This window comes from Centruroides vittatus, unplaced genomic scaffold (assembly GCF_030686945.1).
Source record: "Centruroides vittatus isolate TY-2023 unplaced genomic scaffold, ASM3068694v2 contig_10, whole genome shotgun sequence".
Classification (NCBI taxonomy): domain Eukaryota; kingdom Metazoa; phylum Arthropoda; class Arachnida; order Scorpiones; family Buthidae; genus Centruroides; species Centruroides vittatus.
In genome coordinates this window covers 2556519-2628607 of record NW_027120658.1, presented here as the reverse complement: position 1 = coordinate 2628607, position 72089 = coordinate 2556519, and the positions used below count along the sequence as shown (strand labels likewise).

The following is a 72089-nucleotide window of genomic DNA, read 5'->3' as shown; positions in this document are numbered from 1 at the left end:
CTAAATTTAATATAGGAAAATAAGTATTTAAATTTGGAATTTTAAAACGAAATTTAATTGAACTTAAAATTAAATTAATTTTAAAATTAATTTAAAGGTTAAATTGTATATAAATGATTTTCATCTGAATAAATACTCATTACCTATTATTTTTTGATTTTTTTCTACAAATATTTAATCTCGGACGCGTTAGGCATTACTATGAACCATCGGCGGCAGATCCTAGTAGAATTGTATAGCAGTTGTAAACGGACCGAGTGGTCAAGGTGGCAACCTACTGCTCTGAGGGACCCGGGATTGAATCCGGATATATTAGCCCTCGTCCCTGGGGCACCGGGTCGCCACCCAGTGTCCCATTATGGGATATAAAGAAACCCTCTTAGTGCCCACAGAGCGGAAAGAGTAAAAAAATCGAGCAGTAAACAGTTGACACCTTTACTGCTTTACCTGCCTTCTAGGATAAATACAGCCAAACTTCGATTTAAAGCTATCATTTGTTAAAGCTTTGATGCTGGCGCTAAATCGAATGTGGTTCTGAACTAATGTATTGAAAACAATAAGAATTACTGTAGTCTATATATAATAATAAAGTCTATACAAATTTGAATTTTAAAATTTGGAAGTCACATAATTTGGTAATAATTCGTCCAAATGCAAAATCGCACATTTAGTAATTCACAGATATTAATGATTTGCTGTTTAATATTTATGTGGACACAAGTAGCCTACTCAGTGGCGTTTTAGAGGATGGCGCTATTTAGGTTACGCTATATCGGGTTTTGACTGTATTTAATTAATACTTAATTTATAAATTCATCGAAATTATACATTTTTTTTAAAAGATCATTGCCAAATTGTGGAAGGTTTTAGAATGACGTTAATGTTGGCAGAATGGTGCTATGAATTGAGTGGAGATAACAATTCTTCTGTTTTTCTAAAACTCATGTTTTCTTCCTTCCATTCAGCTGGAATATTTTACCTACTTGAGCACGATTTAAACAAAGTACGTACTTTCAAAATAAATAATAAAAATTCCTTTAAATTGATTTTCCTTATTCTGTATTTAATATATTACCTTAGATTTTTTTCCAGAAAATTTAATAGAAGAGAAAGCATAAAAATTATATAAAACATAAGTTTTTAACATAAAATCTCATTAGCATTATAAATTGAATAATAAAATTAGACAGGGTTATTGCTTCGTTTCAACGCAAAACTGAGTTTATGTATAATCTGAACAAGATATAATAAATTACAACATGTTTAGATTTATGATATAAGATTCCATATTGAATACACCAAGAAAAATAAAGCTGTATGCCCTCACTCGTTGGCTAATTCACTCACTCTATCATTTGTATATAATATTTGAATAGAAGCAGATTTCTTAAAGAAAATGAAATGATATAGTCGAAAGGAGACTTTGAATCGTCTTTCATATTAAAAAAAAAATTCTTTCCGTCTTATGAACACTAAGAGGACCTCTATTTAGCTTGCCCATAAGTTCGACCGGGCAGGGAGGGATGAGACCCAACGTATCCGGACAGATCATCCCCGAAAAATTCCTGGGATTTTCGATTCGTCCGGATTCGATCCCAGGGTCCCAAGAGCAGTAAACCAATACCTTAACTGCCCGGACAACTACCCTGTTTTCTGAATTTACATTATTTATAAAACTTTTAATGTTAATATCTTCAAAATTTTTCAGGGAAAAGACTGCTTTTACCAAGCCAATTTAGCAGGAATTCAATGTTACCGTGATAGCATTATTGATCCGATTGACAATGAACTGAAACACGTGACAGATATATTTGATATCTTAAATAAATAGCATATGAATGTAAATATCCTATTTACGAATATAAAATTTATACAAAAATACATTATTTTATAAATTTGAATTACTTAATTTTATTGTAATTACTAAATATTGTATAATGTATTATATATACTGTAATTTTCTAAATTTACTGATTAAGTTTCCGAATAAATGTATTTACTTAAAATCAATACGAACATTTTTAATTCCATTAAAAACATAAGATTTATTACCTTTCATATCTCTTTACATTCCAGGCTCTGTTATATATAAGAGACGGAAAGTATGACGAGCGGTCACAAAAGGACCACCTAAATTTTTACATTTTTGGACTCAGACCTCGAAATGTCCAAATAATGCAAAAAATTGGGTTTTTTTTCTGTATGTATGGATGCTAGTGTGTGTGAAAAGCACGATTTTGTCCACCCACTTTGAAGCTTAATAACTCCTTTGCCTTTTATCGAAAATTTCTGAAATTTTGCCAGGAAGTTTTATATTAGGAGTACAGTAGAGCGTCGAAAATTGAGGTCAATTGGGACTGGGGTTTTTTTTTTTTTTTTTTTTTTTTTTTTTTTTAAACTCTTTCCGCCCTGTGGGCACTAAGAGGGCCTCTTTTAGTAGGCCCATTATGGGTTCGGCCAGGCCCACAATGGGGCGACCGGGTGGTGAGGGACGGGGCCCGACATATCCGAACGGACCACCCCCCGAAAAATTCCTGGGGATTATTCGACCCGTTCGGATTCGATCCCGGGTCCCCCAGAGCGGTAGGCTGCCACCTTTACCGCTCGGCCATCCGGCCGTCTGGGACTGGGTTGTTCCAATTAGTCATTTGTTCCAATTTCCGACTTTGTACGAAAAAATATATTAACCTGTCCGATGTTCAAATTTTTCTCCGTTGCGTATCGCTTCCTGTTGAATTTTTCTCCGTTGCGTGTCGCTTCGTGTTGAATTTTCGTCGATTTTAAGCCTAACGAAAATTTTTATAATAATAATCGAGGCTATCGTATCGTTAAAAATTATTTCTTTATTTTGTACAAACAAAATAAATATATTGAAGAATATAAAAAACATGAAAATTATACTTTAGAAGTAAATCTAGTATCAAAAACGTTCGATTCAGCACGACACAGTCCGACTGAAAATCGTTCCAATTTCCGGCCATTTCAATTACCGACGTTCCAATTAACGACGCTCTACTGTACTTATGCTGTTAAATTTTGGTGGTTAAAGGTCAAGGGTTATGGAAATAAAGGAGGATCGTGTGTAATATCTCGAGTAGGGTCGGACTTAATGACGATTTTACTCGTTATTAGCTTTTACAATTTTTTTTTTTTTTTTTTTTTTAAATATAAAATCCGTCCTACCCTGAAAATTAAGTTTTTACCATTTTATAATAATTAAAAATATTAAAATTTTTAATAATAAAATATCATAACAGTTGGCGCCACATACAGTTTTAAATGTTGCCGGGAAAGTTAAGCAACTCTTTGCTGGGTTTTTTAATCTCTGTTCAAAGGTTTCTTTGCCCGCTCATTGACTTTCTGTCCATTATTTTATATCATCATCTCATATACTTCAGTTCTTCATTTTATTTTTATACCCCTTCTGAACATCAGTTCTTCATTTTTTCCTCAAAGATTGTTTCCATCAGTTTTTTCGAAAGTTCCCTTGCAATGTGTCCGGCTTTTTCCGGACACATTGCAAGGGAATCATGATGATGATAATGAGAAGGAAGACCTTCTCATAATCATGATCATGAGTTACTTTTCTGTTTAAACTGTTTCAATACTTTATTAATTGTTACTTTTTTTTATCTATTTGATATTTTACATCACGTTTTTACGTAAAAATGGTAATAAATTCTGAAGAATTGCCTATTTTAACTGATTAAAATGAAATGAAAATTCGTATATACAACTGATATTGAGAATTGTAAAAGTTATTACATTGTTTATACACAAGATTCTACAAAACTATTCATAAATTTCAATTTCATAAGGAATGAAGGAATATATTAGCGAGCTTCCTTATAGCTATTTTTCATTATGCTGTAAGTTTGTAAATAGTGTAACTTTAAACCTCATAGAAGGCCATCTCTCGCGCAAACGCCCTCTATGTATAGTAAGAGTTTGGCGTTCTCCAATTTGGATGCCATGTTTTGTCAGATCTGTCATTCCTTCTAGGTATTGGTAAGCCCAAAAATCGTATACTAGCTTTAAGTTTTTACGGTTGCAGTTTTCTAGCAATTATTAAATATGTAAAGTCACTTGAAAAATCTATTTACTGGATATTGAAATTCAAAAAAATATTTATTTAAATGAGACTTTACTCAAATTATTAATAAAGGAAAAATTATTGTTGCTTGGAACTCATAAATTTTTTGAGAATTTATTCTCGATGAAAAATTATTCTACGTGAATGTACAAATTTAAAAGAATTAAGGACATTTTCTGTCACAAAAAAATCACGTCACAATATTTTTATTATAAATAATCTATATTGGGAACAAATGAGAGAAGACTGGTGGAGTGAGCGAGTGAGTACGAAACCCCTCACTACGAAGTAGTTTCATAGTTTCATTGAATAAGCTTATTTACGTGTCATAATTGTTACATTTATGAACAAGAACAAGAAGAGTGAAAACAGTCATTCCTTAAATTATTTCTGTTGCTTGAACTGCAATTGCTGTGAGGTTTTTATGTTCTAGGCAAGAATACTTTGTTTGGCAAATATTGTAAACGAAAGGGAAATTGATGCTAGTGAAATTCATTACGTGATCAAAGAAACTCAGAAAATTTTAACTATCTTTATGAATATGCAACTATTATGCATTAAAATCAAAGCAAAGACATATCATAATTTCTTTTGTTGGTGTTCTTAACGTGTTCTGTATCGGTAATTGTTCTACTGATCGATCTATCTGCCTAGAAATGATTGTATTTCATTTGTTATTTTTTAGAGTTAATGTTTTTTAAAATAATTGAAATGTAAATAGTTTTTGTATAATTTCAAACAAATCAAAAAATCTATTTTACCAGTGTTTAATAATATATTATCTGCATTTTCAAATGGATATGACTTAATCGTAGTATCAGAGACCGTGAGAATTTTTTACAGAACTTTTGTAACATTGGAATTATGCAAATAAAATGTGATATGTTTTCAATTCTCTTTGATATAGCTGACATTGTTATCTATAAGTTTCAAGAAATAAGAATAAAAATTTTGTTTTTCTAACATTTGTGATACTATTCTTTTATTGGCCAACTCTTGTTGCAATGAGCCAAAAATAAATCTATACCAGGGTCTAAATCGAGTTCATTTCTCTGTAGGTTTGAATGGAAATGTTTTTCATCTCTGGGTTTCTCCATGGTTTCTTTTTTTTAAAACTTTGTATATATTCAAATTGGAGCTATTGTCCGATTTAATCGATTAGTCCGTTTTCTGTTTTGTTGTGATTTGCACGACCTTGAAATCAACAGAGCTAGTTTCTTCTATAATTCGAAAAGGTCATTTCCATGTGGCCGATTTTCTCTTTAATCCAAAGGAGATTTGAGTTTCATTTACATATATTTTTTTTCTTTTTAGAGTGTTCTTTAGCAATTTTATGAATTTGTTGTAATCTTAGTTGTATTTCAGAGGTAACATTCTCATCGATATCATACATTTTAACAATAGGACTAATGATGAAGTCAAAGGAATAGGTAGGATCTCTTACATATAGTACACAGTATAGGGTTTCTTTTGTGCTTGTAGAACAGAAAAAAATGTTGACACATTTTGTTTTCATGGCAAATGTCGAGTGGGTCTGATAGGAACTGACAATGATAGAAACTGACAAGGTGGTTATAATTAAAGTTGCCCTACTCGGACGCATTTTGATGAAACTTGGTATATATGTTATATGGACCATGGGGAAAAGGAAAATGCGAAAAATATATTTAGTTCGAATTTTTACCACTAGGTGAAAAATGGCGCAAGAAGAACAAGAAACACAAAATGGAAACACGCAAAAAGTTTTTATTCACAACATTTGTTCAATGTGCAATCCATTTGCATCAATTACATGTTCAAAACGCAATCTATTTGCATCAGTCACGTGTTCAAAACGCCTTACAGCATTATAAGATGTTTTGAACATGTAATTGATGCAAATGGATTGCATATTGAACAAATGTTGTAAATAAAAACCTTTTGCGTGTTTCCATTTTCTGTTTCTTGTTCTTTATGCGCTATTTTTTCAACTAGTGGTAAAAATTCAAACTAAATATTTTTTTTGCATTTTCCTTTTCCGCATGGTCCATATAACATATATACCAAAAAATACGTCCACGAGAACGAGCTCTAGACAGGTCTGAGTAGGGCAACTTTAATTATAACCACTCTAACTTTAATTGTAACCCTATATATTGCATAAAGATAGTTTATAGATAGTTAACTGAATACACAAATAAATATTTCTTAGTCGCGAAAAAGTGAGTAATTTGCGTAGATCTCACCTGTTTGTAACTCCTGGCGTCGTAATTTCAAGAAAGTAACGAAGCGAAACAGAATTTTTGATTAAGAAATAATGATTAAATATAAATGCCACACAAGGCTTGGAAATATGATTTGGAAGAATTGGAAAATTATTCTGTATATAAATCTATGGATAGAGCTTCTAAGAAACAGCAATGCGTATTAATTTTACTAGAAGAAACTTAGCCCAATACAATTATTATACATCGAGCAGACAATCTTACATATTTCTAGATACTTCTTCTCATCTTCGCCTTTTCCCATGTTTATATGGGGTCGGCGTTTCCTTATCTGTTTCCTCCATTTCTTCCTATCAAGGGCGTCTTCTGTCTTAAGTCTCTTCTGATTCAAGTTTTTCTCCACCTTATCTTTTCAACGCAGCCTTGGTCTTCCTCTCTTCCTCCTTCCTTTCACTACCAGTTTTCTGACCCTCTTTCCAACATAATCTTCACTACTTCGCTCTACGTGACCAAACCACCTCAACCTGCATTCTTGCATCTTCCTGTTAAAGGATCCACCTTAACAGAACCTCTAATAAACTCGTTTCTTATTTTATCCTTTCTTGACACTCCACACATCCATCTCAACATTCTCATCTTCGCCACCTCCATCTTTCTTTCTTTGCCATTGTGATTGCCCATGTCTCAGCCCCATACAAGATCAGCCCCATTGCAGGTCTAACAACCGATTTGTACGATTTACGTTTCAGTTTGCAGCTAACTTTCTTGTCACATAACACACCGCTCAATTTCCCCCAGTTCAACCATCCACATTGAATTCTATGTTTCACTTCCGAGTTCAATCCTCCCCCCATTTCGACAAAGGCCCATAGATACTTAAAATTACTTAAAGATATTTCTAGATACTGGCTTCACGAAATCAGTACCAGTAACCATAATGTCAATTTATATCATACGATTGTAAGAATGGGTGAAAATTCGAATCGACGTAAGTGATACTTAATTTTACTAAGGAATAAATTGGCAATTTGTCTTCGTATATTTGTCTGTTACTATACTAAGTTATGGAAACACATATTGTTGGAGATAAAGGAAATAATCAGTTACTACCACAATGCTTCAGTCCAAATTCTCCTAAACGATTTAATAAAAATCATTTTGTTAATTTTAAATGACAAAATGAATTTACTATTATATATCCTAGTTCACTTTCTTCAGTAACCTTTGTGTACGTTGTAATAATTCTATATTTCTAAATAATTCTTTGTAATGATAATTCTATTTTATTTATAATTCATTCCTTGTTTTACGTTTAGTTAGTATTCCTGTAAGAGACTTTCTACCGAGTATAGAGGAGACCGGGGCTAGTTGTCACAGTTTTTAGTCATTTCTAGTTTTAGGGTCTATAATGTCAATTTATTTAGGTTTAAGTGAAAATGTATACACTTACATATCTTTTGATTTGGTTTATAATAAATATATGAACATTCAATAATTTTTTGTCATAGTTATTAATTATTTTAGAAACTGTGTTATCCTGTGAAAGCATACCCCTAGAAGGGGTATGTTGTCACAGAGTAAGGGTATATTGTCACAGGGTATACGTAGTCTAAGTTCTCACATTTCATGAGTTTATTTTGCTTATGTTAAATGATGCGTAATATGACATTTACTCGTGCCAATTCTACAAAGAAAATAAATTACTAATTTACTATTATTTATCCTGCGAAAGACAAGTAACCTGAATCTTTACATATTGTCTTCAAAGTCACAGTTTTGACAAACATATAAATTTACATCTGTACATAGCTCGTGAGACCAAACTCTCACCACAAACCAAACATAAGGTCTTTTCTTTCTCTTCTGATGAGTCAGTCTTAGTGACAAGTTGTCTCTTTCGATGTGTGACAATTTGCCCCAAATGAACTTCCTTAACAAATCGGTTCATGGTTTCTAATTTTAAAATAGAAAACTCGATTGCTCGAAATGTACAGTACATGTACATATACGGTCCTTAATGTATATGTAAAAATCATTTCCTATTAGATGGGTCCTTTATCATCTAATAGGAAATACAGTTGTTACTCACCTTTTTCTAATTGCAAGTTTTCAAACGGCACAAGATATGATGTATCAAAATTTACGCGACTTGCTGTAAATCTTTTAACCCGCTAATTAACGGAAAACAATGCAACGGATATTATTCGAATTTTGTAATGACGTAGGCGAGCGGTAAATGAACCTACTCCTAGATGACGTGACCATTCAGTTTTGATTATATAGGCCAGGGGTGAGCAACCTTTTTAATCAACAGGCCAATTTAAATTTTAAAATTTTTTGGAGGGCCGCACATAAAGTAGCACTTATTAATAATTTAGAAAACTTTATTTATAATAAACATTAGAATAAAAAAATATAAAATTTAAAAAAAGTAAAGATTTCATATACAAATTTTAATGCAAAATAAAAACAAACAAGAAAAGAACAGAAAAACGAATTTACTTGAAATTTTTAATGAGAAATTTGACACTGTTTTTTCGATACCAGCTGATCAATATCAGCCGGAATTGATGAGGTAGCTACACGTACGCAGCTTTCTAATCGTGCATCACTCAGTCTTGATCGGTGGTCATTTTTGCTTAATTTCGTGGTTGAAAATAATTGTTCGCAAACATACGTACTTCCGAACAGAGACATCATTTGCTTTGCATTTTTCGTCAAAAGCGGAAATTTCTCAGGGCTCACATAAGATTTATAAAAATTTTCGATATTTACTGAGAAAAATACATTTTTTAAATCCGGATTATTCTGCATGTCAATCACTTCCATTTGAAAGTCTTCGGGAACTGTATCCACATCGATATTAAATGGCGAGGAAAACATGGATTTTCATGGAAACCGCTGTCTTCTCAGCTTTGAACATTTGGAATCGTAATTGAAATTCGTTGATTAAAATGTCTATATATTGTGCGTATTTTTGAGAAGTAGTAACGTTTTCTTTTTCTAAATGTGGAAAGTGAGACACATTATTCTGCAAAAGATGCTGTTTCCACAATTTTAATTTGCGCTCAAAGCCCTGAATTTTATCATACAAATTGTGAATAAACTGTCCTTTGCCTTGAAGTTCCACATTAAGATCATTGAGATGCTGAGTCATGTCGATAAGAAACCCAAAATCGCACATCCATTCTTTATTACCAAAATGAGGAAAGGCATATCCCTTCATATCCAAGAACAATTGTATTTCGCTTTTTAAGTTGTATACTCTTCTTAGCATTGCACCTCTACTAAGCCAACGTACTTCGGTATTAAAAACCACGTCGCCATAATGGTTTCTAAACCTTTCAGGAATTCTTTAAATTCACGTTGATTTAACGCCCGCGACTTTATAAAATTGATTAGTTTAATTATTGGTACTGTGACATTTGGCAAACTCAATCTTTTCGCACACAAATTTTCCTGGTGAATTATGCAGTGGTTAACGAATATTTCCCTTCTTGTGACCTTCTTAATGTCTTGAAATAGCCTTCCCGATACTCCTACCTCCATGCTTGACATTGCTCGTGCTCCATCTGTCGATATACCAATAATCTTTTCTAATGAAATTGAAAAATTTTCCAACACAGACTTTAGTTCATCGTACAGGTCTTTGCCGGTTGTAGTCCCTTGCATTGGAATCAGTGAACACAATTCTTCGGTAATATTAAATTTGGTGTCAATACCACGTAAAAATATAGCCAGTTGTGCTGTATCGCTAATATCGCAACTCTCATCAAGTGCCAAAGAGACAGTATTCGAATTTTGCAATGCGTTCACGAAGCGTTGTTGCTATGTTCTCGGACAAGTCTTCAATTCTCCTTGCAATGGTGAATCTTGATAAACTAATGTTTGAAATAATATTAATTTTATCAGGAAATGCTATTTCTGCAACAGCAGTCAGACATTCTTTTATCATCTCTCCATCCGCAAAGGGTTTCATTTTTTTTTGCCAGTATTTGACTGACAACAAAACTAGCCTTTACTGCCGTATTTGATAAAATAGCTTGATTTTTAAAAATAGCCTGTTGGTTTCTCAAGTTTTTCTTCATTTGATTAAACTTATCTATCCGGAGTTGTCCTGTTAAGTTTTTATATTGTTGTTCATGTTTTGTATCGTAATGCCTTTTTATGTTACATTCTTTTAATGTCGACACAGTCTCTGAGCATATTAAGCATACAGCTTTATCTTTGACAAAAGTGAAAAAATAATCAAATTTCCACTTTTCTTGGAAATGCCTGTGCTCATCCGCAACCTTCCGTTTTTTTTTTGTTTGCTTTTCCGACATGCTATTATGGATTAAAAATTTGAAAGTTAAAAAAATTTGTAGGAAAACTTAATTTTGAATAAAAAAAACTCTAATATTACCTTTTTGACAATAATATTGCACTCACGCCTTTCAAGAAACACAAGAATTGCTAAAATTGCTAGTTAACAGCTTACCAGTCTGACTGATTGTGTGACAGAAGCAAACACAAACAAGCACAGACGCGGCGCGTTTGTATTGCATGTTTGAAGAAGTCGTCGACAAGTGAGTAACTCGTCATAAAAAATTGTTTCGGTTTAGTATGTACTACCATTTTATTATAATTAATATTATAATATATTGATGGGAGAAAGTCGATAAAATAAATTCAATTTTAGAAATGCTTGGCGGGCCGCATAAACATGTTTAACGGGCCGCAAGCGGCCCGCTGGCCGCGTGTTGCTCATCCCTGATATAGGCGATATTTACACTGTGACAACATGCCCCGGTTTCCCCTACTAACGACTTAAGATACCATTAACCAAAGTATTGGTTGTCTGTGTACGCTGTATGCGATTTCCGTTTCACTCGTGTTTTGACACCAACTGTATACAGTAGAGCGTCGTTAATCGGAACGCCGGTAATCGGAATGGCCGGTAATCGGAACGATTTTCAGTCGGACTGTGTCGTGCTGAATCGAACGTTTTTGATACTAGATTTACTTCTAAAGTATAATTTTCATGTTTTTTATATTCTTCAATATATTTATTTTGTTTGTACAAAATGCAGAAATAATTTTTAACGATACGATAGCCTCGATGATTGTTATAAAAATTTTCGTTAGGCTTAAAATCGACGAAAATTCAACACGAAGCGACACGCAACGGAGAAAAATTCAACACGAAGCGACACGTAACGGAGAAAAATTTGAACATCGGACAGGTTAATATATTTTTTCGTACGAAGTCGGTAATCGGAACAAATGACTAATCGGAACAACCCCAGTCCCCAATTGATTCCGGATTTGTCGAAGCAATAGTTAGATAAACTATGAAAAATATGTAGAAACACAACATTACTTATTGATACAAGCAAGCAAACCAAGTGTGAACATGCGTGCGCCGTGGCTTAGTTGGTTAAAGCGCCTGTCTAGTAAACAGGAGATCACGAGTTCGAATCTCGTCGGTGCCTAAGTTTGCACGTTATTTTTATCGAATTTGTCATAAAATTGAGATAATTTCTTTACTTCTTTAACTACTGAGCAGCGCTTCGTTGTTTTTTCATTGCGTATACGACTTTTTGATTCCTCTCGCTATTATTGCAATTACGGATACTATTTCCGAAAAAAATCGATTCGATTTTATGGAAAAAAAAGTATAATTCGTTTTATATTGCATTTGGTTAAAATCGTACATTGTAATTAACCATTACCACAGCGCGATCCCTTTGTGTGTCGATTTATCAGGCGTTCCCTCGTCGACTTGCAATAGTATCTACGAACAGAGAACAATTTTACTCTGTTGCAGATTGTAAGGACAGTCCTCTAGTCTTCATTAATACACTTTTAAAAGTTTTCGTAGTTAAATGCAAACTAACTTTACACATTTCCTGTTAATAACGAAAAAAGCAATGTCTGCAACATTTCTATAAAAATTTTCGAGTGTGTTTTCAAGATGAACAGCATATGTGAAAAACAAAATGCGTGGGCGCGGCACCGTAGCATAATCAATTAATTTTAATATAAAAAATTTTCCAGACGCTAGTTTCAGATATATGTTCAGATTACAATTTGTTTTTTGCTTTAAGCTTTTCGGTGTCCAAAAAAAGCCCGTGTCTTCCCTCGCTCTCCATTTTTGAAAAGTGATGTCATTTTTTTGCCGCGTTATAAGCAAACTGAAAATAACTAACTGGAGACTTTGTTTATACTTACTGCGTTCTGGCTTCTCATACTGTTATAAAATGCTTCGTTATAACAGTAAAAATGTGAATTGTTACAGAATAACCAGAATATTTCCAAAACTTTATTGATTTTGAAACCTTATGTGAGAATTTTTTCAGAGGCGCTGTGGGTGCAGTATTTCATTTTCATTGACGATAATGTCTGCGTACAGAGGGTTGCACTTATCAATGACTTTCATGATAGTGAAGCAGTGGCCTGCCGTCATTGGAAGCGGTAGAAGCGCTGCTTCCACCTTCCAATGACCTTCCCTTGTAGTTTCTAAAATATAAATTTTCATATTTTAACGTACTTTGAATTAATTAAAATTAATATTTTATTATAACTGCATTATGTATCTTATTACAAATTTCTATACTACATGTGAAAAAAAACGATAAGATTGCTATTGTATATTCGAATGTCAGTGGCGGAATGGAAACGCTTACGAGACAGCTTCCATGACAAGAATAACTGAATGGTGTAAAGCAGCCAGAGGGCATTGAAGGCACGCGCTTTACAGAGCACCAACCGCACCCGGTTTAGCTGGTGGAAGTTACACACGTTTAACGCTTCCACCAATTTTAACCCTTAGCCACTGGTAGGGAGCTATTTGACTAAGTGAATTGTTTAAGATTTAAAAAGTAAAGAGTATTCAATGTTATTTTTATGTACGTTTTTTTGCAAAGTTATATTTAATTATAATTTTCTTTTAATTATACTGTAGTTATATTGACAGATTTTCAGACAAAATCTTTAGAATTTTTATCACTTTTAGATGTTAATAATTTTAATATTATGAAAAACAATTTTTCTAAGCGCGTTTTAATTCTTTAAATTAAGTAAATTTTATGGAAAATTTTTTGATTTATCTAAATAACGTAGCGAATCGCAATATTTATATTCGTGTCCGGATTATATTGACAAGTAACTCTTAGACATAAAACATATTATAATTAATGTCGATCCGAACAAAGACGTGCTAAAAGAATTATAAGATTTAATATCATTAATATTTACGGTACCATCTACTGAGTGGGTCTGTTGAGCGCAGTTTTTCGACCACGAAGCAAATTCATACATTGGCCAGGAACACGCGATCGGAGGAAAAGTTGTCGTCGCTAGCGTTGCTTTCGTATTCCATCAACGTATTTGAAAGAGCTTTTAAATACGTTGATGGAGTCCACGACCAGCGACTTTTGTGATAAAGTAATTAACGACTTTGCGGAAAAAATCGCCGAATAGAGTTAGTTTATAAAAAATTAAAAAAAACAAGTTTTTCTATCATTGTTTGTCTCGTATCAATTTGTATTATGTATGTATTATTTGTATTTTAGAATACAAATAATACATACATAATACTAAATTACATAAATTGTTTATTTTTATCATTTTCAGTATTTGTTTAAAACTTTTATGGAAATATCATGTACCGGACAGGTCTGACCCGTCATGAAAGACGCGAAAAAACAGTTAATTTAGAGAAAAATTTATTAGTTCAAAAAAAAAAAAAAAAAAAAAAAAAAATAGGTAAAAGTCGTTTGTAGTCGGACACCCATTGTTTATATCAAATTGCCAGGCAGAAACCATAAATCGCTGAAGGAAGTCGTCCTATGATCGGTGGAAGATCGAATTCATCTTCGATTTTGACTTTTTTCCCGCTCCAGGTAAGAATCTCGTTACGTTTAGTAACCAGGGACCGACCACTCGGGAAGCGTGACTGAGGGAGAACGACCGATCAAAATGGATGAAAGAAAAAACGGAGATTGATATAATCTCCGACAATCGAGGACACCTGGCACTCGGTTAACGTTCCGAATAACCAAAACACCGTGTGTCAACGCGCAAAAAATAAAAAAAAGAAAAAAATACAATTTCTCGTCTATTGTGCCAACCTGTAACTCGTGCCACTTCGGACTTAGACCGTGTCCCCGACGCCAACAGAGGAAGTCTCCACGTGCCCTACAGACTTGTAAACGCCACTGTCCCGGGGCCACCTTCGATCGATCATCAAAGAACCACATCGACGCCCAGGATGTCCGAACGGCTGATTGTCCTAAAGCAAACTATTTTGTATATAGTATATGTTTTTTTTTATGTTTCTTTTTTGTCGGTTTTTGTCAGATACGTCTCTTCCGCCACCTCCCACGTACGAATGGACCCTAGGCCATCACTGACGTGCAATTAACTGATTGCCCCTGGAAGTCGGCTTCTTACAGAAACACAGCTTCCCTATCATTAAATGTATACGGCACGCCACTGTAGTGAAGATATACTGTACTGTACATCAGTGGCGTAGCGTGGGTGTCAGCCGCCCGGGACGGAGGAAAATTTCGCCGCTCCCTTAAATAAAATACGGGGAATCCCTACAAGTCAGTACAGACGGTGTTGTCATTCGCTACAATGAGCAAGATGTCATTATTATACATTCATTTAAAGAAAAGGGATTCTCCATTTTCGTCACAGAATAAGTAATGAAAAATTCCGTGCTCATTTCAATCGGTCCGAATCGTAGGTGCAATAAAAATATGAAATGAAATAGTTCAAATTTTTACGAGATATTATTATTATTTATTGTGAAAAAATGCCGCCCCCTAAAAGTGTCGCCCGGGGCGGGCCGCCCTTGCCGCCCCCACTACGCTACGCCACTGCTGTACATTGCATGGAATGTCCAGCGAGCTCTCCGAACCTAAATCCCATAGAAAGTGTGTAAGATGCTCTAGGCAGACGAGGTATATCTCGTCAGCTTCCACCAAGAGCACTCCAGGAGTTTCAAGGGACTGTCAAGAACTGATTTGCTCCCGACAGAGCTGATAAACAATGATACAACAAGAACGATGGCGTTGCGCTTACAAGAGGCAACCACATGCCAAATTAATCACGTTCTATATAAAAAAGATTTACAACAATACTCAGTAATTATTAAGGTATCTTTCTTTTCTTTTGGTTTGACAGAAATTAGATAAAAGTTTTGCTTTTCGACCGTTTTGTTGCATAAAGGACACGATGTTTTGCTCGAGTGTTAAATTTCACGTCATTTCGATCAGCCGTTCCTGAAATATAGGCCAAATTAATAGTTAATTATTAAACCATCTCGGGGGGAGAGAAATGTAGTTGTTTGTTGTTGGCAACACTTATTCGTATCAATGACGTCAAAATGTATTATTGTCGAGACAGTGGAGTGGGTTTGTTCTGATTCAACATCATACGGTATCGAAACTAGTTAAGAAATTGAGTTATTTTCGTCATGGGTAAGTGTTTATAGCCTTAAAAATACAATAAAAATACTCTTAATTGTGTTTATAACTTAATTTTAAGATCGTGTGACGTGTAAGACACTAAAATTTAAAAAAAATTCATGTTCAAAGTCTAATCTATGCAACAAAATTAAACTTTTTGATAATTAGATACAGATGTATTTTTGATCAATTAAGAATCCTTTATTTAAGATAAAGATCAGTTTATGGAAAGATTATTCTGTTAAAGAATCTTATAAATGGGCGTTACTTTTACTTTGACATTTATCTGTGATATTGACTTTTTGCACAGTTAATAATAATTTTTAGGAGAATTTTATAAAGGAATTAATCTTTCAAGACTTATAAATCATTTGATTCTTAAGCTAAAATGGATAACAAAATGAAACTGATTATCGCATGTTATCACAAAGTATTAATGAATTTGATCTTATGTTCTTCTATTGAAGAATTTCTATTTATTTCCAAGTTTCATGAGGTCAGTTATTCTTATTACATAGTTATTTAATATCTGTTGGGTCTTCTTGAATCTTTTGGTATAAGATAACAAGAAGTTGTGTATTTTTAAAATGTTATCAGATTGTAACTTACAGAATGCAATAACAAAAATGTAAGATAATTTTTAAAATATTTGTGTTTTATATGCTGAACTTACTGGTAGTATGATAAATATTTAATCAACAAAACAGTTTAAAAAAATTTCTCCAAAATATATTTCTACACTATAAAAAAAAATACTGCTTTTTATGAACTATGAACATTTGCATGCAATGTAGTCATTAGCAATTCTGAAAATAAATATGACATCACTAAAATAATATTGTTAGTTGTTACTGTTATTGTGTACAATACATGTTGCATGTGATTGATTTATGATTGTAAAAAATAAATGATACTTTCTAATTTCAAACTGATTTGCATTTACTTTAAAATTATAAAAATGGAATACTTTCATTTTTGATTTTGTTTTCTCTTTGAGAAATTCTGTAGCAAAATGCATTCTTTTGAGTTTTGGATCAGTTAATATTGTACAGTATGGATCTAAACAATCTGAAAACACTTGTCAATCTATATCAGGGGTTCTCAAAGTGGGCAATATAACCCCTGTGGGCGGTGAGTAAATCTAGGGGGTGCTGGAGGCAGCGTACTGAACGGTGACCAAAGGCAAAAGTTGGGGTCACTGATGGGTTAGGGGGCATTGGGTATAACTTTATGGAATAAAGGGGACGGTGGATTGAAAAAGTTTGAGAACCTCTGATCTATATATTAATTTGGTAAACCTTAAATACTGTCTAGTTTTGTTTGAGAGAATGGCTGAAGATACAAATGTGGTTCAAATATCAAAATAAAGTTCTTGCCCTGTAGATGTTGATGCTGAAGAGAGATTTGAGAAAGGTGCAATGGTTTCATGGCTAAGTGGCAATTATACAATATTAAGTCTGTAGGAAGGCAAGTGTGCTTGCAGGTCATCTAGCAATTTATTTTATTTTTTAACCATTAGAACATCCCATTTCTCATCCCCTACTCTGAATTGTTGGTTTTTTTGCTAATTATGTGTTAATTAAGACACTTTGCATTATTTTTTAACACATACAAGTACACTATCTATTAGGGTTTATACAAAAACTTACTTTTTAAAAAACCAGTTTTCAAATTTTTACTCAAAAAAGGAAATAAGATGTTTACAACTTGTTTTAAAACTTATTAATTTATTTAATATTTATAACATTTCAAGAATATAACAAAATATAATTGACTAATGTCTACACAAAACAAAACAAACGAAATGCTAGAATATCATATTAAAATATAAAATTTACTCCATTGAAAACCATTAAGAAAAACGGATAACAATGAATGCCTACAAAATATTATTTTATTTCTTGTTTTTCTTAAGAAAATATGATTTTAGAAAGCAAAGAACATCTATAGATCTATTGCTCAACTGTGTCCATATTTTTGCACACAAAATTACCAGAAATAGAAAAAACTCTCTCACTTGCTACTGTGCTGGATTTACCCTCTAATACTAAAAACTATTACTTTAGTGTCCTAGGACTGGATGAAGTCATTTTTTCACGTTTTTGAAGATAGTTATGTAATTGATCTTGGGCGACTCGATTTTGGGGGCCGTACTCGCAAAGGGTCGCTTGTAGAGGTATGGTTCCTTTGACTGTTTTGCTCCTATGGATATGCTCTACAGTTCTGATAAGATCCCAACTGTTTCATTCAGAACTTGAATTGAGCCGAATTGGACGGTTTTTAGGCATAGGGGATTTTTTGTTTTGTAGTTAGTTTTATGAAACTTACAAGTTAGTATTTAACAATATTCCTGTTTTATGTCAGAGATGATTTTATCAAAATGTTAATGTTTTTAATCAAATAAGTAATTAATTTTTGTTTTAAATGTAGGCTCAAAAACAGGTATTTTTACTTGCGAAAACCCGGTTTTCAAATTATACAAATTTCTTCAAAAAACCAGTTTTTCAAAACTGGGTTTAAAAACCGACAAACCCTACTATCTATTTAAATAATTAAATTAAAGAATCTCACTTATTTTTGCACTAAACTATTTTGATTTTTTGAATCTGTAATAAAAAGTGTGAAACACAAATAAATAAACACAAATATGCATATATATATATCCATTATTATGTATATAATAATGGATATACAATTACACATATCTGGTAAAATACTAAAAATATGAAAAAGTTCAGTGAAAATAGACAAAAAATGGATAGATAAGAAATATTAAATAAGTAAAGTTTTAAAACAAAAGTTACTAGGTTAAAAATTATATAAAAAGCAGTTACGAATGCACTTAAATTGATTGAGATTAAGATGAAGGTAGTGTTCTAATTTGAACATATGATTTGCGTACCAATTAAAAAAAGATCTATGGTTATGGATTAAACAGTGGAAGGAAGGTAACAAGTATGAGGTGTTTCTAGTTGTTTTGGGAGGAACACATAATTTCAGTTAATAGTTACCATTGAAAAATTTGAAACAAGAGTGGTCAAAGTAAGTAATCCTTCTTTTAAAGGAGGAAGTCCTAGTCTGACTCTGGCAGCTTTCGGACTTGAATATCAGGATTTAAAGTTATTTGATGAACATTGTTAAAATTGAAAATTTTGTTTTTTTGTGAGATGATCTGAGTAAATGATAAGGAAATGATTTTCTAGAGTTTTTATCTGGCTATAGTAATATTACCTCGTAAATTAATGATCACATAAAAAGCACACAGTCCTATAAAAAAATCTGGTGGATCATTTGACAGTACAAATGTGTCAGTTTGTTGTATATGTATCAGAAGGAAAGTGATAATGGGTTATAGATTTGAAATGATGTACTGTTTTATGTTTATATTTTCTCATTTTTTTAAAACAGAAATTCAAGTAATGTGATTTTCAAAATGCATTTCAGGTTGTAGTCCTCTTTAAATTAAACACTAAAAAATTCAGTTACGGTTTCCCAATATTTCATGTTTTAATTAATCTAATTAATATCATTATATTTAATTATTTGATAGATATACTGTACAATACATAAACAATAAATTCACAAATCTGATTTTTAATTAATGTAACACAATTTGATGTATTTAAATAATTCCAAGCATCAGTCATATTATTAGCTATAACAAGATTACTTTAATAATTACATATATAAAGTAATTTGACTAGAGATAGGTTGTTAGGCTGCCATCTCATGATAATTTTAATAATTATAATAAATTAATTTTTAATTTAAAATTTCTGGAAAAAATAATCAGTCTGGATTGGACTTGAACCTGCAACTCCTGCTTATTGCACAACTGCTTTTTCTGGAAGCAAAAAATCAAATGGTGGTTCAGGTAGTGTAATTGATAATGCATCTACAAAGTAAGCAGGAGTTGTGGGTTTTAGATGTTCTCCAGGCTGATTTTTTTCCTTCCAGAAATTTTAAATTAAAAATTATTTATTATAATTTTTAAAATAATCATATGATGGTAGCCTAATCACATACATATAGTTAAATTACTTTAAGTATTAAATTAGCTTTTTTATAGCATGATAATAATGCAGATTATTTGGTATTTGTTAGCTATTTGTTTATTTGATACTGTTCTAAATAGCTGAAACATTTAAAACATTCTTTCATTTCATATTGAAAAATGACACATAATGACTTAAAATGCTAATATAACTTTTTGTCAGAGTATTGGACTGAAATTTGAGCAGAGATATTTAAATATCAAATACAGATTATTGTATCTGTATCTTTCCTAATTACTTGTAGTTTTCATATCTGATTCTTCTTTGTTGTACATTTTAATTTCCTGCCTCTAATCATTTAAGATTTTGAGACTTCATATACCTCTTCACTATTTCTTGCCAGCTTACCTCGAAGCTTTCACATCTCCTTTTTCTTGCACTTTTACATTTTTAGCCATCTTACACACACACTCCCATCTCTCCTCTCCACATGCCCAGATCATATTAATCTGCTTTCTTTGTTTTTCCCTGGTTGATATAATCTTAACACACACTCTGATCACTTCATTTCTGATAGTCCTTCCTTGTTTTTCTATTCTTCTATGTCAACATGCAATTTCCATTCATTCCTTTTTGCATTCTATGTTTTAGCTCCATACAATTACTTTGTATGTGTCCAGAATAGAAAACAAAATGGAACTTTGAGTTACAGAATGAACATAACACCTTCTTGTCCAGCAAATATTTTATTCAATTCAAAATAATCTTTTTGGCTTACTATGAGAGATCTTCCTTGTGTTATATATCTAATACATTATTATTTGGAAACTGAATGTTCCAAAATCAAACTTTTCAGGCATTTGATGAATTAATTTATCAATGGAAATGCTGTTTGGAACATTTTACATTTAAAATTGATGAAATATTCAAACTTTTTACTTGATATCACTGCAAGCCAACATTACAAATACATATAGACAAAAAGAATTAATAAATAACATTTACATTTAGAAAATTAAATAAGTAACAAAGTTATTAAATTAATTAACATTTAAACAAAACAAATACATATTATAGTCACATATAGCATGCTAATCAAAAAAGGAAAGCTGGAATGTCACAGTATTCGTATTGGGGATTTGAAAGTATTTTCTGTGCCGTTGAAACATTTTTCATCTTTTGAGTTGTTTGGAAATGATCCAGAGTGTTAGTTGGTAGAATTTGATTCTATCAACATAATAAACTGAACAGAGTTTCTGTATACAAACAAACTCTGCTTGAATACATTGCTAAATAGTACAATAGTTTGAATACATAATTAAATAGTAATAAAATTATTTTTCAATTTTTAATTACATATCAATGTCTGATGCACAAAAATGTCTTGTTCCATCTTTTTGTTTTATATTTCAAAACTTTGATTTGATGTTTTTTTTTTTCCATTCTATGCTTTTTCATAGAACCTCCATTTCAAACATTATCTTCATTGTGATAGTATTATGAATAAGTTTACATTTAGAAATAGCACCAATTTGTACTGGAAGTAAGAATTGTTTTTAGAGTGTGCATGTTTTATAAAAACAGCTTTAACCTTAGTAAATTCAGAACAAAAATTTAATTAAATATTTGAAAATATTCAAACATTTTCGATTAATACTGATCTTTATCAGGTCATTTATGTTTTATAAATGGAATACATCGAAGAATATAAGGTTTTTGACATATTCTATTTATAAAACAGAAATGACCTGATGAAGATCAGTAGTGATCAAAAACATTAGTCAGAATTCTTTTTGAACATTTTAACAGTTTAGAAATTCTAACATTGAAGAAGGAAGTTGAAGATTTACATCAAGAAAAATTAGAATTAGAGAAAACTTAGCTGAGAACAAAGAATCATTGTTCTCAGCTAAGAATTGTGGAAATTATCAATTGAACAAGACCAAATTGGTAACTTAAAGCACAGCACCTACTGTCAGCAAAAGTTCTTTAGCAATTTGACTAATGGGGTGTGAGAAATGTTAGACAAATTCAGAAAAATTTAGTACACCCCTATATTCTTAAAATATGTTGAATACAAAGATAGAATCTCAATATTTTATTATGACATAAAACCCCATTAAACTATACTGGTATGAAAAGCACAGCTATGAAATTTATAATTGTTAATTTTATAATTATAATGTTTAATAATAAATAATTTCTATTGCCAAATGATTTCTGGATTACATTGATGTAAACAGGCAATCATTTAGCATTAATCTAAAAATTGGGTTAATGGATGTTTAATCATTTTTATTATAAATTAAATTCAAATTTTTACTGTTTTTTATAATTATAAAATTTTTTAAAGTGTTGTTTATAGTTTTGTTTTGAGATTTCAATAATGTGAATTCAAACATTTAAGTTTTCATATCATAATATTGTAATTTAATACATAATTCTCTTTTGAAGGCAGATTGATTTGACTAAATTTTGAGAGAGTTTAATTATTTTTTGAAGTCATAATTGTATGGGAAGCATGTTGTTTTCTTGAAATTTTGCAGAACCAGGAAATATTAATATCAGAAATTTTCTGTGCTACACTCTTATAAATAAATCATAGTTAAAGTTATTCCTGCTCAGATAAGTTAAACCAGATTTAAGTTCTTTCACGTAGTGCCTAGTGCTTGGCACTAGGCACTATGCAAGATGTCCTCATGCATTACAAATTTATGAGAAAAGGTAATAAATGTATTAGTCTTTACAATTAAATATTAAGTTCATTGTTACATTCTTTTTAGTTTTCTTGATAGACACAGTGCATGGTAGGTTTTATTGCTTGAATGGTTACTGCTTTGAACTGATTCAATGTTGGCAGGTGTACAACCTAACAACGAACACTGACAATAACTATCTATAGCTATAGTATTTACTAACAAAAGCACTGGTTATGTGAAATGATATAATTGATATAATTCATGCCTTATGAGTAACATAAGGCATGAATTATATTATAAAATTGAACTCTTCATCTTACTGTTTGATTTTACATTCAAATTTTATATTCTTGAATGATTTTGGAAGATCCAGCTTATTTAGAATTAAGAAAAGTTGAGGAAAAACCTAGAAGGTGTTATGAAAATATTTGTTATTTATTGCTTAGCTGTATTTCGCACTGGTTATTAGTTGTAGAGAGTCTTATTTTAAAGTCTTCATATCAATGTTTTTAGACAAGTCTAAATGTATTTTTATCAGTTGTCTGTACTGGATACTTCTGTGATTATATTTAGTTTTATTTTTTAATTGCACTGTTAATAAACGACATGCTGTGATCAATTTTTTCTAATCAGAAACAGTTGAATTTCAATTTCATAGATGGATATTAACACAATATAGTGAAAAAGTCCCCTGATGAAAGACTGTGAGGAGTGACAATTTTATTACTGTTAGGAAGCTTCTTTGAAACCATAAAAATGAAAAAAGACTATTCCTATTGGTCAAACTGTATGAGTTATTGGCTTGTAACAATATATTTGGAACACCCTGTATATTATTATGATTAGTAGTAGTAATATTATGACATTAATAATTTAATGATAAAAACAATATGTGAAAGATTAATTTAATATTGAAATTACCATTATAATAATTTTTTTATTTTTAGAGTAAAAATTGACTTTCATCATGTCCTACAGTAATACAGGAAATTTTCCCAATTATGGGGCTACTGAAGATGGACAATTTTCAAGTCCGTCAAGAAATTGTAAGTAAAAAAAAATGCCTGTTTTAAAAAAAAATATATAAAATAGGATTAAAATAAAAATATATAATTATTAATAAATAACACTGATATTCAAATAATTGAAATTAAGTTATTTCAATAGATTCTTATGTAAAGAATTTGATGATCAAATTTTTTCAACACATTTTTTAATAATTTTTATAAAATAGACCTTCTTGTGATAAAAATAACCAGAATTTAGGTTCAATTTCTAGTAATGTGAGTAAAATATCCATTTGAAGAGATTAGAAGAGATGGTAATCCTTGGGTGCTATAAGAGGATGAGGGAGAATTTTCCAATTAAGCTCTTCATTGGGAATTCTATTGTTTACTCTGTAAGTTGAAGTTGACCATTGGATTGATCAATCATTATGATACTGTAAGAAGTCTATCTTCTCTATTTTATAACAAATGTTCAAGTATAGTTTCCATATGGACCAGCTGCTCTTGACTCAGGTGATGTGGGAACCACTGTATACAGATATTCTTGTATTGCAACTTTCCCTTCATCATTTTGTAGACTGTTTTCTGCCTTATATCCATTATTTCTTTAGTTACAGGTATATTTTATATATCACTTTATCCACTTGTTTACATTGTTTGTGATAACAGTTGGTTGATCCAATTTTCATTATCTTTTAAAGAGGTGCATCTTTTACAATATAATGCTTGTTTCATTCATGTACTCAGAATAACAACATAGAGTGATCTTCTTATATGGTACTTATTCTTTTATGAATTTCTCTTCTATCTACTCTAGGGTTTCTCAAACGGGATTCCGGGATCCCGGAATCCCAGTTGTTTTTTTAACCTGGGAAATTTTTCTTATCCCGGGTAATCCCGCAAATTTCTTAAAAATTCACTTTTTTCTTATTTTACGTTAAGGTTGAGGAAATTTTGCAAATAGAAAGTATAATTCACTCATAAACTGTCAGAATACATTTGTATTTATTAATTTTAAACCTACTTATTAGTTTTTTTTAGTTTTTGCTCGTTATGGCACGTCACAAAGGGTCAATAATCAATCTGTAGCTTATTTGTGGCAGGACTCTTAAAATTCTTTACCAGTAGTATCTGGAATAATTGTGCTTACGCTGTCTTAATTTTTAACCATGCCCAGTAGCTTTAATAACTGCGTAACGCCAAGTTATGCAAATTGGGCAAGGATACAAATGAGTACGAAGTCAGCAAGTATGAAGTTTTTCTTCATAATCTGATTATTAAAGACAAACAAACTGCCAAATTATTGGGCTATGATGTTTCTATTAAAGCAGTAGAGGTAGACAAATCAAAAATACTACAGAACAAAAGAAGTACAACAATCTCGAAAACAAACTAGAAATCTTTCAGGACACAGGTGAGAAACATATAATATTTGTCTTCTCTTAAATGCATTAAACACGATTCCAATCACATCAATTAAATCGGAAAAGGCATTCTTGGTAGCAAGACTTTTCATTACTAAAATAAGAATTAGTTTGAGTGATCGGAGTATTGACCATCTTTGCTTTTTAAAATCTTATAAAAATTTACAGTATTTTGTATTATACACCTATCCCTTGATTTACATGGAAGATAGATTCCTGAGAAAAACGTGTAAATCGAATTTGTATCTTTTTGAATGTAAAACCGTATAAATCGAAAAGTATGCAAAAAATGCATAATTTCGTTGTTTATTAATTATGAATTTTTTCAATTTTTTAAAGGTACATAAATCAAACAAAAATATTGAAAGGGAAAAAAAATATATATTCTTTTATTAATTAAATACAAAGTACAAAGGAACAAAAAATAAAATCTGAAAGATTCATAAAAATGTAATGTAATTGTGTAATGTAATGTAATGTAATGTAAAAAATGTAATTAAAAATAATGTAATCGTTTGTTACTTATGAATACGAAAAATTAAAATTTTCTGGTTTAAAACTATGTGCAATGAATGCAACTTCATGCGTATGGGGGAGTACCCTATATCGGTTTATCGGTTACTATCTGACGGATTGAAATAAAACTGTCACCTAGTATCCTAAATATCAACTATAACATATAATTAAGGTGGATTGGAATATAGATGTAGATTAGAGTTAAAAATTGTTCCATTTGATCATAGCCAGTTTATTTTCTACATTTATTTTTTAAACCGTGTAAAAGCGAAAACGTGTAAAAGAAGTACCGTGTAAAATGAGGGATAGGTGTATTTTATTTAAAAAATCAAAAATTACTTTCTAAGTTAGAAGTTTGATCTAAATTCATTTTTCTTGAAATTTTCAACTCAATTCAAAGTCATTTTTTGTTGTTGCATGCAGTTTCCAGCAAACTTTAATAAATTTTTTCTATTTGTGAAAATTTCTACGTAATTCAAAGGTGATTTTTAATATATATCTTACACAGCATTATTAATATGATTTTGGAGGTTGCAGAACGTATTAAATTACTTTAAAATACGAAAAATAATTATATCATTTGATTTCATGATATTTTGTATATCTTAAAAATAATTAATTTTATCCTGGAACAAGCAAAAGACCGGGAAATGAGAAACCTTAATCTACTCTGCAGTCAAAAAATATGCAACAGCTTGTTCTTTTTTACTAGCTTTGTTAGGAATTGCCAAGTGATGTGCATTCTGTTTCAAGATTATGCCCTATATATTTGACCTTCCCAACTACAATTTGATACTCTATTTTTTCATTATCCTAACTATCTTGTTATTTTTTGATTGACATTTACATATATTCCAAATATATGTAAATGTAAAATGTAATATATGTAAATTTATTTCAATTTGAACTGGTTGTTCGAAATGGTAGTCGAATGTCGTTAGCCTAATGATGGCCCATTGAATGGGTCGAAAACGTTTGTTTTTATAATTAAATTTAAAGTTCTCAGCGTTAAAGTGTGTTTGTTTTACGATTTAAAAGAGTCTGAGTGAGAATAGGAGAATATATTCCAAATATTTAAAATAATTTTCAGTTATAGAATATTCTTAATTTGACATAGTTTCTACTAAAATCATAATGGATAAATCTTTAATCTTTTCTCCTTAGTCTATTTCTTTTATGTGGCTAGAATATATTGATAAGAATTTATCAAAATGTAATTAGCCTATTAAATTTTCATATATAATGTTTTTCGTAATTTAGTTTTCAATTTTGTTTTAAAATGGTTAATAAATTTTGATGAAATGAAATCATGTCAAACAATGTCAATTGTTTAATTAAACTAATACAAATATAAATCAAGTTTATTCATTCTAGCATATTTTTGTACCATTCTATTTATTTATCTTATTTTGAATGTAGAATAATTTTGATAAAATAACTTTTAATTGAAAAAATTATTGTTGTTGGTCTAAAGTTAATAGTCTCTTAACAATGAATGTAAAGTTTCATTTAATACAAGATGTCTTGAATAAAGACTAATTGTTTTTAATTTCTAGCATTAGAAAATTTTAAGGTTAACATTAATCTAGTGAAGAAAGGTATGAATTTTACTGGGAAATTATAAATATATTTAAAATATACATTAAGATTCTTTTATAACTTTAAATGTAAATGTTTTTAAATTCATGACTGAAAAGAATTTTAAAAAATTACAGAAAAATTGAGAATTTTCTTCTGTTTGCTTACATATGATGATGCAAAATTTTAATAAAATTAACTAAATCAAAAGAAAGAATAAAATAGAAGATTTCTATTGGTTTTTTGAAATGTAATAAGAGTATTTTTCAGTTTACTAGTTGAAAAGTAATCTGTAGTTAAGGGATATTAACTTCAGTTGTAAAAAAAAAATTGTTGTAATATTTTATTGATATTAGTAAAGCAATTTATAAAAATTTAAAAAAAATCATTTTTATATAAAGATATATTTATTGTTAGGACAAAGGCATCCTATAATGTAGGAAAATTCCACTTCCTTGTTATTATCTGCTCACTCTATTTGGTATAATAGTTCTCCTTGGTATATCATATTTATTTATATTGTAGTTACAGATATCCCTTGTATAACATGGTAGTTATGTTCCGAAAAAGTGCCATGTTATGCAAATTTATGCTGTACAAAACAGAGCACTAATACAATGGTTAGGTTCCAAAAGTTAACAAAAATATACTATTTTTTTTTGTTACTAAGAGAAATATGTTTATCAAAGCAATCAATAAGTTATTTCCAATTGATAATTAACTAACAATCACAATTAAAAGTACTGTATTACACTGGATTATGTTAATATTAATCTTAGTTAAACAAGGGCATTTTCTTTTTACAAAGTAGACAGTAAAGCTCAGATGATGATATCTTGATCAGAAATATCAGCAACATCTTTGTTTTTTTATTTTTATCATAAGTTTTTATCGATGACAAAATAATATGTTATTAATTGAAAATTTGTTCTGGTGGGTTATGTTTGTTCATTCGTGGATAAAGTGATTTACTTTTTCAGAATTTACGTTCGAATAGCCAATTATTTGAGTTTGGAACAATTCGAGTACTGAGATATTGTTATTTTGTTCATCATTTTTATGAATGATTACTTACCTATGATTAAAAAAGAAAGGTTAATCTTTGTATTTAGTAAACTTTAATAACACTTACCTAAAAATGATTAAATTACCGTATATTTCCTCAGATAAGATGATAGTTGAATCATAAAAAAAAGGCACCAAAATCCGGGGTCGTCTTATAGGACAGATACGAAAAACTTAGATTGAAATTTATATAAATGAAAACCATTATAAAAAAACAGATAAACTGTAATTATTTACTAGTAGAGAGTAGGGCATGTCCACAAAATAGAATAACCTATACGACATTTTTCGTGAATAGTCAACCTGAATGCCCAAATCAGTGCGAACATTTGCAACAATAGCAAGGCAGAAAATAAAATTTGTTCATTCGAAAAATTATGAATAGGACATAATTCCGTATACACTATACAGTATTATTATCCAGATGATGATCGCTGATCTAAACTAAATTCACAGGCCATTCATAGTTTGGGGATCGTCTTATAGGACAGATGTATGCTAAAACTTTGACAAAAATTTATACCTTGTCTTATCTGAAGGTCGTCTTATCTGCGGAAATATATGGATGGTATGTGTAAAAATAAAACACAGTGACAATCTTAAATGTTAAAATCTGAAAGCAATGATGACACCTGGTTGATAAGAAAGCTAAGACAAGGAAGAAAAAAATATTGCACTATCAGATTTCATTAAACCTGATGAAAGGCACAAAACAAATTGAAAATTTCAATATTATAAAATCCATAGGCAAATTTAAAATAACATGCATGCTTACTTGATGAAAAAGATATCGAATAATGAAGTTTGTACTTAAAAAATGTTAAATTTTGTATAGAGGATTTTCCAAATTCTCACATCATGTTAGAACAAAACTAGAAACAGTGTACAGGGATGTCCCCATTTTTCAAAATTGTGTTAGAGCGAAACCATGTAGTAGAAGTGCCGTGTTGTACGAGGGATAACTGAACTTTTCAGTCAAAATTTTATGCCTTATTTATATTATCATAATATCTTATATCAAAATACAATGCTTTTTGATATTAAAAAAAGGATGTTTATAATTATAATTTTTTTACCAAATTAGACAACAAACATTTTTTAGATTTTATGGTGTAAGTAAACTATTGATATAAGTGACCAAAAAAACAAGTTGAATTTAAAACCAATTTGGATTTTTGTGTACAGAGTTTTAAATTTAACAAAGCAGTTAAATACAAAATTACTTTAAAAAATTTGACTTTATATCTTTAAATACAGATTCATTTTATTAGTCAATAAGTTTGTATGTTATATATATATATTCATTTTAGTTCACTATTGCTCTGTCATATATATGTATATAAGATATTGAATTAAGCTTATATAATATACTTAGTTAATCTGGCTTTATCATCTTATTACAGTCAGACCAGAACTTGGCTAATTAATTTTATGTAAAATTAATTGGCCAAATTCTAGAAATTATCAGTCTTGTGAAGTCTTGAGACAGTCCTGAGACCAAAATAGTGTCTTTGACTCATCTTTGTCTTGAAAGTGAATATTTCAATCTTGGTAGTTAAAGCTGTGGGAAAATTTAAAATAATAAAGTTATTAATATATTTAAAATTATCTCTATCACACATTGGAGCATGCTGAGCATGTGAGAAGACTTTCAACTTTTTTCATATGTATTTTGCATTCCAGCAACTTCAGCTATTGCTGAGGGAATTTGTCTCAAAATGGCTTATGTGCTACCAATGTGCCAGGATGACAGATTCATTATTAGAATTATTGATTTTTTAGTGTCATAAAAACTTTTGAATGCTGTTTCATTTGGTCAGTACTTTTCACAGAAGAGTCTTAATTCTATATTTTAGGCATGTTTGTAAGTAGGGTTGCCAACTCTCCCAAATTTTCTGGGAGAGTCCCAGAATTTGGTAAAATTTTTAAATTCTTCAAACATAAATTGAGGTTTATTCTTCTTGCATTTACTCAACATGATCCAGTACTGGTTTATATATTAAAACAAAACTGCAGAATAGACAGAAACATTTTGATAATGCTGAGAGTAAAAAGCATAAAATCTTCCAGGATTGCTTTTTTTTTTTTACTCCTGGGATGGAAATCTTTAGGAATCAACTTTTCAGGAGATGGCAAGTTTGTAACATAAAAGTAAATACATTGTAATGATAACAGCATTTTAAATTTGAAGCTCATTGCATTGTTTATTTAATTTTGTTGTTTTAATAATTAACTTTTGTAACTATATTTTCTAACGAGTTTCTCTAGTTAAGTTTTGGTTTTAGATAAGAAATATCTTGAAAGTAATAGAAATCTTAGGGTTGTCTTGGTTTTGGGAGATGGCATCTCAATCTTGTCATGATCTGAGTAGATGATTATCTTGTCTTGGTCTTGCAAAATGGTATCTTGTTGACAAGACTGAAAATTAGCAAAGGTATAGCCAAATAGATAATTCATCCAGCCTTATCATTTGATGTAATTTGGGCATGGTTCTTTATATGTATTTAAAAATGCTTTGAGACCATGTTTGTCATTTTGAATAAAACAGCAAATGTTCACGAGTAAGTAGAGCATTCAACTAGATATATTGCTAAAAGGGATTCTCTGGTAAATGGCTTGTCTCAAATTAGAAAAGAAAGGATTGTAAGGTAACAAGGAAAGGAATAAAGAGTTTTGCTGGAATGATAATCTTATTGTTTGTTGTTCTTGTTTAAGTGTTACATAAATTTTGTAAATAACTTTAATGGAAAATGCAGAATGGATTGATTTTCATTCATTATGAAAAACTTTTTATGAGATTGTTGATAATACTATAAGTTAGATTACATTATTTTGCATCACTTTTCATTTTGAAACATTTTTTATAACAATGATTCTGGCAAGTTGTATTTAAGGGATATTCTTATTTATAAAATCCTATATTTTGTCTGTCTGAGATTGAGTAATGTTTTCATTGTGTCATGGTTTTATATTGAATTGAAAATGTCAAATTTATTTATTTATTTATTACATTTGGAAATGTCAGAAATGTTTGGATTACTGATAACAAGAGAAAAAATCCCCAATAAAATATTATCAAAGTATAAAAACATAATAAAAATTTATAAACATGGGAAAAAAAACAATTACATTATGTATTATACAAAATGGATTTACATTTATTTTTAAAAAGTTAAAATTACAATATAGATATGGTTTAACAGAATGTGCATGAGAGGCTATTTGGTAAAAAAAAGATCTTTTTGAGAGAGAAAGGAGAAAGTACAGAATGAAGAAGCATGATGTATTGCAGGTTCTTATGGTTGGAATGTGGAGAGAGAACTAGTAGTTTGGGATTTGACCATTGAAATAAAGTTTACTAAACCTAAACTTTTACTATAAATTTTTACTATTCTATGTTATAAATATTAAAATTCATAGTAGTTACTAAAACTTTTCAAAAATAAACAATGCAATGAAACAAAACTTAAGATCAACAAACTGTTTCTATTTAGAAATTGTTCAAGTGATTTTTATAAGATTCTTTCAAGGGTGTAGTATTGTGGTAACTTTTTATATTTTTTACAATTTCAACGAACTATCAATAAGTACACTCAAACCTGTTTTTGTGTGGTCTTTTTTTGTGCGATTTGTTTTGTGCATTTTTTTTGTGCGGTATACCAATTTGATTGAAATTCATATATTCCAAAAATCGCACAAAAAAAAATCGCACAAAAAAAGACCACACAAAAACAGGTTTGAGTGTATTTATGTAGCATCTCTGTAGATTTATTATGAAAATATATTAGAGAACATTAAAAAAATAATAAATTATGTTCTGTAATTTATTAATTTTCATTTTATCTGTTTACAGCTCTTCCTATATATCACCAGTTATGTGATTTGATTAGCTCTAATATTTTTGCCATCAATAATGGAGGTATGTCATGTTATATTTTACATTAAATAGAAATAATATTTTGTTTCTATATTATAAAAATAAATTTAATTTTTATTAATATTAATGTTCAATTATATGCTTTTGACAATGCAATGTAATGGATTTTTGATCTGGAAATTAAACCAAGAGCTGTTAGTAAAATAAATTCACTAGTTACAATCATAACAATGAAATTATTCTTTGTGAGAAAACTGCAAAGTAATTACTACAGTTTCTGTACAGGAAGGCCTGAAATAAGAAACAAAATTTGTTGTATATATTTCACCTAAAATAAAATGTTGCTTCATGAAGTGAATTAAAATATTAAGGAAATAAAAGAACTGTTGTTGTTATGAGGACTGGACTCTGGTCCCAAACACAGCCCATATTATTTCACACAATAGCCCCCGTGGGAAATGTTAGAAAAACTTAAAATACAAACAGGATATTCATCCTTCCCCCTTCACAGTTCCTCCGTGACTCAAGGTTTGAATCTGGAGAGACAGGAAGCCTCTCTGAAGGAGGAAGGATGAATATCCTGTTTGTATTTTAAGTTTTTCTAACATTTCCCACGGGGGCTATTGTGTGAAATAATACGGGCTGTGTTCGGGACCAGGGTCCGGTCCTCATATTGTTATAAAAAATACAGGGTATTCCAAAATGAATGCTACTATTTTAAATTACTGTAATTATGTTAATTATTACCTGAGAAGTATGGTACATACAACCAATTGATAGAGCAACTGTCCAAGTTTTATCTCCAATCTGCATTCAAATGTCTTGTCCGTTTCATTTACAGTACTTTTTAGAGGTAGTAAAGTGGCAACTCTGCAATAGAAAAGGTGTTCTATGTTCTGCAGTTTGAAAAGTTAGAATCACTGATCATTGTTCAACATGAGTAATCTGCAGGAGAAGTAGAATTGTGGTTGCTGTGAGAGGAGTGACAATGGCTATGCTGTAGTGGAATATTTTGAGTACATTGAGAAATTGTAATGAGCAAATGTGAAATTTTGGCAGTTTTCTAATATTTTAATTGTTATGTTAAATTATAACAAAATTTAATTATATTATAATGATAATAATTTAAAATGGTAGCATTCTTTTTGGAAGACCCTCTATTATGCTTGTATAATTTTTTGATGAAGACAGGGAAAATTTTATTATTTATTAGTTTTTCTTGTTGATTTTTATGAAGACTTTATTATGAAGCTTTGCAACTAATTTTGTGAATTTAATTTTACCTTGAAATTTTTCTTATTTATATAGGGAATAGTTGTATTAAGTGAATGCTATTTTGCTAAATTTTTAAGATATAACTGGTTTAAAATCACCATGAAGTTTGTAGTAAATGATTTGCATTTAACAATTGTTCATTTGTCTTAAAATTTCTTGCCTATAATTTACACAATTACTTACTGTAGAATAATAATGCAGCATTTTTACATATAAACCAAGTAATATTTTAATTGTTATGTTAAATTATAACAAAATTTAATTATATTATTTGATAGTTATATATTTTAAAAAAATCTAGAAATTGTGATTTTATTTATTTTTTTTCTCAAATTGTTATAACAGATAAGTTAAGCATTTAACTTACATATACATAATGTTAAAATAAATAAAATACACTAAAAAATAATGGTTAAAAGTGAATACTTTTTGTTGTTTATAAACATTTTTGTTTTGTTTGTAAAGCTTGAACTTGAAAAAGTACTGTTATAAAGAATGAAAATATTTACTTTTAACTTATGTGATTTATAAAAAAACAATTTTTTGAATCTTAAAGCCTATTGTAGAATTTATTCTTAAGTTTTTAAAAAGTGATATATGTCAACTAATACAAAAAAAATGGGATGAATATATTCAAATTAATAAATGAATTCTAAGAACAGGAAATGAAAAAGAACAGTTTGCTAATGACTATGATATATTAGCATTACAGTAATGAGAAATGAAAAAATATTTATTAGTCAAATATTTTTAATAATTTTAAAAAATATAATATAATTTTGAGAATCATCATCCAAGCAAGTATATAATAAGATCTGAATCCAATGTAGACATTCTGATTTTTCTTGAGTAATTCAGGTGAAAGCATCATTTCCTCATCCTTCATCCACGATGTCAGTCCTGCTGCAGATCAAGCATGCCCATAGCAAGCAGAATTATGGCTGACCACATAAGCATTGTGTGCTGGTGTCTTAAATAGAAAATCCAATCCAATTTTTGGAAGTCAAATAAATAGGTAAAAAGTCAAAGGAAAAAAAATATTTAAATATTTTAAGTTAAAATTCAGTTGAATTTCATTTTTATGATTTGTATTGAATGAATTTCTTCGTTTGAACTGTTTGTTATATGTATAATGTCAATAGTTTGTGTATTGTATTCTTCTGATGGTAGAATAAAATGTTCTGAAGATATTAGAGAGAAATCCTAAAAACTTGTATATTTAAATTAATGTGCAAAGTGTAGAATGCAATTGAAAAAGTTATGCAAGGATTGTATTACTGAAAAATATTTTGATAGGCCTATAGAAGTATTGCATGAAATATAAACTTTTTTGAATTGTTGATACATTTATTCTGATGAAGAATGACAAGAAATTTAAAGAGAAAATTGTATTATTCTGCACTTACGATTGTTTTTTTCCTGCCATTACATGTTAAATGCATTTTTTTTTTGTTTTATGCACATATAAATTCCATTCATAACAGCAGATTTATTTCTTTACAAAAATAACAAAGTATATACATTTATTTAAAATACCATTTTAATATTAATATAGCTATTATTATTATTCATATTTTAACTCAATTATGTAAACTGAGAAAAACGTAATTGTTTTTAAATAGCTTCAGCATTGGAGCAATCTTTAAAACAGCTTGGCACTGCAGCTGATTCATCTTTACTAAGAGATAAAATGTAAGTCAATTTGCATAATTTTTATATTAAATATTAATAGTGAAATATTAAAAATAACTAACATGAAAAATCTTTAAAATATTAAAAACAAAGTTTTTCTTTGAATATAAAACCAACCAAAATAGTAAGAAAATTTGCATATTTTGCATAAATATAATAAAAGATTAATGATGATAGTAGTAATAGTAATAATAATCAACAGCAAGAAACAATTAATAATGAACAATAATATTAAAACATTTCAAATAATATTAAAATGGGTTAGAAAAAAAATTACAATATCTTAAATAGTTCTGGATGTGATGTTTTTGCATTGAACTTTGTGATCTTCAATCAATAAATTCGAGACCCAGCAGGTGCAGATTTTTCAATATCTTAAATCTTTTAAAACATTATTTGAATTGCATTGTGCCTTATCCATAACTTTGTTGCAGTTTTGCTCACATCAACCCTTTTATTCTTATTCTTGTTCTGAGATGACAGCTGCATGGCTGAAATTCAGAACTGGAAAGAAATCATTTTATGTAGATTATATTGAATTAATGAAATAATTTATTTGCTTTGAACATACAACTGCATTATAATTTTAAATATCACATTTAAGAATTTATATTTTAAAATTATGACTATTTTGTAGATAAATACATTTGCAAGTTCCTACAAAAAGTAAAGAGCAATCCATTGATAAATTTATTAAAATTTTTAATTATTAACTGCTAATTGAGTAAATTTAATACAGGGTGATCATAGAGTATTCTTATTCGATTTTGTCTGGAGTGATATGTATCAGTTCAAATGGAACTAATGCTGATGTTTTAGGACATGCAGAAGAAATTTCAGAGGAGAATTTAATTTTAAAACTAATTGAGACAACTTAAATTGGTTCAAAACCATCTGTCACAATTCTTGAGGGGTACTCAAGGCATTACCATTGCTTTTATGAGACAGTTATTGCAGTAAGGATACATTCTGGTAAAGTTATATATTGTAATATCCAGCTGATGTACTGTAATATGAATGGAATTCTTCATTACATAAGTAGTTTTATATCCAGCAATAGCTCATGGCACACATTTATTATGTATACAATGCATTTTTGCTGCTCACAGTGCCACTAGTAATAGTAAATGGAATTAATTCCATTTGCTATATACTAGTTGTGGTGTTGGAATTAATTTTTTTGCTTGCAGAAATCTCTTCAGCAAGATCTAAAACATCAACATACAAATTTGATTGTTCGGACAGCTATATCTTCCTCTGACCAGTGCTTCTCAAACTGTGTGTTCACAGATCAGCTTTCTTTCATTTCAGTCACTTGCAGATCAATATTTTTGTAAAATTAAATAAAAATAATAGTATTTGAACTTCATTCTCTTTTATTATTATTATTATTTTTTGTTTTTTAGAACGAATTAGTAAGAAAAATACAATAACAATATTTTATTTTAATTTTTTTTGAAAAAATGGGTTTATAAGCTATTTTCAAGTAATTTACTGGGTTAATTTCAATTTGTCTCAGGCACTAAGTGTTTAAATAATAAAAGTAATTAAAACATATTTTAACTATTAAAAATATTTTATAAAACTAATTTCAATAACAAACAAAATTTCATAATTTTATATATTTTTTTTAAGTGAAATTTCATTGTGTCCCAGCAATAAACTATTTGAGGACCACAGTTTGAATAGCACTGCTTTAGACTGCAGTGAATAGAGAATCTTTAATTATGAACATCCTGTACATTGTCTTTGATTAAAATTACTAAATTTTAGTTAATTTACATCTATATATCTTAAGAGAGAATTAATTTTTGTTTTTCTTTTAGACACAATACCCAGCAAACATGTAATGATATTATTGCTAATACTACCAAATCATTAAGGACATTAACTTCTATTATAACTTCAAGTAACCTTCCTCAAAGAGAAAGCAGGGTAATATATAAATTTATTAATTGAATATTATAAAAAAAATACATGGTTTTCTTTTACTAAAAACTATTATTATTTATTATTCTAATACTTTAATGGAGCATAATATATACATAATGCATTATATACATGCCATTTAAGCCATGTATATAATGCTTATAAGATGTTAGAACAATTTTTTTCCTGTTAAGTTTCTCTAAGAATAGTAGTGTTTGACAGTTGAGAAAGAGAAGGGAATGGAGATAGATAAGGCTAACATGTATAGCGTACTGATTAATTAAAGGAGTAGGTAACATAACAAAAGTATATTTAGGGCCACAAGATCATCATTTGGGACCAAGATCAGGAAATATAACTATGATAACCTGAGCCTTCTCAGTATCATTTCTATAAGTCAAGTGGTATATGAGACAGATATAAATGAAGACAATAATCCTCTATAATCTTTGCTCTCTCTCATTCTATCTTATATGTCTTGTTAATTGTAATAATGTATTTGAAGATTTGAAAGCTAAATGTGTATTTAGTAATTTGATTTGTACACCAGATTTTAATACGTAACAACTGAATAACAACTGAAGAGGGATGATAGGAATCTGAAATGCATTTTGTTAAAGGTACTAAAAAGAATAAAAAATGAGAGTTATCATGATGACTTTTGTATGTTATAAGTTTGGGAAAAACCGGCACTGTTTGAGTTGCTGAAATAATAATTTCATCATAGAGGAGCTTAGAAGATGGTTTGGATCAAGCAAGAAGGACATGTCTTTCCTTAAACCTTCTTTGTAAATCCATGATTAATAGTAGGGACTTGGAATTGTTTTTTACATTATGGATGTGGTTATTAGGAAGAAAAAGGTAGAGGCAATAATTGTCAATTTCAAAAGTTTCTCTGCTTCATCTTTTAGAACAGTAGAAGTCTTGAGGTTTTAGGACTTTTAGTGGAAGAAATTAAAATGAGGTGTTCTGGAATTATTTTTTACAGACTAAAGATTGCATTTTCCTGAAGATGAGCATAAATTACTTGGGACAGGTCATTGGCAAACAAAGCAGTCAAACAAAGCAGTTAGAGATAATTCCAACTTAACTTCAACTTTGCTTTACTATTTAATATTCTGAAAAGAAGTCCATTGTTGGGAAAACCTGGGAACCTTGGCTGCTTGGGATTCTTCCAGGATGACAATGCCAGCATACATCAAGTTTTCATCATGCAGGAATGATTTCTTGGTGAGAGATAGCTCTTTCACACCACTAACATGCCTTTGTGTTGGAGAAGAAAGTTTGCAGCCATCACACTTTCCATTTTTACTGCTTGATCTGGATATGGATGACCGATTACTAGACCTGTGTCCAGTAATTGGTCATCCATATCCAGATAGATACCTTGCTTAGGCTTGGACCCCATGCTACATGTTTGCACAATAATCTCATGGTGGTGTAATGAATTACTGTCACAAGATTTTTTTTTACCACTATGTGTATGCTCAGAAACAATAAGATCATTTCACATTTCAGTGAAGCTCTCTATATAAAAATTTTTAATAACTAACAAAGAAAAGTTTAAACTATAACTTTTCTATATTGATAAACTTTTTGTAGGTTTCTACTTTTTAAATATCTTTTCTAAAAATGATGTGTTTTTACTATATAATTGGAATGTAGTAACTACATGTGTAATCTTTATACAGCTATTCCTTGCTTAACAACTTTAACTTTGTGACAGTTTTCAGGAATGAATTAAAAATTGTTAAATGAATAAGCAAATCTCATTAATTAAAGATATCCAAATGGTTTTCACAAATAAAAAAAATATATATGAATTGAGAGCAGTGAGAACAAATTTATATTAAGGTAAAGGCACTAAAGCTTGACTGTGCACTAACGGTTGACATTTCCAAGATATTTTCTCTGGGAGAAAAAATCTATACAAATATGCATTTATTATTTAGAAGATAGAAAAGACAATCTCAAAGTTATGGCAGTGAATTTCTGCAATGACGAAAAGATTGTATTTAAACAAAACTAATTCAATATTAGAATTATTACTTATTTACAAATAATAAACATACTTTCAATGCCAAAAATAATTGTAACTGAAGATAGGATTAAATATCAGTTATCTACATTTAACCAACAACAACAATTAATGTCAACTATTGATAGCCTAATAACATGTCAACTTGTAGTGATTTTATTTTAGGCTGTGTCAACTAATAGTTCCAGGAGATTAACTTAAAATTATTTTTGAAAAAATATATAGTAATTGATTCAAGAATTAAAATGTTTTTCTTTTTCAATTACAGAAAGTTTGTGTAGCAATTACACTTAAAATATTTATTCTGAAACAAAAACAATTTCAGTTATTAGCAGAAATGGAATATTTTTTTTCTTAATGTGTCAATTATTAGTGCCTTTATATTAGCAAATTTACATTTAATAAATAACAATCCAAAAGTAAATAAATACAATTTAAACAGAAGATTTAATACAATGATACAATACTGAATTTGCCGATATGATCCAATACTGATAATTTTCCAACTGATTTGATCAGATGCTCAGTCTCTACAGATATTACCACCAACTGTAGAATACAGACTAAATGAAAGCCTGAAAGATCTTTGGAGAATAACCATTTAAATTCAAACTTAAAGAAATAAGTGAACAAATCAATTTATGAACACTTTTCAGATCTGGGGTTCTAGGCAGTTGTAATTTTCTAGATTGCCTAAACCTGATTCTGGCTCTATGTTTGAACACACATTGAATAAACTTATAAAAATAAAGAAAAATCACCAGATTGAAAAAATTATTGCCAAATCTCCTGCTGCCTTGAAATATCACAAAATCAGCAATACATTACCAGATTTAGCAACAAGTTTGCATGTTGCCCATGCAGTGGTGCACTCAGGATTTAATGTTTAGGAGCCAAGTTGAATGGATAAAAACATTTTCAATGTGGAATTCAATAAAATTCTCACCTTATGTGGCTGCTAATTCATAAGTAGTATGGAAATAGAAGATACTACACAATATAAATATAAATACAAAAAATGAATTTTAATTAAGAAAAGAATTCCTAGTGTTTTTTTTTTCCTTTGGAGTATGCCAGGGCCCCTTGCTCCTTCTAGGTGCACAACTGTGCCCATCCATTGCTATACAGTACCCTTACAAACTTGATGTCCTTGAAAAACAACCACCATTGTACTTCATGTGTCTGTTGAAGGCAAATCATATATGAGTTCTGTTTACTGTGGGTTAGATTTACATCATAAGGCTATTACTGTATTTGAATGTCTTCCATTACAAAATGATGTGAAGGATATGTTGAAAAAAATTGAAGTTCAAGTTTGTAAAACAAATTGATTCCAATATGCAATATATATTATTCCTTATGTGCAGTATTGTTTTCTGGCAAAATCAAGTATTCAGCTAGTTTTCTTAATATCTGGAGTCAATCCTATTTCATATATATTACAAAATTGTCATATTTGGTTTTTAAGCTAGGCACTAAACTAACATTTTTATAAAATTAGAGAATTTTTAAAAATTTTCTATTTTATCAAATGTAACATTTTTATATTTAAAGTATTAATTTTTTTAAAGTATTTTTCAAATTATTACATATTTCATTTTAGTTACATACATGTGTATTATTAAGAGAGATTAATGTGCAACTATTTGTTTTTAGCAACAACGCCTACAGTTAGAAAGGCTAAAAAATGAATTTCAGGAAATAGTGAAGAGGTATAGTTCTTTGCAAGGGGTAAGTTTGTACATTTTATTCTACTAAAATATCTTTGTATTAGTTTTTTAAAATATTTCTGAAAGGAAAGTATTAATTTTATATATAAGATATTTTTATTTACTATTGAATATTCTAAGTGTGATGCTGTAATATTCAAAATTTAATAGTTAAGAGAGAATTTGTAGGATAAGGGATAAAATTTGTTATCCCATAAATTCTCTTAAACATAAAATTAATTTATTTGAGTAATTGTTATTTGTTCAACTTATAGAACAAAGTAGTAACACTTACATAACAATACACTTGTAATTTTGAATTCTTTCTTTGAGTCACATCATTTGTGTTAAAATCATCATCATGCATTTGCCACTCGTGTTGATGCCGATGAAGAGTAAAATAAGTTAATGATCTTAGCATATATACTAGAGATGCAACCAATACCTATTGAAACTATTAAATTTTGGAATTATATCAGTTAATGGATCCCAGTGTACAATAATGTAAGATCAGATTTATTTATGGAATTATTTAAAAAACTGTGGTAACAATTATACTTAAACAATCATTACAATTAATAGTTTGAAACAAATTAAAAACATTTATTCTGTGGAAATTATGTATTCTATGCTTAAATGTTGCCTCAATATTTTCATTAAAATAAAAATTGGCAATAAAAAAATTAAAAACCTCCAAACTGCCGGTATGTTGTTTTATTAACTATTGTTAAAATTTCTTATACTATCTGATATCAGTAGTTAAGTTAAAATTCATAACTCAAATAATACAAGAATTTTTAGTTTATTTGATGCCACTTTAATTTAATTTGTGAAAAGAAATGTTAATAATTTTAATTTAACATGTGATAAAATTTTTTGATTGCTTTATGATTAAATGTAAATGCAAAGTTTACTAAAAGAATAAATTAACTGTTTTCAGCAAATTGCAGATAAAATTAAACGTGAACTTACAATAAAACCTCGTAAATCCATTTCTGGTTGGAGTATTGAAGATGAAGGAAAATATGATGAACAACAGTCTCTTATGGAAGCGGAAAAGATTCAACAACAAAAGAAGATGGAAGCTGATTTGGAATTTGAACAAGTAAGATATATTTCAAAAACACTTTTGTTTGAAATTATCTGCTATAAAACTTAATGCTTCAAAATAAATTAATTACTCATATGTAATTTTGTTATCAGGCAGTTATTATTATTAAGATATATACAAATCTGGTTAATAATAATAATAATAATTATTTTTTTGTATATGATAAGAGTTGTTTATAAGTTGAATAATTGCAGTTTTATGCTAAAATATTTTATATACATATAATCATAGTCTGGAATTTAAATTTATATTTTGTCTCTTTCTTTTGATTTTCTAAATGCAAATCTTCACAAAACTGGACTTCACAAGTAAATAAAGAATCACAGTATCTGTTTGTTTTGTAGAGAAATAAATAACTACAGTATCTTTATCTAGTCCAGCAGCTTTATTTGATTTCCTCATTGCAGTTAGATTAGTTGATTAATTAGGGGGGGTGAGCTGATTGCCAGAGGTACTGGTGAACTTTTTGTGAAGCTTGATTACTGTGTGTTAATGAATTGGAAACCTCTAAATAGCTGAAAAATGATTGATTTGGCTAAGTTACGAATAGATTATCCCTGAATTTAATAATATGTTTGATTCAATCCCGGCACAAATCAGTAAACCCAGGACCTTTCTCTGCAACAAATGAACCAAGCCGATATGCAAAGAAGGGGGGTGAGGCAGACCATGTAAGGTTAATTTCAAAGAAACGGAAAAAGATAATCAAATTTAATGTTTTAATGAATGAAGATTTTTCCCAATGAAAGAAGATTATTGTAAAAGTACTCATCGCCTCAAGATTACCTTGAGGCAACGAGAACTACGAAAATACATTTCGAACATTTTTCACAACTTAATATAAAGTTAAAGGCAATTAAGACAAGTAAATTCATTGAAAAAGGAAAAAATACTTCCAAGGAAAACTAACTAAATTATTCCAAAAAATAGAAGAAATGGAGGAAATATCCAAGAATCACAGCCAAATAAAAGGTATGTTGGAATTTGAAGTAGATAAACTGATAAATGAGAGAGATAATAAAAATATCACAATCATAAATTTTCCATTCAATTCGTTGGACTATCTAAGAGAAGTTAATCAGTTTATAAAAGAGGATTTAAACTTTCAATAGAACTATTTATAATTCCTAACTAGACTAACCAAAAACAAAATTAAACCAATTGTGAAAATTTCACTAGACTCTTTATACACCAGAAATTTAATTTTTAAAGAATTCTGGAAAATGAAAGTTAACTCTAATAACAAGGGGACGAAAAAAATAAAATTTACTGCAGACTTATGTAAGAGATCAAGACTTAGGATTATAACAAGAGCTGATTACCTATTTTCATTGGATTTTTCTTGTTTAATTATTGCTTGTAATTTTTTTCTCCTAAGTTAGCATCATATGTATATATTTTGTTGTCTTTTATGTAATAAAGCGGTACAATTGAGCAGATTTCAGGAAGGAACTAACTAACACATCAGAATTAATAAATAATGGATTGAAAGAAAAGTAGATAAATGAAATATTAGAATTAAAAAAACAGATAATATAGAATGTGATGTTAATAAAGTTGGAAATATAGACGACCAGATTAACAACAGTAATTTAATGGAGATTCCTCTCTTAAAGATAACATAAAGTAATGATAGTACCAAAATATTTATAGGATTTTGGAATATCCAAGGACTTCAAGAAAAACTTTACAGAGATTCCATAAAAAAATATATCGCATTCCATTCAATCATTGGTTTTACAGAGACATGGACAACCAAAATGAAAGAGGAAGATAAGAGGTATCTTGAACAAGAATACATAGTATTATTTAGTATAGTAAAGAATTAGAAAATTTGGTTGACCATCTGGAGGCCTTTTATTGTTAATCAAAAAGCAAATTCGTGAGTTACTACATTATATAACCGAAAACTTTATTTTTACTATAATAGCTACCGGGCAGAGATTTAAATCAAATTGGGAAGATTGGAATCATACTCGTATATCTTCCCTTTTCAATTGATAAATTTGTCTAATGGAGATGATGATACTGTTAACAAATGAATACTGATCATAACTTTGATATACATAAATCACTGCATGGAATTTCAAAATGACTAAACATTTAATATTTCTACATTTTGATTTGACATCATTTTTATACTTATTTAATTTAGTATCATCAGTAAATTATGTAATGAATGTTAAACTACAATATTCTGACAAAATGATTCAAACATTAGTATGAAGATTTGAATAAACTGATTTACTTTATTTTTATGGTTATAACAAAGGTATTTTCAATGCTTATATTGATTTTCTTTACTAATTGCTTAAATTATTTGTCTTTATATAAATTACATTAGTTCTTATTATATGCAAAAGACTAATTTGAATTTGTGATTTCATTTGATTGTTTTATGCAGTTTTTTTGAAACCATTACATTTATTGTATACATAATAACATCAGTAGTTTGGGAAAAATATTCTTCCATTTAGTATAACAAAATTAAAATTTTTACAATAGAATTTTTTTTTCCAGATATCGGGAGCCTGAATGGCTTTAACCAGTCATCAAATATATTAATGTCTTCCATTCACAACTGTATGTCCATTTAAATCCAAAAAATCTGGTTTAAAATAAGGAAACAAAATAAAAAATTAAGCTACCCAGCCTTTACAAAAAACAAACTAAAAATGGTTTCTTAACGCAGTATGTGAATAAGATATGTGAGTGCAAAACAGACATCTTCAATTAAGCATCTTCTACCAAAATGAAAATCAGGAAAAATATCTAAATCCATTACTTTATCAGAAACCTCACATGATCTATCTAAACACAAAATGTCAATTATCAAAAAGCAATTACATTTCTTCTGCCTAGACAGACAACTTATTGTCAACTAAACTTCTTATCATTATGTAATAAAATTTTTTCTTTACACTTTACTCTCTTATCATTGCCAAACTGATATAAGATAGCTTTATTTTCCCTTGTATTAGGAAAATAAAGCTATCTTATATCAGCTATCTTATACAAGGTGAATAATAATTGCATATAAATCTTCAATCCTTTTAATTTCTTTGACTTTACAAAAAGATAAAATTTTGTTAAAATTTAATCAGTGAGGCCATCCTTCAATGTGGAGTCAAACTTGTAACATGTACCAATCTCAACATGTTATTGTTTAGAGTTACTTAATTTATCAAAAAGACTTTTCTGTAAGAAAAACAATTTAATTAAATGCTTTTTAGAAGAATATGGTAAAAATGAAGTTTTCATTTTATCTATAAGTCAAGATATTTTAGAAATACAATCCCCAAACTTTCAGAATGGTTTAAAGTCTTTAAGATTACAATGGGAATGATAGATGTGATATTTTAACTTTATAATTGCTTCTTTTAGATTTTCAACCAAAGCAAATATTCTGTCAACTTCACAAATCATTTCCTCTAAATGGGAGTTCTCTATAATCTAAAGTTTCATTAATATGAAAATACTTGTACGAATGTCCAAATTCTCTTTTAAATCAAAATGGGTGCTACTACCCCAAGGTGCAGAGTGCCCATTATGTTGATGTGATTAGCTGTTAAGATTAATTTTTGATCCTGATTGTGACTGTGAATGTAAAAGAGAGTGAAATTTTGTTAAGAAAGATTAAAAAATTAAAATATATTTATTTGTATGGCTAATTTATCCAACAGCTTTTCTACAGAAATTAAATCTTTCATTTGTGTTTCTAACATTTCTCACACTTTATATTTCATATCTACTTACACACTACATTTGCATTTATATTACTTAACATTGCTAAAACATTGAAAATTATTTTCTAGAGATCTCTCGTATAAATCCTAAAATTTTCATTAAACTTCTTTCAAGGTATAAAAAATTATAAACAAACTCAGAATAGCTTATTAAGTATTTGTGTAAAATAACAGAACAGTTCATTAATTTGTTAATTTAAATAAAGGGTAATTTGTGTTATGTAATTATATACAAAGAAAAGACTATGAAAAAATTATACAATAACATGCATGTTGAAACTTGTATATCATATCTGAAAAAATTTAAGTATTGTATTATTTTTATTTATTAACTTTGTAGAACTAGATACTGTTCTTCCTTCCAAAAGCTTTAAAAAATTTTATTAAGCCTGTCTTCAAAACTGATTTTCTTAATGCTTGTCTTACTGGTTTATGCTTGTTTCTAATTATTTTTCTCTCTCCTCTCTCATTATATTTATGAATTAGTTTAATCTTATTCCAGTGAATGATTTTATCATCAAGAATTTCATGATACAATGCTAATCTCTTAAATATGTTTTTTTTTTTTTAAATCTAGACTTTAAACGAGACAGTAATGTACATATTTGGCCACTATCTGTAGTTGTAATTTTTATTTTGTTTTTGAGTTATAAAATTTGATGATTAAAGATTAATAATCTCAAATTTAAGAATACAAGTTCTTGAATATTGATTTATACTGATATCTCAAATTAAGCAGATTATGTTTTGATTTATGAAATATTAATTGAATAAAAAATATTACAAAAATAAAATATAATTACAAAATTATATATATTTGCAATTTTATGTATACAGTAAAGTCTTGTTTTATGTGAGATTGATACACTTAGTTTCATGTTTTCATAGATGGTGAATGGTCACATTAACCTTTGGATGTATATTGATAATTCTAATTATTAATGCACATGTTGATTATTTTTTTTATTATGAAATTCAGTGTGGAACAGAAGTAATGATATAAAAATTAGAAGCAGTTTTCTGCAGCTTGCTTCTGAGAAAAAAAATTATTGAGAAGAAATGAAAATAGAACATTCTAATGTGGACATAAATAAAGAGGAAAAGAAACTATATGTGAACAGTGTAAGAGTTGCATAAAACTAAAATTTTTGACGTAAAACTGAAACCACAACAGGAGGATGGCATGAAACACATTAAAAACAGAAAAACATTACAAGTAAAAAGCAACCAAGTGTCAAGGCAGTCTAAGAATACTTGGAGGGAGAACAAGTTTGTGAAATATCATTTTATATGGTACCTACTGACACACAATCACCATGTAAAATAAGATTGTACTGTATATTATTGAAATGTTTTGTTTAATACTTAAACAAGAATTTATTTTTAGCAATTACTAGCCGAACGAGAGCAGCGTATTCAACAAATTGAAGCCGACATGTTAGATATAAATTCAGTTTTTCGGGATCTTGCTGCTTTAGTTCATGAACAAGGAGCTACAATAGGTGAGAATTTTTTAACATTATAATACTAAAATGTTTTTAAATTGTTCTACTCAAAATCATTTGTGGTTGTAGAAAAATACCAGTTTTCAGCAAAACATTATGCAATTTACTTCAGATATGAAAATCTAGAATGACAACATTACATTGGTTGTACAAGTTAATTTACACAAAAAACAGTTTATAATTTCCCAAAAACATTATTACTATTGTTGTGTTATTACTCTTTTAATACAGCTATGAGTTTTATTATTAATAATAAACTTGAAAATAAGCAATGTGAGCAATTATATAAATTTTAGAAAAATATTTGCAATACTAAAATCAAATCTGTGATTTCAAAGATTCAAGTAAAAGGAAGTTTTCCATTAATTACTGAAGTTCAATTATATAAACCAAGCAAACTATTATTCAAGGAATCAACATATTTACTGTTCCAAAAGATGTTATTGACAAATATTGTCTCATTATCAGTGTTTCTCACACAAATAGTATATACCTTTCCTTCTGAATCGTGGCTTTTCATATTTCAGGCATATGCTTTATCATCATGTAAAAACAAAAATTATAATCAAATTTACACTATAGATTATCAAAACTAATAATTTGCAGCTATATATATGTGGGTCAAGTGTAACAGGTGAAAGCCTTTTATGTTAATAAAGGTTGATTGATTGATTGATATGTGGGTCAAGTCATTCAGTTTTACAGCAAAAGTATGCATTTGTTACTTAGGAAGAAATCAAGATTAGATTATAGCTATAGATTATCTTGAAGTTGGCAAATTGCATCAAAAGTTGCCATAAAGTTGATTGAGATATTATTTCAGATAGATCTTTTCTTTCAGAGAGTTTTATTGAAGAATTTCAATGTATTTCAGTTTTTCAATAATAGTTTTGAAATAGTTTTTCAATCCAAACCATTTCCTAAAAACATCATTGTTGATTCTTCTAACTTCTGATATTTGCAAACTGTTTGCATATTTAATTTATGTCTATACAATTCAATAAATTGATCATTTAGTATTTGATATTTAGCAATATAATCCCAATGTAAATATTTATTAAACTCATGCATAAAATCAATGGATAATCATTTGTGTTTACTATGATCCAATCTCTGTGAGAAGCTATTTTAATTGTAAAGTCTTCAGTATATGGTTTATTTCTCCAAATTTTTTCCCAATTTAATCTATCTAGAAATTCTTCAATAAAACTCTGAAAGAAAAGGTCTATGCAAAATAATATCCTAATCAACTATCTTGAAGTTGGCAAATTGCATCTTCTGAAAGATTATTTAACACAGAAAATTCTCTCCAGTTAATACTTTTACTCATTATATATGTCTCCAATTATGGATGCATTAAAGTAGAAAATTTAATAAAAGTCATCTTACGAATTTCTAATTCAACATTTTTCTTTGATTTTGAGTCAGACAACCCAAATATTGTGTCAGAGATTTAATCCATAGTCTGTCATGTATATACTACTATTACTGTATTAAAAAATATTTTTACATTTAAGCTTCTGTTTGTTTTTGTATTGTAAGTTTCCTGGGAAAGGTTGATTAAGATCGAAAATATCCGAGAATGCTTTTTATATTTAACTATTTGTATTGATATATTTTTTCATATGTCCTGATTAAAAAAATAATAGCCAATATTATTAAAAACTTGCATGCTTATATTGTATATAAAGTATTTACAATTCATTGATGAAAAATCATAAATTCATCAAAAGAAATTTAATGTCCTAGCTAAAACACATTAAATTCATTACAAAATATATCTTTAAAGTCAATAATCATTATCCTATTAACTACAGTTTTTACTTTCTTATTAATAGCTCTCAAAACTAAGCAGGAAATTTAATGAGGCATTCTTGCTCTCAGATAGTTTCAATAGTTAAAAATGAGGAACATTGGTGTTCATTATGCACCAGTCAATAACAATTTTTAAATCAATCTGATAACAGATAACAGATTAATTATGCTTTAATATGTGTTAGAGTAATATTTGATTCAGATATTTCTAAAATATATCACAAGAAAACAGATGTAAGGTTATTAATAAAATGAAATTAAAGGTCTTTCAAATTTTAAATAAATTATTCAAAAAACATATTTTATAACTGAAAGTTTGATAATCTGAAGCATTTAGTTGCTGAGGCATTTTCATTTCCTAAGATAAAATTATGGTTAAACATTGCAAACTAAACATTCAATTATAGGAGCTATCTTACTAAGATGAGAGAGGAAAATAAGTGTTTGTTTCTCATGTTGAATTAAGCATTGAGTGCGAATGGTTTAAATGTTAAATAACTTGTCCTTGTTTGTATTTTGACTCAATGCACACACATTAGAAAGAAAAAAATTCAAAACTATTGGAGGAGTCATAATCTGTTTTACAGTTAAGTGCTTAATCTATTGAATAATTTTGAGATTTTTGTTTCTAATGTTAACTGAAATTAAAAAAAATAAAAATTATTTAAAATGTGTTCATTTTATACAGAAAATTAAATTGGCTAAAAATCTTTTTTTTTAATCATTAAATTAATGTGCATAGGATTAAGCTCTAAATGATAGAGTACATTCACCTTTTGTGTTTTACTAAGTTTATTAGTTCAAGTTACACTGTGCATGTTCTTGATAATTATCTTGTGTTATATACACAATTTATTCTTTCATATAATTCTTCTAATTCTATCTGTCATTTTTTGCTGGCTGAAAGTTTTATACTATATAAAAGTATTCTAAGACTTATAGAATATACTAATAAATAAAACTTTTACATAAAAAATAAACTTATATAAAGTTTTATAATTCATAAAAACTAAAATACTTGTTTGTATAATTATTATATTTAATTTTATGATTATATTTTCTTATATTTATACTAGATACTATTGAAAGTAATGTTGAAGCAGTTGCAGAAAATACAGCCAGAGGTACAGAACATTTATCCAAAGCTAGTAGATATCAGGTAAAATGCTTTAAAGTTTCACAGTATAATTCTCATAACTATGGTGTAATGAATTTTCTGTTGTTTAACAATAACCATTCATTTCAAATACAGTATATAATTTTCAGCTAATTTCATAACAAGAATGATAGTCTCTGTAATGAAAAAACAAACATTATATTCAAAGGAAAATAGTTTGGAGCCAAAATAGAATGTTATATATATAATACGTATATTCTATTTTAATCTAACCAGCAGATAGACCTGGTGTTGCTCGGGCAAAAAGTAACAATAGCGAAGATTAAGATTATTATGTTATAGTCAATCTTACCCATTTTCACAGAATGCAAGAATTAGGTCCCCCTGTTTCCAGACTAATTAGAGAATTTTTTAAATGAGTCTAAAGATATGTTCGATTTCCTGCAAAAACAAAAAAACTGCATTTGTGTCTGTAAATCTTGCACGTTGCTTTCTCTTGACACTTCCATTCTTGACACTTCCATTCTTAACACTTCCATTGTAGAAGCATTAATCCTGTCCCTCTCCCTCCTGGGGAGAATTTCGAAAAATCCCTTCTTAGTGTACGTTCTTGTGACATACCCTAACTATGTACCAAATTTCAATTTTCAACTCCTAACCGTTTGGACTCTACACTGATTATCATCATCAATCTGTCTTGATTATATATAGATTCTAGAAGTGCTTTAAAGTTGGAATGGTGTAGAAAGAGAAAGGTTTGAGATGGACAAAGTTTTAATTCACCTACACTTTAATGAAATGTTGTGCATTGATGTGGGTGTATATGTGAGCCTGTGGGGCAATTAAATGATCAATGATGCACAAATTCAAATTTGCTAGTATCTTGTAAAACTGCAAAAAAACTAGTTATGTTATTTTTCCACTAAGTCCCTCAATACAGTTTGACTTGGCTGCCCTTTACCAGTATTTTTTGATATCATAAAATGCAAAAGATCCTTTTCAGGACCAATCTGACAGTGGAATGGAATCTTACTCGTCACAAGAAACTCTTCTGAAGGTGAAAAGTTGTTCCATAACGTTTTCCATTCAGCTTGTGGATTTCCTTTAGTCTTCCATAATTTTTTTCTATGTGATGAAATACTTCTATTCAATTTTGTTTAGTCATTGATGCAAAATCATTGTCCACTAACTTTTTTACATCCTCTAATTTGAACACAGTTATGTCAAGCAATGTATGCTTTTAACTGAGTCCATATAAATTTATGATGATGGGGAAGCAAGCTAATACCTGTGTGATCTCTGGATGCAGCCTCTTCATCAGTCTCTTAGCATACACTAGAGTTTTTATGCATCTTAATTATTTCATAAAGCTCAGCTCTGTATGGTTGATCAGGAAATGAAAGACTGACTAATTCACCATAATATTTCATTTTTTGTTTTCATCTGTTGCGGGATGGAAGTCTCTCCAGTTGATGACTGACATGGAGAATTGTCTGCAAAAATGTGTGGTTTTTTTTTTTTTTTTTCCTGGAATGTTGGGAATAACTTGATTCTTAAACCATTTCAGAAATTCATCCTCACCCATTTCTTCATGGTAATCTGCATTGTTGCCTTTGGAAATGAGAATAAAACCATTTTCAACACCCGACTTGTTTTCATTTCCCACATGAAGAATTAGCAATCATCTGCCTTTTCCAATCAGAACTGGTATTTATCTGCAGTTTGAACTGTTTGCAAAAATTTAATTCTGGATGCAACTTATGTCATTTCTTTCCATAATTGCATCATGCCAGTTAATTTTACAATAATGAAATCCAAACTTATTCACAATCGTCCTTAATGATTTAATGCTGATGCGTGTAATAGATGATGTAAGGTTGGAATTTTGACTGCACAGTAAAGCTATGAATATGTTGCTGATAAATCAAAATTGTCCACAAAATTGTCTAGAGTGTGTGCGCAAATGTCAACAACCATTCAGTTGTTGCTGATCATTGGATTATGTTTCTCCAATGCTGTCTGTCCCAATAGCTTCTCAGCTGCCACATTGCCGTACTGAAATCAGCCTTGATTGTGTCCAGCCAGTGTGTTTTCTGTCCTGCTCTTTGTCATGAGCTGATATATCCTAGCATGATATCCTTTTCTTAGTCCATTTGCATGCATAATAAGCCAAAGATATGAAAGTTTTTGCTTAGTGATCTTGGCCTCTAATGACATTTCTGCTTTGACACTATCAAGAACACTCTGGTTTGTGATCTTAGCTGTCCAGATGCCTTTGAACTTTGGTGCTGGAGAATAATGCTCTGCATCTATTTTCCTTCTATCAGCTTTTTTAACAATCCAGCTCTTACATCCATACATCATTATAGGGAAAACAACAACATTTACGAGTTAGTATTGCTGAAATAGGAAAGGTGATAGAAGAGTAAAGATATATGTATTAAAACCAAATAAAGACTGACCTTTCGTCTGGTAGTTTGAACAGTCTTGTGAGTCATCCTTTGGAATTGGTATGAAGATGGAGCACGTCCAATCTTTATATGCCAGAGGATCTGGGAAGCCAAACAATGGCCAAAAGTGAGTAAGTCAATTACCATCTCTTTGACAACTCAGGTTATCAGGTATTGATAACTTGTCAGCAGAATTGATTCAAGCAGTACCCAAAAGAACTGTATAGTCCACTCAAGTTCTACAGAACAGTGATTACCAAAATGGGCCCTACTGTCCTTGGAGCGGTGAGTAAATGTAGGGGATAAAAAGGAAGCAAAAGATCACTGGAGACTGGTCACTATTCAGTCAGTGCCCTTAGATGAGGGTTCAGGTCACTGACAACCTTTCTTCTTACCCATTTTACCAGGTGTACAAGCTTAAATCCGCTGTTTGCTAATAGATGGCGTTAGTAAGCGTATTAAGCTACCGTGGAGACGCCATATTTTTTTTTTGATGATTTTGACATTTGTCAACATTAATCAGTGCACATCATCAGCGATTTCATACGACATCATACATTTTTCCTTTGGTAATCATGCCTAGTTTTGTGCCAGAAAAACAGCATATGCGGAAAGCTCTGCTTTTCTGCTTCAATTTGAAGAAATCGGCTGCCGAAGCTCATCGAATGCTTGTGGAGGCCTATGGCGACAGTGCTTTATCGGAAACCATGTGCAGAGATTGGTTTCGTCAGTTCAAAGACAGCAATTTTGACCTGAGCGACAAGAAGCGTGAAAATCGGCCCAGGAAGGTTGAAGACCATCAATTGCAGGCTCTTTTGGACGAGGATGATATCCAATCACAAAAAATGCTTGCCGAGCAACTGGGTGTTACTCAACCAGCCATTTCCATGCGTCTACGTGCCATGGGAAAGATTCAAAAGATCGGAAAATGGGTGCCGCACGACTTGAACGATAGGCAGATGGAGCGACGCCAAAACACATGCGAAATCTTACTCGCCAGACAAAAAAGAAAGTCGTTTCTTCATCGGATTCTAACTGGTGACGAAAAATGGATATATTTCGAGAATCCTAAACGCAAGAAATCGTGGGTTGATCCAGGCAAACCATCAACATCTTCCCCAAGACCAAATCGCTTTGGACGGAAGACGATGCTGTGCGTTTGGTGGGATCAGCAGGGTATCGTCTACTATGAGCTGTTGAAACCTGGCGAAACTGTCAATGCCCACCGCTACTACCAACAACTGATCAAATTGCACCATGCTCTGCGTGAAAAAAGGCCAGATTATCAGCAAAGACACAACAAGCTGATTTTCCTCCACGACAATGCACCATCGCACTCGTCAACATTGGTCCGAAACTACTTGGAGACACTCGACTGGGAGGTGCTACCCCATCCCGCTTATTCACCAGACCTGGCCCCTTCTGACTATCACTTATTTTCGTCGATGGGCCACGTGCTCGCTGAGCGCCACTTCGATTCTTACGAAAATGTCCAGAAATGGCTTGATGAGTGGGTTGCCTCGAAAGAAAAAGAATTTTTTTGGCATGGTATCCACACATTGCCCGAGAGATGGAAAAAATGTGTCGCTAGTCAGGGAAAGTACTTTGAATAAATTTGTTTTTGCTTGCTATGAAAAAAACGTGTTTTTTTCTGACTAAAAAACAGCGGATTTAAGCTTATACACCTGGTAATAGAGGAAAGGGAAACATTTCATTTACTGGTTCCATATGTCGAGAACAATGTACGATAAGGACATGAAGTATAAGGTTGATAGAAAAGCCTTTCTTGCACAAGGAAAAAATGGGTTGAGTATCAATTTATGGAACCAAGGGGGTGGTGGCTAAAAAAGTGGGAATCACTGGTCTAGAGTATTTGCCCTTGGCCTTTTTTCCTGTTGTGCATCAATATTTTTCTAAAGAAAAAGACAGCAGACAGTCTTGGCTGCCGTCAGTTATTCGATAGTAACTATTCTTAAAGAAGCAAAGCCTTTTCATACACATTAAAAATCACTTCCTTGTATTCCACTACCAGAACATGAAGCTTCCATAACACTGTTTAAAATTGCAGTGACATGTATAACACACGAGGAAGAAATTTGTGGCAAGTTACTTCTGATAACTGATTAACCAATAAGCATTAGTCATTGGTGTCCAAGTTGATTCTTTCTATAGACAGACTAATCTTTGTTCTTTACAGAGTGAGTGACACATATAACTATAGCATTTCCCAAAATAAGAATGGACCTAATTAAATTTCTCATTCAATTGTGAAATGACATAAGATTTAACTAACAAAAAATTATTCTGATAACAATTTGATTTATTCACACACACACACACACACTAATATATTCATGTTGATAATTAAATTAGCAATTACTTAAAATTTAATATTTACTTTTTTCTTTTGAAATTTTTAGCTTGGCAATAAAGTTTTTTTTTAAATAAAATTATTTTATAAACTGATTAGTTGTAAATACAGTCAAACCTGTTTTTATGCGCTCTTTTTATGTGCGATTTTTATTTGTGCGACTTGTTTTGTGCGATTTTTTTTATTTGTGTGATTTGTTTTGTGCGATTTTTTTTGTGTGGTATATTGAAAATTTCAATCAAATTGGAACATAATTGACTCCTGTAAAATTTTTTATAACTCTATTGGATGTTTTCTATGACATCAGCAGGTTTTTTCATTTTTTATTCAGTAAAATTTTTTTCTCATACGTTTTTTTCGGTCCCCTCTTATTTTAATAGCATAAAAACCATAAATATTATGTTATATTTGAACAGATGCGGTAAGTTAGCTCCCCTCCAGCTTTAGACTGCAGGTGTGAAATTTCAGGCCTTGTTAAATGAAATAACACTTCCTGCAGCTATATTTTCAAATAAAATCATTATTTAACGATTATTTTTAACTTTTTAATGTTAGATCGTTTTAAGTGGAAATAATTAATTAATATAAAAATTAAAATTCTTAGTGAATTTTTTTTCCCATTAGGTGTTGCAGAAAAAGGTCCAAGGAGTTAAAAAAGCAATTCCTAGTTATTCTGTACGGTTTCGAGTTATTTTCTACGTGAGACTTTTTTATGCGGTCCCTATTCACCGCATAAAAAAAATATTTTTAAATTGTGTTGCGAAACTATTTTTTATAGCCACTCGTGAAGTTTCGTGCGATTTTTTTTTTTTTTTATGCGTTTTCTTTTATGCGGTCCCTATCCCCCGCATAAAAACAGGTTTGACTGTACAATATAAGGTACATTGCAAAAGTTTAGGTCCACTCCTTTCAGTTGAGCAAACATAACACAAACACATCTAAAGAAACCAACACATACATTTATTTGTGTAGCTAGCAGAAACATGTAAAAATAATACATCATCATTAAACTAACATATTATTAGATGACTGTAAATGCATAAACACACAAAGTGAGATAATCCATGTGTTGCAAAAGTTTAGTTCCACCGTTTAAAATTACATATTATCATTTCAGAAACCCCTCTTTTTGCACACCAATATCAAAAACATGATGAGGCATGCTGTCTAAAAGTCACTGGAGCACATCTCGACTTATCCCATACAGAGATGATGGCTGTCTGCAGTTCTGCAAGAGTTGAAAACTGACGTTTGTTGGCATACACCTTCCTAGCGAGGATTTCTCAGAGGTTCTAAGATCAAGGGAATTAGCAGGCCACTCCATTACATGCACACCATTGTCTAAGAACCACTCCCATGTAGTGTGTGCAACATGGATTAGTGCATTGTCCTGTTGGAATGTCCAGAATGGTCCTCCAACCCTGTCTCCAAATGCCATGAGGTGCACATCCAACAGTTCCTAGTAGTCTCTAGCCTTCATATGCTCACTCAGAAATGCGATGTTAGTCTTCCCATTGTATCCGAATCCGGCCCAGACCATTACTGATCCTCCTTCCATTTGGCATATGGAAAAAATCTTCTTGTCCTTTCTGATGCCATGCTAGTAGTAGTAGCACCAGCCATCAGGATCATCTAAATTAAATTTTTTTTTGTTGCTGAATACTACTCATCTCCATTCTGTATTCCAATTTGAATGTTCTCTAGCCCATTTTACCTGTGCTCTCTTATGGTCTGATGTTAATCTGAGCTGATGTTTCTTCTTCTTGTACAGCAGTCATCTGTTGAGCCTTACAGCCCTCTTGATAGCATTGACATGTATGTTAACCATTGGATCACGTGCCAACTGTCTGAATGATGATCCCAATTGTTTTGGGGTGTTTATGACCCGTCAAAGATGACATTCGCTGAGTGTTTGTGAATGTCCTGAACAGGGTTTTTGGTTGTAATCCTTTTGGTTATGTACGTAATTGTTCACCATGTTATGTGACCGATTAATTCGTTTTGCTATGTCCTTTGCATCCTTACTGCTTTAATGCTTTAATCTTGCCTCTCTCATAGGCGGATAACATCTTACCACGGCCCATGTTTTCATAAACGTTATACTGCTGCAACTTTGAATTGTGTGATTTGCTTGATATGACCATTTCACTCTTAACACGTATGAAATAGTTTGTAACGATTAACTTGCAGGTTCATATCATTATTTCTCCTGGGGATGTGATGGAACTAAACTTTTGCAACACATGGATTATCTCACTTTGTGTGTTTATGCATTTACAGTCGTCTAATGATATGTTAGTTTAATGATGTCATATTATTTTTACATGTTTCTGCTATCTACACAAATAAATGTATGTGTTGGTTTCTTTAGATGTGTTTGTGTTATGTTTGCTTAACTAAATGGAGTGGACCTAAACTTTTGCAAGGCACCTTATCTGCTTCAATATGACAGGATTGTTTTTTAGGAAGAATAAATAAGTTTGTATATATTTTTAAAAAATAACTTTTTTCAAATTATATATTTATATATATGTATTTATTAATATGATTTTTAATTTTTTTTTAATTTTAGAGAGGTTACCGAAAGAAATTGTGCCTCCTCCTTTTGATTCTAGCCGTTGTTATTTTAGTAATTGTACTTATTGTTATATTATCAAAGAATTAATGTATTTCACTACTCGAAAGAGAGAATAATCAAAAACCCTTCGAGTAATGTTTATGTTTCAATTTATATTTCCTCAAAAAAAAAAAAGATCAAATCAATTTACCTGAATAAGTTGCAAAAATATTTTAATTTTATCCAAACAAACTATAGAGAGTATGAAGCTACTTGTTACTGGTTTTGTTTTTTGTGCATTGTATATAAAAATTCTTTTTTCTCTTTTGGCTGTCAAATTTTGAGAAGAAAACAGATTAAATCTATTACTACTATTCATATTAAGAACTAAGAGATTTACTTTTATTTAACAAATGTCTGTTCATTATAAGAGTATTTATAAGATTTTGAAATATATATATATTGGAAATTTTAGTTAACTGTGTTGAATTATATGTATTATTTCTTTTGTAAACTATATCTTCTATATTATGTAAGTTTTATTGTATAATAATGTTATAAAAATCATTTTATAGAAAATTTTTCCTTGTAAATTTTAACTAGTCATACTAAAATTTTATAACAGTCCCAAATATTTATTTTCTTTTAATTATAGTATTATATTTGTGTGGGACCAAATTAAGGAAAAATACAGAATGTTAAAAGAAAAATATCATCGTCATCCAACAGTTTTGGAGTATTTGAAAACAATTGTACAGCATATGATATGTTATCACATATATATAATTTCCAAAGTTATCTTTACATTTATTTAACAACGTTTTAATTCGTAATTAAATTAAATAAAATAAAATTTTATCTGTTAAGTTTTATAAACAGTTTTGATTCATTTTTATTGAAAAAAATGAAATTCAAAGTTAACAGGAATTGAAACAAGACATTTTCCAATTCTGAATTTACCTGTCTATGGGTACTTTTGAGTAGAACACTCGGTCATAAGTTCACCAAGATTTTATATGTTTAACCATTAATTTTTTTATAACCGAATTAAATTGTTTTATTAATACAGAGATGTGATGACTTTTTCTGTGTGTACTCCAGCAGTCAGGAAATTTCCAACCTCCTTGATGCTGTCACTTATGTATGCTGCAGATGTTCTCTCTTTTCTGTCTTACAGTAGCAATGGCTATGATGATGTGCTCCTGAAGATCCTAAGATCTCTGAATGAAGTTGCATAAACTATTTCTTTCATGTAACCCCACAGAAAGAAATCAAAGGGGATCAGATTTGAAGATCTTGGTGGCCACATTTTCTGGCATACCAGATGACCTGCACTTTCTGCTGTGACAAAGCCATGACTAATAATGATGTTTATGATTTGACTTCTGCACCATCTTTCAGTATGGAAAAAAATCTCTCTAAAACTTTGAGTTTTTCCACCAGATGCCATTTGTTGCTTTTATATATCTTAAACCATTCATTTTTTATGGCAAATTAAAATCAAGCATACTTTTGAGCAGAACACACTATAATAATGAAGTAAACTAGAATAGCCAATATATGAAGCACTGAAAGTACACCAAGTTGCACAATTTAAGTATCTAGAAAATGAGTGTTATCATGTAATAAAATCAGGAATTACTGTTTATTTTTTTTAAGCTGTGCTTTTAGTGCTTAATTCATATTTTCTTGCAGTTTTGTGGAAATGATGGGTAATACAATAAGACCTTGTCCAAGACACTATACCAGTTTGATAATGTAACCAAAACAATTTTTCATATTTTATTATTAGGGTCATTAAAACATTATTTGTACCTTTGTGATGCAACAGCATCATCTGTCAGGCTAGAGGTGCTAATTGCTATCTTCACACACACAGTGGACTTGCCTTTCAAAGGAAGAAAGATGTTCAGTCATTTGTGTTAGTGGGTTTGTGGACAAGGCAAAAAAACCATGGAAGCAATCAATCATGGGCAACAATGGACAGTTGTTTTTGTGGAGAGGAGGAGTGGTGTATCTGATGTCCACACGAGGTTAGCAGCTTTATGGAGGGAGTGTATCAGTCAGAGCCATATTTTGCTGAATATTGGAGGACAAAAGCAGTAAGCAGCCAGCAACAGCACACAAAACACAACATTTAGTGTATGTCCAACTTTATAATGGAGGACAAGGTGAATCACAATCTATGAACTGTAGGATGGAACTCTGCAACCCATCATCCATCAGCACTGGAAGATGACTTCTCTCATCACTCAGTAGAAAGTGGCTTGTGCAGACCTGCCAATGGTACTGAAGCCATACAGCTCAAATCTTGAAGTTTCTTGAGAGTCCAGTCACAGGTGACATATCATGGTTCTTGCATAACATGCCAAAAATGAAATGTCAGTCCATGAAGTGGAAGCACACTGGGTCCCTCGACCTAAGAAGCCAAGGCCAATAATGTTCAAGAAATAAATGGCAACTGTATTCTAGGGTTCTGGAGGAGGGAGCAGGAGGGGATTCTGCTGTTGGCTTGGCTGCCCTATGGTGACCAGTACTGCAAGATACTGCAGCAACTCTGCTGATGCATGCAGCAGTGCCTCTCTTGTAAATTCACACAATAGTTGACAACCTTAAAAATATGGGATAGCTTATCTGATAACATAGGGATAACATTGAACACATTATACAGAAGTGATTTTTGGTTTATTCTCCAGAATATTGTCAGGAATAAAAAGAAACAGGAACCAAAATCTGTGTCATGAGGCAGCATGCTATGAGCCCAGATACCATGAAAGACTTGAGAGCAACATAGTGATCTTTGTGGTGACACATCCTTAACATATTTTGGTTTGCTAAGTTTTTTTTTATAACTTAGCAAACATTTAATAAGCAAGAACAAATTTCATCATGGCCACATGTGCATTAAAGAATGATTAGATTTCAAGTCATGACCTTCAAAATAGAAGGTCCACAGCTGCTGTATGCAATATCTCATTGGTGAACAGTATTTGATGCTGGTAGTTTTTTTTGTAGATTAAGGGAAAACACTGCAAGTTTAGGGTTCTTATCGTGTTCATATCGCGCATCTTAGCAGCTTCCTTTAAATGATCTTTATTTAATGCAGTTACTTCTCTGACTTTTCTTTTGCTGTCAAGAGCTTGTTGAATTCCACCGACTTTTAAACAAATCACACGGTTTCTAGTGTCCTTCGGATGCAGATGACATGATACATTGAATTTAAATTTTGCACAATTTTGATATACTGATTTCGTAACAGGTTTTCTGTTTTCAGTGGCACATTTCGTAAAGCTCGTATGTTTTGCGTGCTGTGTATTGCAGTATCGACTTGAAACAATTCCTCCAGACTTTTTCTCAATAAAGAAACAAATTTGGCGATGCAGAATGTGTGGTCTTAAAATATTTTTGACTATAAATTCAGTATTTATTAATGTAATATTATTGAATCTATAAGTTTCACTTTTTACGTTAATCAGTATAAATTTAAATTCTGATCATCCGAAAATCGTCTGAAATTCCAATGAAATTCAGTCGCAATTAAACAAATCCAAAAGCTAGAAAATTACTGCTAATTGAAAATCCTTATCAAAAATGAATTTTTTCGAGAAGAAATTAAAAGTTTTTTTGAAAAATGTATAAAGATTAAACTCGAAAATTAAGTATTCGAATGAAATACAAATAAATGTAAGATGGCAATTTTGTAGGTTTTGCATTTAATTTAAACTCTCTGGAAGTTTAAATTTTTATTGAATAATGTGAAAAATGGAATTATCATTATCTCAAACTTCCTCGGGATGAAAATAGTATGAAATTCAGAAGAAAATATAAAAGCTATGAAATTTAAATATATAAAGTTACATCCCAAAACTTATTCAGAAACATGGCAGAGTGTTCGTGTTCGTCCAAGCAAAGCGCTCGGACAGGTCTATTTTACTCTCGAGGGGACATCTTTTGCAATAAAGTTTTTGCGATTCTGAATATTAACTAAACAAACAGTTTTTCTCGAAATAAATGTTTGTTTAGTTAATACAAAATAAATGAGTTTTTAAAATTTTTTGTTGTCTGTTGTATTCAGAATCGCAAAATCTTTATTGCAAAAGATTTCCCCTCGAGAAAAGATCGACCTGTCCGAGCGCTTTGCTTGGACGAACACGAACACTCTGCCGTTTCGTTTTCGCTGGCCCACCCTGTATAAATTACATCCCAAAACTTATTCATAAACATTCAAAAGAAAAAAAAAAAACTTTATACACATGCATGAGCTAAAAAGTTATCACAAATCATTATTTTTCATGAAAGAATTTCATTCGATTCTCATCCCAAATACTTTTCAATATTTGAAAAATTTTTGAAAATTCAATTACAAATTTAAAAATTATTTAATCAATTAGTACTAATTCCATAGATTTAAAATTTTTTCAGTTTAACTATCTTTCATGAAGGTTTTTTTTATTGAGAATCCGAATGTGTTATGTTAATCCCAAATAAGTTTTCTGATGATGACTGATTCGAATAAGATTTAATGTCGCGCTGCATAGCGCCAAAATCGCCACTTGACGACATTTTTATTAAAGTGGCGATAAAATTACAATACTGGCGATTGCAAGTGGCGATAAAAACCCTAGTCGGCTTGTTTTGACATTCAGTGTGTGGTGCAAGGGACTGTCAACGTGAAATTAAATCACAAATCACACTTGGGGAAAAACAGCAAAATGTTGATCTTCCGTACAATGACAGTGTATATACTTTTTGTATCAAACAGATTCTCTGATCATTCAAATCCTGTACACAAACAAACCGTAGCGATCTTATCAATCTTTATCCACGTATACGAACACCATCTAGGATCAACCGAATCGCCTGTGAAACAATGTTTAAACATTGTGATGAAATGTATTATTCGGAATTATTCGTTAAAAAATTATTCAAAAATGATTCCTATTGCTAACAAGGGTAGGACCAGACGTTCGGGTCTCTTTGGACAAGGAGCTGCTCGTGTTTAATAGGATCCACTTCTCAAGCGTTTCCAAAAATTGGGACAGGAAAGTTCTAAAGACATAAGCTAGACACTAAATTTTCAGAGGCCCAAACTGGCGATAGCTGAGTGAATAAGACGCTAGGTACTGGAGCTAGACAATGTAGGTTTGAACCTTCGGAGTTTTAGTTTAGCTTAGTTTTTTTATATGTTAACTTTATTTTTACTGTATCATTAGCATTATTATTACTATTGTTATTCCTAACGTTTAAACCCTATACAACAAGAAATTCAAAATTGTGACAAGCTTTAAACCAGAGGAATAATAATGATGTTACACACAAAAAACAACTAAAATGAAGTTCGAACCTACATCGTCTCTTCCTCCAGAGCCTCTTACGCATTTGGCTAATCTCCGTTCTGAGACGTGAAACTTCCAAAGGCTTATAAGCTAAACACTAACTTTCAAGTTTCCAAAAATTGTGCCTCTAGAAAAGTGGGTTCTATTATTTGGACGAGGAGCTATTTGTGTTTAAGACTTCATGCTCACCATATTTCATTCGAATTGGAGACCCGAACAGCTGGACATCTTATAAGTGACAGCTTAACATGTTACTTTGGTTTCCAGACTCCAAACAAAAGGCTACCAGCACCTGTATTAATCATCAAGTAAAACTGATGGCAATAAATAATTTGAGGTGGCGAAAAAAATTAAAAACTGGCGAAATGGTGGCGATATTTTAAATTTTCCAGACTGACTCCTGGAAATTCCAAAGAAATTCAGCGTTAAAAAAATGTAAAAGTTATGAAATTAGTACTAATTATGAATATTGAATCTGCAAATTTAATCTTTTTCTTGGTTAGTAGAAACTGAAATTTCATTAAATCCTAGAACCTATTCGAGAAGAAAAATCGCATGAAATTCAATTGCAATTGACACAAATGTAAAGCTCCAAAATTCGTACTAATTGAAAATCCTTCTCGAACAGCAATTATTCAATCTCGAAGTATAATGGCTTAATGATAACTTTTGAAATACGTAAAAAAATTAAAATTATATTCAATGAAATTCGGGTGAAATTAAAAAAATTACAAAACATGTAAAATTGCTCATTCAAAGATTTGTTAAGTGAAAGTGTTATTTATAGTCTTCAAGATGATAGTTTAGATTAGCCAACAGAAATTTCGGCATTTTTATCATCCCAAATATTATCTGGAATTAAAATCGAAATTCCACCGAAATTCAGATCCACTTCAAAAATGTAGAAACTATATATTTCGTATTAATTAAACACTGTTTTATGAAATATAAATTAAAATTTCAAATTTTTTGTTAGTAAATGGAAATTTACATCATTCTAAAATTGTACGAAATTCAGTGACAAGCAAATTTTATGTTTATCTTCAAATTAAAATTTGTATTGTCTAATTAATAAAATGAATTGAAATTCTTATCCTTTCAGAAGGTTATTCGGAACGGAATTCGGATGAAATCCATATGTGAATAAAAAATAATTATATAATTTTCAAGTTTTTCTTTGTATTGACTGACGTAAAAAATTACATCATCATCATCCCACAGCTTAAACGACTTTCATCCTATTTAAGGTAAAATGAAATCCATTATCCAGATAAATAAAATTTTGCTACAGGCAGGCAGTGTGACTCCCTGTTTAAGTTAAATTTTGTATTGTCTGATGTGAATAAAAAAATGACAAACCTATGAAATCGGTATTTATTAAAAGATAACCGAACCTACACTCAGCAGATGATTTTAGTAATTATTCTTTCTGATGAGTGTGGATTAGGTTGTTAATATGGCGGCACGGCGATTATAAGATATGCAGGAAATTAGCATGTAAGTCGTAAAGGTAACCTGCAAACTGGAATTTCTAAAAGAATGCATGAAGAAGAGGGTCTTCTCCATGTTAGCTATTGAGACGATTATATTAGAAAAATCGAGTGCGAACAGGTTGATAGAAGAGTTGTATAGAACGTCGATAGAAGAATTTAAAAATTTGAAGGAACCAAACTCTTCAATACTAACTTTCTTCAAAAAGATGTGGGGACCCAAGGCTGTGGATGCCAAGGTTATTTGCCTTTGCCAAACGCACAAGGAAGGTAAAGAAGTTAGACCAGTAGTAGGAAAAAAAATCCAGCAACGAGAGTCGCGCAACTTTCCCGGCTGTTATGAGTTTTTATTTTTTTAAAAATGACTTTAATAAGCAAAATAAAGATTGTGTGTGGCGCCATCTATATCAGATTTTGTTATAAAAATTTTTATATTTAGATTTGTATCATTTGGAGAAATTATCCAGAAATTCACTAATTCTTTTGTTAAGTTAATTACAAGGATGGACTGAAACTGAAGATGGAACAAAAGAGTTCGTTAAAGATACATCTTTTAGACATAAACATCGTATTTAAAAGCAGAAATCTAGTCACCAGTGTATACGTTAAGCCACTACAGTATTTCGTACACTAATTCGAATGACACTTCTCCATATAAACTGATGCATTCCTGACCCTTGTTAGGAAAGTATATTTGTATTGCAGTAGTGTACATGATAGATTGAAGGAACTTAGTATAATTACAGAAATGGACAAAACTCTGGGCTAGAAAACTAGCAGAATAATGGGACTAGAACAGGGTTGTCCAAACTTTTTCCTAATGGGCCAAATTAGAAATTTGGGTATATTCAATGGGCCACAAAGGTACTTTATATATGCTTTTAAAAAGTTCAAAATCAAATTTTAATAACAAGTATATAAAATTGCAAAAATACTGTAAAATACTAAGTCGTTTAAGTAAAAAAAATACACTCACACACACACAAAAACATAAATAAATAAAATAAATTGAATGCGATTTTTGACATTGCCTTCCTTTTATAATATTGTCAATACCTGCTTTTATGGTACTAATCTTTATTCTAAGAAGGTTAGTTAAATGGGAATCACTCGACCTATTTCTTTCAGCAGTTTTGATATTTTTCGTGCACGAAAAGAATTGTTTACAACAGTATATACTACCCACATACATAACAGTTTTCTAGATAAATTGACAATTTCAAAAAATTAGAAAGAAATAAAGAATAAAAACACATCTTCCACTTAGGCATTAGGCTTAGCCTCAAGATACTAAAAATGGCTGACCCTCTTTTGAAAAGAGGGATTATGTGTCTTTTTCAGCCACCTGATGAAAGGGAACTGTCACTAACAACATCACTTCATTACAGAAATCTTTGAAACTGAAAAACAATTAAAATGACAGACCACACCATCTACATTTTTGGTTGGAAAGTTACAAATTGACGTCGCAATGACGTAATTGGTGACATAAAGTGTATCTAGTGAAACGAGAATAATTTTACGACATACTTTACCAAAATAAATGAAAATATACCTAATAAATTTAGGGTGCAGTGGGCCGCATAAAAATATTAAGTGGGCGCAGTGCGGCCGGCGGACTGGCCATCCCTGACTAGAAGCTACAAAGGAAGTAGACCAAAAACTCAAAACACCAGACTCAATACAATCACAAAGTTCACTTTTAACAAGATCCTGAAGATCATTATGAAAGAAATGGCAGACCATAAGTCTCTAAACTAATTTTCAAAATAATGCCAAATATTTACAGTGTATTGAGGGATGGCTAAGATAAGTTAAAGTAAGAAGAGAAAGCAGGTGTATACAAGATAACTTATTAAAAGATGTGTAGTTCCCACATGAACAAAACGGGAGGACCCAACTTCCAGTGCAAGTGGATTTCATTTATAGTCCAACTTTTATCTCGACATTGGTCTCCACGACCTCTAGATCTTCCTCTCCCGCAAAAACACACATTGTTAAAAGAGTTATTTAATAATAACAATTTTAACGAAAAGTTAAATTTAAAAATTTTCAAATAAACTGTTTTTCAGTGTTAAAGAATCAATCGCATCAACCGCATTATTTGAAAATCGCGTAAATTGGACCGTGTAAAAAGAGGGATAGGTATGAGAACTGGAATTATGTTAGGAGACATTTCAATTTTTAAAATGTTTAGAAAATTAATTTAGTTTAAAATATTAATTTATTCAAATGTAAAAGAAGGAAAGTTTATCAGAATACACCATCTTTAACTTCCTATGAATCAGAGGAAGTTGGGGAGTTCCTTCTAAAATGAAAGTTTTAGGAGGGACAAGAATGAATCTTGGACAAAATCCCATTAGACCACTGATTTTGTATAAAAGGTGGAGGTCACCTTTTATCCACGCTTTTAGTCTTGTACAGCCATGCTTCTAGCCACAGGCTATAGTTTGTAGTTCCTGCCTTATTTTTGGTGCATCAATTTTTTTAAATATTATTATTTAGATTATTTACATTGAATAATTGCTTAAATGTTTTATCTATTAGCTTATATTACTGATCTTTTACACAAGTCTGCTGAGAATATCATCTTTACTATTTCTTCATTATCTGAATTTATTTTCTTTTTCCAAATCTCTTTTAAAATTAAATTTCTAGTATACTGAGAATCTACGGAAATTTTCATCATTGTTTTATTACATTTTTAGTCAAGCAAAATTAAACTCTCAATCGAATTATTTGATATGTCTAATTATATTTTGGAATAAAGTGTACCTAGGTAACCCCTATGGCGGCACTTCCGGAATCTCGATAGCATTTTCTATTAGAAATGCAAATTTTTAATTTTCGTGGGCCCGAGGTCGCACGTTCTAACCTAACCTATTCTAATAAATTACCAAATTATTAGTAATTTATTACGGAATACAATGGGTTAGGTTAGGTTAGGGAATAGAATAAGTTAGAACATGTTCCCTGATTCCAGCAAACAGAAGAAAAGAATAATTTGGTAATTTATTAGAATAGGTTAGGTTAGAACGTGCGTCCTCGGGCCCACGAAAATTAAAAATTTGCATTTCTAATCGAAAATGCTATCGAGATTCCGGAAGTGCCGCCATAGGGGTTACCTAGATACACTTTAACCTATAATTCTATGAATTGACTAACTTCTTTCGTATAATCTATCGAGTTAAACGGAAAATTTATAATTATTATATCTCATTAACTAATTTATCCATTTCGAATTCTAACATACCTTTTATTTTATCATAACTTAGTTATAACTTCTACTTCTAGTCTTTGTGACACTCTTGTTACTTCTCCTCGAAAAAACTTGGTTTCCTCTTTTAATGACTTCTGTCTTTATTCCTTGTAATTCCACATTCAGCTATAAAAAATTCTCCTGAATTAAATCGTATATGGATTCGAACTTATACTGGGATTCTACCTCTATTCAGTCCTTTAACGTATCAAAATAATCTTGTATTTTTTAGATTTCTCAGACCTTCATGATTATCTTTACAGTATTCCTCTTCCACTTGTTGAAATTTTTCACTTATTGAAACATGCAATTGATTTTTTTTTTCTGTTTCCTTGGAAATTTCCTTGCGTGGTGTGCCCCGCCCCCTTTTTTGCATATCCGCCAAAAACATTTGCTGAGGGGAACGAGGTAGAGGCCCTGGATTTTACTCAATTCCAGCACAAATCAATAAACACAAAACAAGATTCAAAGATAATCCATTAGCAATATCCAACTCGCTAGCCGCACCTTTTTCCGTTATATTTTTGGCCTTCTAATACAATAACAGGCAATATTTGATCCTCTTCAAAAATCCACTCGCACCTCCAGTGTCTAGCACACAACCCAAATTTGTTGGTGAAAAAGTAAAACGGTGTCTTCACATTAAAAGTTCTTTATTGTGTTCAAATTTTACAAATGTCAGTGCAAGCAAATATATACAAACTGTAGCTCATTTTAAACATCGCTGGTGGTCCGAGTTGATTGACAAACAAAAGTACTGCATAATATTTAACTAAATATTCATTTATAAAAAATAGTAATTAGAACTCTTATAATCCCCTTCATTAAAATGTTTTGAGCAAATCCTTCATTATTAACATTAAAAGTGTCAGACCGACAAGAAGAAATAATTGTCTTATAACACTGTCACTTGGAAAACAAAAAAAACCTTATATCTTTTTGGAAATGTTTTGCCTCATTGTCATTATTACATCCATATACAGCACAAGGCATTTTGACGTTGTTAAATATTCAGGAAAACTTACAAACAATGAATAAACTACTCTTAAATCAGGAAGAAACACGTTTGTTTACTCTCTTTGTGACGTCACTCCTCACTTTGTACTTGCTCAATATCATTCGTTCGTGAATCGTGCCAAGCTCCTCTTGTCATGTCCTTTTTGTTCCAATTACTACTATTTAAACAACCTTTATGGAAAAACGGCTATTCAATAACAATTTAAACTTGGAGATTAAATAATGTATAAAATTAAAATTTTTATGACAGAAAACTTAAATCAGAGGAAATTCACATGCAAATAAGAAAAATCCAGCAACGAGTTGCTTAACTTTTCCGGCAATATTTAAAGCTGCATGTGTGGCGGCATCTGTTGCGATATTTTATTATTAAAAACTTTTTATATTTTTAATTACTGTATTATAATATGGCAAAAAGGTTAATTTTGAAGGTAGGGATGGGTTTTGTAAAAAATTGTAAATGCTAATAACGAGTAAAATCGTCATTCAGTTCGACCCTTTTGGAGATATGACGCACGACTCACTTTATCTCCCACTCCGTCAACCTTTAACTACTAAAATTTAATACCATCAATGCCCGTAATACACAAATCTCCTTGCAAAATTTCAGAAATTTGTCCCCTCCCAACAACATTTAGTGGCACCATTGTAACAATGGCACCACGAAATGTTGCCGGGAAAGTTGAGCAATTAAAAAATTTGAAATTCTTTTCATCCCAGACACTTACTTGGAAAAAATTGGAAAGAATTTCAGACGTGAATGAAATTGAAAAACCATAAAATTATTCCAATTTCAAAAATTTTTATTAAATCTGTAAATTCAAATTACTATAAAGCGGGGTGTCAAACTGGCAGCCCGCGAGCCGAATGCGGCCCCCGATGCAATTTTTCGTGGCCCACAGTCACCATGCTCTGCAATAAAATGAAAAACAGAACAATATGTTACGAAGAAAATATTAAGTAACTGTCGCTTCGTTGCTATGACGTCATATGTCATATGCTACGATGCTACACGGTCAACCGTGGGAGACTAGGCCGCGGTTGCGCACTTCGCCAGTAACTTCAAGCAAATTTCAATCTAGACATGCCAAGCTTCAAAACTCGCTTAAAAAGTCTTCTTTTCGCTTTACAGAGCCATATACGGCGGGCAAGGCGCAGCCGCCACAGTGAAGTGAGTAACTGTATTCTCTTTCAATTTTCGCTAAAAGCATCTTCGCTAAAGGCATTTTCGCTAGTTTCTTTGTCCCGATCGGCGTATTGAAGATTTGTGGATTGGTGTTTTTTTTTTTTTTAACTTACTAGCAGATAAACCCGGCGTTGCTTGGGCAAAAAGTAACGATAGCGAAGATTAAGATTATTACATTATAGTCAATCTTACCCGTTTTCACAGAATGCAAGAATTAGGTCCCCCTGATTAACTGATACCAGATAATTAGAGAATTTTTAGATGGGTCTAAAAATATGTTCGATTTCCCGCAAAAACGCAAAAAACCGCATCTGCGCCTGTGAATCTTGCACGCCGCTTAACACTTTCATTGTTAAGGAATACACTTCTTTCATCCCCACGTGGTACCCTACTAAAATACAGTTAAAAACAAAAAATTGCATCTAAAATAGTACAGTACAGTAGAAGCCGAGTTTTTTAGGATAAGCCTTAATCCTCTCCCTGTCTCCCGTGGGGGGAAATCTCGAAAATGAAAGATGAAAACAACAAAATTATATCGGTTATAAAAGATCCATTGTGAGTAAAAGACCTAGCATTTTTAACAGATATTACAGACCATCCGAATGATCTTAATATTACATTGCAAGGCAAATGCAATTGCAAATTTTGTAAAAAACTGACGTTGTTTAAAAATCATTTCAAAGAGTTACAAAAAATGTGAGCAATTATTTTCGTGCAAGAAATTAAATAAAACGGCTTACAGATCAAGATTAACTGATAAACATCTATCTGCCATAATGAAGATTGTCTGTTTTTAGTCTTTGAATCCAGATATCGGAAAACTAGTAGGAGGAAGAAAGTGCTGGCAAATTTCAGAAGAAAACAATTAATTTTAGTTTTATAAATGTTTAAATAAAAGCAATACTATAGCAATTATATATTGTTGAGTAGAATTCACTGAACTACATAATGTGTTTAATTGCCCTATCTATATTCCCACATTCTCACTTCAAATTATAATTTTAAGAAAATTTGTAAATGTGATGTGGCCCGCGTGAATCTTATCAGTCGCATTAAATGGCCCGTTGTTTAAATGTATTTGACACACCTACCATAAAGTAACAGAAAAAAAACCATTTGAAATTTTCTATCATCCTAAAACTTATTGGGAACGAAATTCGGGGAAATTCAGACGCAAATAAAAAATTCAAAAACCTACAGAATTAATATTAATTAAGAAACCTTAATGACAAATTATTATCGAATCTGGAAGTAAATATTTCTATTGGTAAAAATTAAAATTATCATCACCCGAAAACTTATTTTCGACGAAACTCGAATGAAATTTAGGTGAAATTAAAATGCAAAACCTATACTAATACTACTCAAAAAAAATTTGTTATGAAAAATGCTTATTGAACTTCCAAAATTTCTATGCACTAACGTAAAAAATTGAAATTTTTATCACGAAAAAATTTTCTTCAGATGAAAATCGTATGAAATTCAGATGAAATTAAACAAATATAAAAGATATCAACTTAGAACTAACTGAAAATAATTTCTGAAATGTAGTTATTTAATCTTCGAGTTGAAATTTTTATTGACTAACGAAAAAATGACAGACATATATCACCTCAGAAAGTTATTCGGATTGAAATACCAATGAAATTCAGACGTGAATGAAATTATTTTTCATACAATATGAAAAATAATTATTCAATCTCCAAGTTTAAATTTCCATTGAATAACGAAAACTCGAAATTTTAAAATTTTTCTAATATTCTTAATATTTTAACCATTCGAGTTACCAATTTTTTGTAGTTTTGCTCTCTTCTTATTCCCAGGAAGTCTTCAGTTACATTCTTAAAACACATCCGTTTTCTTTTTTTCTTTATCTGTTAGACATGTTTCCAAATCTGGATCTTGTTGAAGTTCTCTAATTTGAGATCCAAGAAAAATACATTTTTTGCTGGTGAGAGATGAGGAAATTAGCTTGAAACACATCAATCTCCTTCCATTTGTATCCACGTCCTTTAGAAATTGTTTAATAAGGCCTAACTTGATGTGAAAGGGGTAAGAAATATGTCTTTACGAGCTATCAAACTCTCGTGTTGTATATTTTTTCTTCGCACTTCTCAAACATTTGGTGGACAGTTCTTTTTGGTGTAGTGATTCGTTCTGTCACGACTATCCTAAATTCAGTAATATTTGTACTTGGGTGGAGAAAATTGTATTCCTGAAACCTTGCTTTTTGCTTGCATAATCCCAAGTCACGGACTAAACCATTTAAATCAGCTGAAGTTAAAAAGTGTCTGACTGGATTACTTATTTCCTGATACACAGGATCATTTTTTCAGGCGATGATGATAAATCCTCATTGATACTCGCTGTCTATTTCATTTATTGATCTCGAAGGTACTGCAATTGCAAATTAACACCATGGCTCAGAAGTGGTATAGCCAACTACTTCAAAAATTTTCAACGTTTGTACAAACTGTGAATTTGAGTGTAATGAAGATTTAATATACTTATAATTAAAAAACTGTGCCTAATAGCGAACATTTTGATTTAAGATTTCGATTTCTCATGAA

At 30.4% G+C, this 72089-nt stretch overlaps 2 protein-coding genes and 1 non-coding gene across 5 annotated transcripts in view; all 3 read left to right on the top strand.

Moving 5' to 3' along the window:
- LOC136972541 (zinc finger MYND domain-containing protein 12-like) overlaps positions 1–2002 on the top strand; it is a 6428-nt gene extending 4426 nt beyond the window's left edge. For 2 of the 3 annotated variants that reach the window (XM_067267148.1, XM_067267220.1), the window contains exons 6-7: positions 843–1003; positions 1709–2001. In XM_067267148.1, the coding sequence (XP_067123249.1) occupies positions 843–1003; positions 1709–1831 (284 nt within the window). In that variant the 3' untranslated portion in view covers positions 1832–2001. Of the gene's footprint in view, positions 1–842; positions 1004–1708 lie in introns of all 3 variants that reach the window. The other variant, XM_067267289.1, reaches the window with a different exon arrangement.
- A 9695-nt stretch (positions 2003–11697) lies between these two features.
- TRNAT-AGU (transfer RNA threonine (anticodon AGU)) lies at positions 11698–11771 on the top strand. The gene has a single exon. It is a non-coding gene; the product is annotated as a tRNA-Thr (tRNA).
- Positions 11772–15648: 3877 nt separating this feature from the next.
- On the top strand, positions 15649–57577 carry Syx13 (syntaxin 13). The gene is made up of 10 exons (XM_067282212.1): positions 15649–15767; positions 23397–23495; positions 31893–31958; positions 34814–34883; positions 36710–36818; positions 40507–40581; positions 41500–41664; positions 46804–46918; positions 49813–49895; positions 57247–57577. The coding sequence occupies exons 2-10, from the start codon at positions 23417–23419 to the stop codon at positions 57337–57339; spliced, it is 855 nt and encodes a 284-aa protein (XP_067138313.1). The 5' UTR covers positions 15649–15767; positions 23397–23416; the 3' UTR covers positions 57340–57577.
- Positions 57578–72089: the final 14512 nt, after the last annotated feature.

What these genes read in the sequence shown, in the direction of transcription:
- Syx13 (XM_067282212.1), top strand. Translation starts at nt 23,417, where the DNA reads ATGTCCTACAGTAATACAGGAAATTTTCCCAATTATGGGGCTACTGAA. An exon ending in GGTATAGTTCTTTGCAAGGG is followed by an intron (nt 40,582 to 41,499) that starts GTAAGTTTGTAC and finishes AACTGTTTTCAG; the next exon opens with CAAATTGCAGATAAAATTAA. An exon ending in TGAACAAGGAGCTACAATAG is followed by an intron (nt 46,919 to 49,812) that starts GTGAGAATTTTT and finishes TATTTATACTAG; the next exon opens with ATACTATTGAAAGTAATGTT.